Below are 72,089 nucleotides of genomic sequence, written 5' to 3' on the forward strand. Positions count from 1 at the left end.
GTCCGAACTCGGAATGACCTCATTCTTTTTGAATTCTGTTCCTCTTTGATTTATATTCAAAATGGAGATGAGAATTTCTGAATTTGGATGAGTTAAGATTGGTATTTGTCATGTCTCTTGTTTTTGAGTGTTTTGCTCCGTTTCGTTGCACTTGTTCCACTTCTCTTGGACTTGGGCAGTTGTATTCTTGGAGTACTACTCTTCTAAGATCATTGTTGGTTTTACAAGAATGTTGTTGGTGAATCACAAAGAAGGAAGTTCAAGAACGGGAAGTAGTATGCATTACTATGGAAATCTTTAATGTTCACAATCATCTTATGTGAACTGTAGTGCATGGTCGTTAATGACCTTGTATGTTCTTCTTTGTTAAGAAAATATTTTTATACGCTTTTGGTGTAAATCCGAGCGAAAAATATTGATTCTACCCTTTAAGGACAAATCATCTTATATGTGCATTACGAGTTTGTCTTGATGCCTAGGAAACTTCTTATGAGAATGTATTCTTGTTTTTGAGAAGGATTACTAGAGTTTGGAATAGATGATTGTGACTACACATAACTATTATTTTCATCTTCATGTTTTTAGGTTTTTGGTTTAAAATTCTAAACTTTTTGGAGGATGATGTTTTGCAGTATTCAATCTTTATGATTTGTTATATTGTAATTTGTTATGGGATTTTGGTGTTTACGTCCGGAACTATGTTTGTCCCATATTTTGTCAAAAGTAAAGTCGTTCATGATCGGTATTCATGTATTGATTTAAGGATGAATAGACTTTGACAATTACAAAATTTAAGCCTATATTGTCAATTTTTGATGGAAGATAGGTTAAAATCTTTTGTTTACAAGGATTATGTCTATTGAATGTCGTTATGCGAATAGTGATGGAAGAGAATGAATCCTTGTGTATTCCAAAGTATTGATCTTCACTGATCCATATTTTATGTAATACTGTGAGGCTCCGTAATGTGTCTTATGTTGAGCACGATACAACTAAGTTGATTAATTTTTGATTAGCTTGGTTGGTTGTTCCGTAAGGTACTTTATGTTGAGCATTTAGAACTAAATTAATCATCTTGTTTGGTTATTTAGTTATTACTTCATAAGTTCTCTTGTGTTGAGTATATGAACGATTAAGCCAATCACTCTCTTGTATGGTTAACTTAGTTGTTGCTCCGTAAGTTCACTTATGTTGAGCACAATCAATTAAATTGATCACTTTTTGTGTTTAATTTGATTATGTATTCCGATTAAATTAATCATGGGTTTACTTATGATTGATTTGATTGATTTTTGGATATAAAAATCATTCATATGGTTTTGTGTCCAATAAAAATCCTTTTTTTCTCTTGAAATTAAGGTCGCTCGTTGTTGTTATTTTGGGAATGACATCAAATGGGGGAGAGTTCTTTTGAACTTGTGCTTAATGGTCATAACTTTTGCTTAATGGTCAATGTACAAATTCAACCACTTAAACTCGCCCAAATTTAAAATGTGAAAATTTCAACAATAAGAACAATGTTAAACTTGACAACCAAAAACTTCAACAATATTCATACAGTTTAGAATTTAACCCGCAAGACTGGGCTATCTATACCAAGTAACATGAGAGAAACAAAACTTAAGAAAGGTACCCAAGAGACTTGTTACATTGGATAATGGTGTGAAGTTCCACTTTGCAGCTAACCACCATGAAGCTTGTCTTGCACCAAGCTTTGACTATTGTAGTTGTAGTTATCCTTCAACAATGACTGAACCCCTTGGTGGTGCATTCCACATAATATGCTTTGCATTGTAATTCTTTGAGTAATCACTGAAAATAACCATCAACCAGACATTAGGCTACATATTAGGATGCAATTAGGTTAGCTAACATTTCAAAGCTGAGAGAAATTGATATTGAAATTAGCATGTAAAATGTCTGCAAGAGCCTGGCCATGTTACTTAGGAGACAGTAAGCATCATTCCAGACAGTGGCGGAACCAGGATTTCAGAATGGGAGGTCTAAAATAAAATGTCGTACCTCAGTCAATATTCATCACACACGTGGTCTACATGATAACATATAATAATACCATGGTCAAAACTTGTATAGTTACTACTGAACAGTGAATGAACACAGACATGAGAGAATATGAAACTGATCGTGTTGGTGGGTGCAGCTATGAAGCTATAACTAGATTATTCATATTCATTTACAATAAGCATTACTTAATAGTAATGGACGAAAGAAAAATGATGGAAGAAACAATATTAACAATGGATACATGCTTCGGCACATACCTCATTAGAAGCTCAGACGTATGTATACATGAACATCAAATCCTATGCTGGATTTGACCCACCCGCTGGAGCTGTCATGCCAGGAACTTGGTAAACAAAATTGTCCAGTTCTGGTCCAGGCTAGCACCATCTAAGTGATCCCTATTGGATCCAGGTTGCGAGGAATTGGCAAGCATTGGGATACCACCCCTTGGCTTGACTGCAGCAGCAACCATTATAGGAGATTGTTAATGCGCTAGCATATCAAGTTGTTATTGATGAGTGGAAATGGTAACAACATATAGTCTATAGAAGTACAAAAGTTTCTCTTAGATAATATATTTACACTATTAGGAATTATTGAGTTGTTTCATTATAGGCTTGCACAATTACGCATATACACAAACAGTGAGGGGTCAGAAACTTCACTCAAACAGAAACTTTGTTTAAGCCCAAGTAAATTGCATTCGAAATAAACCAAACTAAAATAAGTCTCGCGCAAGTTCTTAACTTGCAATATTAGAGTTAACAAACAGATTGAAGATGAATAACATTTCAGTTGAATTCCTTACCTTCAGTTCTTTATCGATGTAACAACTTTGACTTGTGACTTATAATCCTGCAATTCTTGGGGAACATGAACATCAAATCCTCCGCTCATTGGGATATAAGTCTCCATGTTGATATGCATTTTGTCCTGGGGTAACCTGCTTCCATAGATGGGTTAAGCAGGTAAGCTAATACCTATTTTTTGTAAACATCATAAGCAATTTGAAAAAGAGTTTAGTAGGTAAGATATTACCTTTTTCTTAGTGCTAAGCTTGTATAATTTCTGATAGCTGCAAGTTTAACAATCAGAACTACAAGACTGTAGTGTTTCTAGCTGCACTAAATCCATTGTTCTTTCTGTTGTAGATCCACCAACCGAAGAATGCCATTCACTGTGTTAATTTCAAAAAGACAAACATTAGCACACCACTGCCCGAACTTGACTGAAAACGCAAATAACTCATGCCATCCATCTCAAATCAAGATTAGCTATATATTTATAGTTGGAACAACGATATATAACGATTCAGTTACAATGAAAACAAATCAACCAGACACTACTCAATTCTAGCAACCAATTACATCCCTGCGAGAGAACTTACCCACTCCTTTCAAACAGCAATTTTCCGCCAATGCATAATCAGGGATAGGCTAGAAAATACTATGCCCTGATCATCATAAGTCTAATTGAACCTCGTAGCGACTAATAGCACTGAGCTCAAGGGTTCACCATCTTCACAACAACAACAAAAAAAGACACACTCAAATGACTTAAGGCAGACATGCTGTAATATTTGATTTCAGAAAAATAAATAAAATGAATTAGTATAAGCCCTTTTACCAGTTACGCTGTAAGCTGCAGCCATTTTTTCTTCCCCTTTAACTTCTTGTTCTCCTGCACATCATCACGTAAATGAATTTAAATCCCTGACCATCATATTCTCATAAAACTGTAAACATATGTAGGCAAAACTTCATAGGAGCACCTCTTCCTCTATAATAAAGTTCGAACTCAGAGTATAATAAATCATATACAGTCTATTGGATCCTTTGAGAGCAAAAACTGAAGCATTATAAGTGAATCATAACTCACTATAGAACCTACAGTAGCTAGACACTAAGCATAGCAAAACCAAAACACATTGGTCTCCTTTGATGTTGTGAAGAACTTGGCAATGACAGTTAAACAAACATGTACTGTCTCTAAAGAATTAAGATGAGAAAAATTAAAACTCTATAAAGCTAAACATCCTAATACCATTAATGAGCTTCAGCAAGTAAGAGGCATACAATTTAAAACAAATACCAAACTAAAACATAAACCGAATAATATTTAGAAATGATGGAGAGAAATTGAGATTACTACAAATAGAAACCTAAATTAAAAATTAAAACAAACCTTTTACCAACATATGTGGAAAGGGAATCAATAAATTCAGGTTGTCCTCCTTAGAACAATGACATTAGCTTATCCTGCAGAAAAAACAATAAAATCCCAAAATATAATCAAAATCCTTTAATCAAATCTACAAGGAAAGTACTATCCCCCGAGTACCAACAATATTTGTTCGATCATCAACACTCAAGGCTTCAGTAAAACAAAAGTATATCAAGGCTTTCAAATAGGGAAAACATACTCAAACAATCAAAAAAGTGAAGGGTTTTTGAGATTATCATTATCAGCAGTAAGAGAAGATTCAATTTCAGATTTAGGGGATTTATTTCTTATACTAGGAGAAGAGATCTTCAACCCACTTGAAGACTTGATGAGTTGTTTTGCAGGGACAAATATATAAGGAAACACCTTTCTGCAAAAAGGATAGAAGATGAAGAGAAATTAAATCATTAATCATACTAAAAGTCTATCATATTTAGCAAACAAGGACAAGATAATACCTGATGTTTTCAGGAGCAGAAAACTAATCTAGGGTTACGAAGTTTTCTTTAGATTTCTATTGATACATGTTTTTTGATTTTTCGATCTTTGATATGAGAGCAAGATTCGACTTCGATTTCTAACTTTGATTTCTAATTATTGAGAAACAAACTGGATTTTAAATCTAGGGTTCGTGAATTTTTGTTGAATTTGATTATGAGAACGAAATAATGTTAAAATTGAACTGTTGATGGTGTTGAAAGTAAAGAGTATGATTTGGGGACATGATCTGTGGATGAAGAAGAAAGGGATATTATCTTAGGAAGATGGGGATAAAGAGTTGGGATCTCGTTCTGTGAATGAGCTAAGAAACGGAAGAATGAGAGGTATGTATGGGTATTGTCGTCTGGAACGGGGGGGACATAGAAACTAGTTGCTCCCACAGTGGTTCTTATACTCGATAAGCGAGCCCTACTTTATACAAAAATGCCACTAAAATAACGACTGTGACGAAAACATGTTTAATTTTTAACAAGAAAACTACTGTGACTCACAGCTCATATAGTTACCACCAGCTGAAGGAAGTCGTATATTTAAATTCCAGGAAGTGGTTAAAAATCTATTCTCCACTAGTGAGATGATGTGTGTTCTTTCTTTTTAGTCATGAAATGTCTCTTACGGAAATTTCATTATGATCCCGTTCTTGTACCTTTGCCAATTTTATTGACAAAAAGGGGGAGAATTAATAAGGAGTTCACACTACAAATACATATGGTCTTCGGGTCATTATATAAGGGGGAGTGGTTTCCATGTGAGATGGAGTATTGACTAAGAGGGAGTGATACATATCACCATAGTATTATTGTTGAAGTTGTGATACAATTGAACTTTGACATTGTGTAATAATACTATGACATTGTATAACAATGATCGAGACCGATGATTTCTCATTGTTATAGCTACGGATCTTCAACAACGGTGATGCTAAACTTACAACCTTTGGGATCATTGGAGTACTTGGAAGTGACAAAGATTTTGAGGAATGTTGAAGATTAGACATGTGGAATATGTGCTACTTAAGTTTCTTTATGTTTTTTGCATTCCATATGCATTGATAGTTTTGTCACTAAAATTGACAAAGGGGGAGATTGTTAGAGCATTGCTCGGTCGAACTCGCATGCGTTGCTATCTCAAGCATGTTTGTCAATGTTAGTGATCAAAACTATAAGTCTTGATTTCTAGTCTATTATAGCTAAGTCTCGGACTAGGATAGAAAGTGTAGTTGAGCTCAAGGACTTCATGGCGATTCATCATACAAGTAGAAGAACTACTCAAGGAACCGGTGGAACTTCTCGACAAAAAGGTATGTGAAGACTTGAACTTGTCTGTCACTCAAAAGTCTATCTACTATATCTCCTACTTCTTGAGACAAAAAGTTGTATAGTATATATATATAGACTTAGATTATACACATTTGGTATTTTGAGCCGAATATACCTCGCCTATCTATATCTCGAAATATGTGTTGGTAACCTTTTCGCTTCGACCAAGTTTATCTTTACCTAGTGACGAAAGTCATGATATATTTCAATCATCTTGAAAATTTCTTTGACAAGAAATGGTGTAACAACTGTATAACGTCCTCTAAGAATGTTTCAATGATTGAAATGAGAGTTTAGATTACATAACCAATGATGGACATAAGCATTGTTGTGGAAACACATTTATGTATAAGTCATATTCCTTGAACCAAAGTTTGCGAACTTTGTTGATCAAGAGAAACCGGAAGAATGGCTTGTTGCCAAGTCCGTGAACTGCCGAACTTCTCATCCCGAGAAATTCTGCTGGAGTTGACAAACTAGTTGCGTGAGTACCAGTCCGCGAACCGGCAGAAGGTCTCTTTCCGAGATTTTCTGCTGGAGTTTGTAAACTCTGTCCGGTTGCTTAAGTCCGCGAACCTAGTGTGCGAACTTAAGAAGGTTATATATCTGAAGATGAGTTCTGAACTTAAACTTTAAAAAGACTAAGGAATGCAGTTTGTAAACCGTGGGTATAAAAGTACATGAACCGATTCAAGTGAGTCAAATCATCTTTGCTTCAATTGTGTCTTGTGTAGTTACATAAGATTTCCTTGCAATGAACAACTCTTTAACTAGTTCATTTGAGTCATTTGAACTAGTTATGGTGAAGAAGAACATGGTTGATATGAAATTCTCATATGGATAACTTTTGGTTAACTATTGTTGAACCAACAATGTACACGTTTGGGTACGGTTAACAATCCTAGAAGCGTGCAGTTCATTTGTGTATAACAAGCTAAGTGTTCGATCTAACGGTTGAGAAATATTATCTTGAATCTAAATCAGGTTTTCATCTAACGGTGAATATTGATTGCTTTGTTACCAAGGCAAAACCCTGGTTTGAAAGACTATATAAAGGAGACATCTAGTATTGTGCAAAACTAATCACCACACCTTACGTGTGATACTAGTTTGCATACTAGAGTCGGTTCTCCTTAAACCTTTGGTTTTCTTCTTCTAAAACCAGGTTAACGACATAAAGACTTCATTGGGATTGTGAAGCCAGATCGATACTACTTTTATCGTAGTTGTGTGATCTGATCTTGCATCTTCTATCGTATGAGTACAATAAGATTGATTGGCTTGAGATTTGATATCTCCGATAGGCAAGATATAAAAGTAATCACAAACATCTTCATCTCATTGTTTGTGATTCCACAACATCTTGTTTCGCTACCATATGATTAAGATTGTTGTGAGGTGATTGATTAATCTAGGCTGTTCTTCGGGAATATAAGACCGGATTATCAATTGGTTCATGTTCACCTTGATTATTATCAAAAGACGGAACAAAAACTTTAGGGTTTTTCTGTGGGAGACAGATTGATCCTTTGATATACTTGTCTGTGTGAGATAGATTTGTTTATTGTCAAAGCCTGCGGTTTTGGGTCGTAGCAACTCTTAGTTGTAGGTGAGATCAGCTAAGGGAATCAAGTGCGCAGTATCCTGCCGGGATCAGAGGCGTAGGAGTACAGCTGTACCTTGGATCAGTGGGAGACTGATTGGAGTTCAACTACAGTCCAGTCCGAAGTTAGCTTGGAGTAGGATAGTGTCTGTAGCGGCTTAATACAATGTGTATTCAATCTGGACTAGGTCCCGGGGTTTTTCTGCATTTGCGGTTTCCTCGTTAACAAAATTCTGGTGTCTGTGTTATTTCTATTTCCGCATTATATTTGTTTATATAATTGAAATAATACATGTTGCGCGTTTGATTCAATCAATTGGAAATCCGACCTTTGGTTGTTGATTGATAGTGATTGATCCTTGGATATTGGTCTTTGGTACCGTCCAAGTTATTCCTTGTATTTGATTAGAACTCGTAGTCTTTGCTTGAGTAAATCAAATCAAGAGAGAGATACAAACTCGTTGATATACTTTTAATTGATTGAGTCTTGTTGATTCTCTTAAAAGTATATTCGAGTTTGTCCATACATATTGTTAAGCGAAATATTGGGTGGTGTTGTTAGACCCACACTTTTTCAAATCAAGGTGAACATGAACCAATTGATAAACCGGACTTATATTCCCGAAAAACAGCCTAGTATTATCAATCATCTCACAATAATCTTAATCGACTAGCGAAACAAGATATTGTGGAATCACAAACGATGAGACGAAGATGTTTGTGATTTCTATTATCTTGCCTGTTGGAGAAATTAATCTTGAGTCAATTATTTCACTTGAACTCAATACGATAGAATCGGGCAAGATCAGAACACGCAATTACAAAGAAAATAGTTGGGTCTGGCTTCACAGTCCCAATGAAGTCTTTCAAGTCGTTAACCTACAGGGTCTCGATAGAAACCTAAGGTTAGAGGAGAATCGACTCTAGTTTATGCAATTAGTAACACACATGAGGTGTGGGTATTAGTTTTCCCAGTTGCTAGAGCTCTCCTTTATATAGTTTTCAAATCAGGGTTTGCAATCCAAGTTACCTTGGTAACAAAGCATTCAATATTCACCGTTAGATGAAAAACCCGATTCAACCAAGCTAATATCTTCCAACCGTTACATCGAACTTAGCTTGTTACACAGAAATGAAATGTACCCTCATTTAGGTTTATGTAACCGTACCTAAACGTGTACACCATGTTGGTTCACAAATAGTTAACCGAGGTTAGCCATGTTATTACTCTCATATCAACCTTATTCATCTTAACCATAACTAGTTCAAATGACTCAAATGAAACTAGTTAAAGAGTTGTTCAATTGCTATATTCTCATGGATTTATACAAGAACACAATTGAAGCAAAATAGGTTTGATTCACTCGAATCGATACATGAACATGATAGCCACGGTTTGCAAAGATTGCATTCCTTATTATGTAAATGTTTATGTTCATGTTCATAACCGATTTTAGAACTTTAACCTTCAAGTATGCAAACGGGCACGCATACTTAGGTTCCTGGATTTCTCAAACCAACAGGTACGCAAACGGGTGCGCATACTATGGTTCCCGGACATGGATTACACATGTGTAAGAGTGCACAACATGACATATCCAATAATGATTAAGTGTTCTAAACTCTTATTTCAATCATTGAAACTTTCTTAGAGGATGACAATAGCCATTTTCACACACTATTAGCATCAAAGTAATTTTCAAGTTATCGAAATAATCATAACGAAACATTCCAAGACAACACCAAATGATTGTATCACATAAACCATGTAAGATGTTACTGGCAATTTTCACATGATATAAGATGAACTTGGTCGAAGCGAAAGATTGCCAACACATATTTCGAGAAGTATGTAAGCGAGATAAACTCAGCTCGAAATCTCAAGTGTGTATATAAAAAACTATATCGTAATACGACTTATGTCTCAATATAGGAGATAGAGTAGAAATAGACTTTCCAAGTGATATATGAGTTTAAGTTTCCACATACCTTTTTTCAATGAAGTTCCACAAGCTCCCCTCAGTAGTTCTTCGTCTTCAAATGATGAACGCCGTGAAGTCTAAGCTCAACTACACAATCTATGTCCTAGTCCGAGACATCTATAAATAGGCTAGAAATCAAGACTTATAGTTTTGATCACCAACATTGAAAAACATGCTTGAGATAGCAACGCATGCGAGTTCGACCGAGCAGTGCTCTAAAAATCTCCCCATTTGTCAATTTTAATTGCAAAACTATCAGTTGTTATAACAATGAGAAGACAATAGCTTTCAATCATTGTTATATAGTGTCATAGTATCATTATATAACATCAAAGTTCAATTTTGTATCACAACTTTTACAACAATACTATGGTGATATGTATCACTCCCCCTTAGTCAATACTTCATCTCAACATGAAAACCACTCCCCCTTACATAATGATCCGTAAACCATATGTATTTGTAGTATGAAACTACACATTAATTCTCCCCCTTTTTGTCAATATAAATTGGCAAAGGTACGAAAACTAGTGGGATCCTCATGAAATTTTCATAGAGATACTTCATGACCAAAAGAGAATAACATACCAACTTATTTAGATGCAATCATAAAGCCGAAGCTAAATGCATTCATCAGGAGTTTATAAAGATACAAGATAATTCATATAATATTCACAGCCGCACTCCCCACAAAGATTTGGCAATTAAGCACAAGTTCAGTTAAGAACTCTCCCCCATAATATGTCATTCCCGAAAGAACAACAAAGGCGACCTTGCTTTTACAAGAAAATAAGGATTTCTTTTGGATATAACCAAATCACATGAAAACATGAATTTGTATCCAAAAAATTCAATTTTTTGAAATAACCACAAGAGAACCCATGGTTAGTTCAATTGGAATACACAACTAAATTAACCACAAGAAAGTGATCAATTCAATTGGCCATGCTCAACATAAGAGAACTTACGGAGCAACACATTATATGCACAAGAATGTGGATCGGAGAAGACCAATACTGCGGAATTCACAAGGATTCATTCTATTTTTCATCACTATTTGCACAATGACGTATAATAGACTTAATCCTTGTAAACAAAAGTTTTATCCTTTCTTTTATAAATATAATGACATAAAAGACTTTTAACTTTTGTATTGTCAAAAGTTCATTCTATCTTTTATCAATACTTTCATACCGACATAATGGAGATAACTTTTGAACAAGTATGAGACAGTCACAGGTTCACGGACGTAAACAACATATCCCATAACAATTTGCAATACATAAAATCATAAAGATTAAAATTGCAAAATCATCTTCCAAATAACTTAGAATTTAAATAAATAAATCTAGAAACATTGAAGATGAAAACGTTGGAGATAGCTATGTGTACCCACAATAATGGTTGTTCCAAATCCTAGTTATTCTTATAAAAACACAAGAAATAAATTCTCATAAGAAGATTTACTAGACATATATAAATCAAAACAAGTCAGACGAGATCAACAACCATGGAACGAACAAGGGCGAGTTTATCAGTTGCTTTCTCTATCTCCTCCTTCAAAAACACTAGGTTCTTTGATGCAATCTCAAGATGTTCACGCACGACCTCAAAATATTGAAGAAGATTTCCAACCAATTGAAGAGACATCTGGATTTGAAGATCTTTTACATGATCAATTGCTTTAAAGCAAATAACAGGGATGGGATCATCATCAAGTTCAAAGGTTATCTCATCAAAGTTGTCTTCCTTTTTGCTTCCTTTCATCGTCCACTTGCTCAATCAAACCCAGAAGATCTCTTGGCGTTACCGTACCAGTATGTATATCAAACTTGATATATAATTAAGAGATAATTTCTACAAGAGAAACCTAGGGTTTCTTGCATACGTTTGGTAACGGGTCGGGTGCACAGATTAATGGGTAAGACCCAAAGCGAGGTCGGTTCACCGATGGATCAAACAAGTTCTGAAACAATGACAGGAATCTTTGATACAAAGTGACTCGACTGTCATTCTAGGAAGAAAAACTAGTGTATATTATGAAGGCATTAGGTAAACAATTTAAAACAAAACTGTTCGGAGCAAAATACAAAAAGAGATCAATGTCATCACAATACAACACATACCATTTGTCAAGAAGAAGGTATCTTCTCTACGGTTATGTGTATCTTCTCGTTGGTCTATAAGATGATACACATAAGAAAATAGTCAAGTTGTATGTTGATGAACATAAAGTTCATCAGTGGTATTGACACACTCCTTTTTACTCTCCTGACCTATAACTGAATTCTTATACACATTTTTAAAAGAATTATCATGAGAAAGACAAGAGTTACATGAATCAGTTTCTTTCCTCGCCTTCTTGATCTTGCGCTTGAGACCGTTGATACTAGTCTTGAGTTCTGAAACACGATTATTGATATGGATGTAATCATGAACACTTATTTTAGAAGCAAGATCATCATTGAGGGAAAGAGATAGTTTTGAAGAATTTTTCTTTCTTCGATATCTTTTTCTCCTTACAGGTCTTTCAGAGTTATCAGTCATCCATATACCATTGTTCCTTTTACCATCGTAAGTGGAAGAAATGTTATGTTCATAATCAGAAAATGGCCCATTGGAGCACTTTTCTTGATTTTGGAATGAATTTCTAACTGAACACTGATGAACAGGTTTGATTACTTCTTTAGACATCCACATGAGAATGTTGTGAAGTTTTTCATTCCGTAGACGAAGATGACATCTTCTTTCAATGTGACCTTTCTTTCCACAATAAAAGCAGTTGACATGAAGGTTTTTATCCATTCTCAACCGAGTCGTCCTTGTAGGCTCACGTATTTTATTTTCAGATACATCTACAACTGTAGATTGAGGAAGGTCCTTTTCCTTAACAAAATTCATCTTACCAATACTTGGAGCTTTTACACCTTTATAGCCCAGACCACGTGTATCACGATGTTATTTACATGCTCCAAGCATAGAAGATAGTTTTGTAGAGCTAGAATTGAATTTTTTAAAATTCCCTTCTAAAGCTTTGACCTTCTCAAGAGCCGTACTAAGATCAGTCTCCAATTGTTTTTCTCGGGTGAGAAACGCCTTTTCTATGACATTAAAACATTCTTGTTGAGAGACATATCTTGCTTTGGTTTCTGCAAGTTTTTCTTTCAACACAAGAAGATTTTGACGAAGATCATCACATTCAGAATTCTTTGAACATATATCTTCGTTACGATCTTTAAGAGTAGCTTGTAGTAAGTTATACCCAGAATCATACCCATTAAAGAGTTTTCTCAATTGTCTGTTTTCAACGCAGAGAGGAGTTAAAAATTCATCCAAGCAGGATGTTGACCTATTTTTCTTTAGGAGATGATCAAAGAGAATGATGTACTGAGAGACTTCTTCTTCGACATTTTGTCCTTCTTCTGAATCACTTTCATCCGAAAGTTCATTTAACTTCTCATCAAGATGGGCTTCCCAGTTAGGTGTGAATTTAGAAGAAGATGTGGAAATAAAATTCTTAGTGGAACCAGGATAATTGACCAAGTTGGAATGTCCGTGAGATGGTGGTGCGTGATCAGAGATGTTCTTGTCCATATCAGATCGCTACAAACACAGACTTATGAGGTCTTTAATGTGTTTTCCTGCTATGATACCAATTGAAAATATGGGGGTCTAACAACCACACCCAACAATTCGTTTGGAAATCTGAGAGGACTTACTCCAATACACTTTCTAGAGAATCAACTAGACAGTCAGACTCGATCTAGAGTAAAGTATATCAAAGAGTTTAATATCTCTGTTTCACAATGTAATCAACAAATCAAACAGATAGAAATTCGTGAGCCTGATTATTATATGAAACAACTTGAACGGTACCAAAGACCAATGTTCAAGTGTCAATCAATGTAAATCAACAACCAAAGGTTGGATATTCTAATTGAATGATCTAAACGCACAACCTGTGATATTTCAATTATATATAAAATATAATGCGGAAAAGAAATAACACATACACCGGAAGTTTTGTTAACGAGGAAACCGCAAATGCAGAAAAACCCCGGGACCTAGCTAGTCCAAATTGAACACCACACTGTATTAAGCCGCTATAGACTCTAGCCTACTACCAATTAACTTCGGACTGGACTGTAGTTGAACCCTAATCAATCTCATACTGATTCAAGGTACAGTTGCGTTCCTTACGTCTCTGATCCCAGCAGGATACTCCGCACTTGATTCCCTTAGTTGATATCACCCACAACCAAGAGTTGCTACGACACAAAGTCTAAGACTCGATAAACAAATCTGTCTCACACAGAAAAGTCTATAGGATTGAATAAATCTGTCTTCCACAGAAATACCCAAGAGTTTTTGTTCCGTCTTTTGATAAATCAAGGTGAACATGAACCAATTGATAAACCGGACTTATATTCCCGAAGAACAGCCTAGTATTATCAATCACCTCACAATAATCTTAATCGACTAGCGAAACAAGATATTGTGGAGTCACAAACGATGAGACGAAGATGTTTGTGATTTCTTTTATCTTGCCTATCGGAGAATTTAATCTCGAGTCAATTATTTCAGTTGAACTCAATACAATAGAATCGGGCAAGATCAGGACACGCAACTACAAAGAAAATAGTTGGGTCTTGCTTCACAATCCCAATGAAGTCTTTCAAGTCGTTAACCTACAGGGTCTCGATAGAAACCTAATGTTAAAGGAGAATCGACTCCAGTTTATGCAACTAGTAACACACAAGAGGTGTGGGGATTAGTTTTACCAATTGCTAGAGTTCTCCTTTATATAGTTTTCAAATCAGGGTTCGCAATCCAAGTTACCTTGGTAACAAAGCATTCAATATTCACCGTTAGATGAAAAACCTGATTCAACCAAGCTAATATCTTTCAACTGTTAGATCGAACTTAGCTTGTCACACACAAATGAAATTTACCCTAATTTAGGTTTATGTAACCGTACCTAAACGTGTACACCATGTTGGTTCACAAATAGTTAATCGAGGTTAGCCATGTGATTACTCTCATATCAACCTTATTCATATTAACCATAACTAGTTCAAATGACTCAAATGAAACTAGTTAAAGAGTTGTTCAATTGCTATATTCTCATAGAATTATACAAGAACACGATTAAAGCAAAATCGGTTTGATTCACTCGAATCAATCATGAACATTATATCCACGGTTTGCAAAGATTGCGTTCCTTATTATATAAATGTTTATCTTCATGTTCATAACCGATTTTAGAACTTTAACCTTCAAGTATGCAAACGGGTATGCATACTTGAAATACCCGGACTAAGATTAGGTTTCGCCAGTACGCAAACGGGTACGCGAACTTTCAATCCCAACAGAAATTATCGGACATGAACATGTACGTCAGTACGCAAACGGGTACGCATACTTAGGTTTCCGGATTTCTCAAACCAACAGGTACGCAAACGGGTGCGCAGACTATGGTTTCCGGACATGGATTACACATGTGCAAGAGTGCACAACATGAGATATCCAATAATGTTTAGGTGTTCTAAACTCTTATTTCAATCATTGAAACTTTCTTAGAGGATGACAATAGTCGTTTTCACACACTATTAGCATCAAAGTAATTTTCAAGTTATCGAAATAATCATAACGAAACATTCAAAGACAACACCAAATGATTGTATCACATAAACCATGTAAGATGTTACTCGGAAATTTTCACATGATATAAGATGAACTTGGTCGAAGCGAAAGATTGCCAACACATATTTCGAGAAGTATGTAAGCGAGATAAACTCATCTCAAAATCTCAAGTGTGTATATAAAAACTATATCGTAATACGACTTATGTCTCAATATAGGAGATAGAGTAGAAATATACTTTCCAAGTGATATATGAGTTTAAGTTTCCACATACCTTTTGTCGATGAAGTTCCACAAGCTCCCCTTAGTAGTTCTTTGTCTTCAAATGATGAACGCCGTGAAGTCTAAGCTCAACTACACAATCTATGTCCTAGTCCGAGACATCTATAAATAGGATAGAGATCAAGACTTATAGTTTTGATCACTAACATTGACAAACATGCTTGAGATAGCAACGCATACGAACTCGACTGAGCCGTGCTCTAACATTTAGTATGATGGATTCCTACTTTCTTCCCATATCCTATGTCTAAGGGTTAAAACCTTTTAATAGCTTCTGCAATTTATAGTGTCTAGGAAGGATCCAACAAGGATCCTTCAAAATATGCAGCCATGTAGCGTAATAGTATCTTTAATATTAATTAAAATGAAAATAATAGGCTCATAAAAATTCATCTATAGACGTGCTTAACAGAGTATTAATTAATTCATCTATATACCAAAATTTTCACGGCGAATTGAGGTATGTGAAACAGATTGAACACTAATTTTTCATGACGAATTGAGGTATGCGAAACGCATTGAACACAAATTTATGCACTTTTTCCAAATCATGAATATATATACCTAGCCGATTAATTCGCTAGGTGTCAGTTGATCGAAGTTTTTTCTATGAAACCCTAAAATCATCCATGGTTTCTCAAATTTCTATCTGCTAATCTCAGTTTGTCGGCCCTATAGTCTCACCTAGGGTTGCATATGGTTAGATCTATGTGATTTCAGTTTTTCGTATGGGATTATCCGTTTATCCAATATTTTCTTGCTGAGATGGGTGTGGTTTGGAGGTTCCTAATTCGTCTAGTCTTCTTTGATTCGCTCAAGTTACACCCTAATTTTCTATTGATGCTGATGTTTCTGATGTTGTCTGACCAATTAGAAACTACCTTGGATTTTGCTACACACTTACTATTTTTTGTCAGGTGGAGGTAAATCTGAATCTCGAATCTGCTATCTCGTTTTTAGCTGGGTATTAGATGAATTTAATTATCTCTGAATTCATTTGGAAGTCACTAATCTAGGAAAAAACCCTCCAATTGATGTGTTTCTACAAAAGTTTCTTCTTCGTTTTGTCTTTGAATACCCTAAATTGGTCTTTACCATCCCGAAGATTTAACCAATTTATCCTAGGCCTTTACCAAATCTTCTTTCATAACCATTTGCTCAGCAAATTTGATCCAAGTAAGTACCTTCTTCTTGGTTATTTCAGATGGCAGTTTGTTGGCTTATGTTATGAATCTTCTCGGTTTACTCCATCCACAGAGAACTCTTGAACTTGTTTATTGAAGAATTTTATGGTTTATCTTCCCTGTGCTCTACCAGATTTGTTGTTGTTGCTTCAAAAAAATATTTAGATTTGTTGTTATTTTGTTGGTGGACTCCTCTAGGCTAGAATATCTTGTAAGGTTGTCTGCCTTGTTGGTTTGGTTGTTTGGGAGGTTCAAGAGGTTCTTTATTAGCAGAGTTGGATGTGAGTATGTTTTATTAAGTTGATTATCCATTGGTGCTGGTTCATGTTTTACGTCAATCTTGAGACGTGTTTATGAAGAATTTCTTTCGTTGAAGATTTGGTATCTTTTTGGTTTTTTAGAAGTGGGTACGCATTAGGAAGGATTTGATCTCGCAGTTTAGTTATTCTCTGATGGAGCGGCTTCAATTGGTTTTCTATTGGCATGGCTTAACAGTTCAGGATTAGTCTAATATTCAGGTTCTCAAGCCACCTTAATTTGGTATTCCGGCAACTTATGAGCAGGGTAATTTCATCGGATAGTTCGGGTTCTCTGGTGCATAGAGAACTGAACCTAGTTCCAATCATTAGTCTGATTACTTCAACATCATTGGCACACCAACAACATCAGCTATTCAGCATCACCTTCAAAGATAATCCCATAAAATTCCATCGGTATCACATAACTAATCAATGTAACTCAGGTGAAGTTCTCAAAGGGCCGTCAAATCCTTTACTTGGGTACTGCTTTTTAAATTTTCAGTCTTCCTTGTCGTGTCTTTGTTATAGTGTTTTCGCTGCACCTTTAATCAATTGCACTTGCATCATAGAAAACATATTTTAGTTCATGTTCTGTTTCTTTTAGAGGTTAACTAAGTTATTATAAAACTTGTATGCTTATAGTTCTCTCGGTTCTACAGGGAGCTTTTGAGTTAAAGTTTGCCTCAGATATACTCTTTTTAGTGTGTTTTCTGGTCCTGTCAGTTAATACAGAGTGCTTTTGTTTCAATATTGTATAATTCCAAGTCTATATTGTTTGTTTCTAGTCCTATCCGATTCAGAGTGCTTTTGCTCGTCGTCATACCTTAATTATTGTTTTAGTATAAATCTGGATGCTCTTCTACTACATTGTCTAGTATTCTGGTATCTTTGCTCTGGTTAAACCTTTAGTTCTTTGCATTTATAGTCATCTTATTCCTTAATTTTGGTTTTTCATTTTAGTTCTCTGACTGCTTCTAAAATAGTACAAGGGTCTCGTTATTTATCTGACTGCTTCTTTCAACTGAGTTTTAGCATTTTTCTATTGTCATCTGACTGCTTCCTTAAAGTGATCTAGCCTTGATTGTTCCTACAATACCTTCGGACATCTAGCGATTCAATCAATTTTCTATACAACTCACGTCTATTTATACGAAGTCTACCACCATTTAAGACCCATAACATCGACCCAAAAACATTTATAACACCCTCATTCTTAGTTCATCAACACGTTTCCGCTAGTTCATCACGATAAATCGCAGTCCTTAGTTACGAACGATTTTTTGGGGACCATGGTTTTTTTGGGGACCATGGTTTTATTTTGGATAAAGACATTAGAAGTAAATTTAGGTCACCCCTTATCTAGATATTTATATTAATACCTAAATTACCCTCCTGATTAATTTTGGGTGATGATTAGTTAGTGTTAATAATAGTTAGTGTAATGATTAGTGAGATGATTAAGTTAAAGATAATTAGTGAGATTAAAAAATCAGATGGTTTTTTTTTAAAGAAGTAGAATTATTGAGAGAGTAAATTTAGAGAAGATGAAGAAGGAAAACATGAAAAATGATGGATTTTACCAACCACAACTGGAGGAAGGGTATTTGGGTACCCAGGTATGCTTCAAACTTAGATAATGTTGGTTGAATTGCTCCAAACTTTCAAAAAAAATGAAATTTTTTATGTAGATTTGGGCCAGTTCAGTTACCATATGTCAAGAACATGTAACCGAACACACCTGAAAATGTAGTTCAGTTACGTTTTCCAAACACGCAGGTTACCGAACTCGCTCGTTAATGGAGGTTTTGGTCGTACCGTGTAATGTTCGGTTACCTAGGATAAAATGGTAGGTAACCGAACTTTGAACTTAACAATTTATTTGGGTACATCTTGTGTGTTCGGTTAGTTCGCAAACTTCAAAGCAACCAAGTTTCCAACCGAACTGCAGGTTAAAAATAACCTAGTGTTACAAGTTCGTTTGGTTCGCAAACTTCAACATATTTTGCGAATCAACCGAACTGGGCTTATATATGCATATATGCAATTAGGAAAACGTTCAGTTACCACGAAATTTATTTCTTGGCGAATTAGGTAGAGTTCGGTTACGAAGTTCTAAAGGTAGAGTCCGGTTACAAAGAAAACTTAATATTTTTGCGAACGAACCGAACTTGTGGATTTCTCATTATTTTCGTAAACTAAAGTTCGGTGATATCCTTATTTTGCGAAGGAACCGAACTTATGGACTTGTTTTGTTCTAATACAAGGAGTTCGGCTAAACGTATTTTTTTGTGAATCAACCGAACTCTGAGTTCGGTTAAGAAAAAATTAATTCGTGATAACCGAACTTTTCTCTGAAAAAAGACACCCTCCATTAAACCTCTCTGCAACTTCTATTTTCAACTCATTTTAATGATTACTTCTCATTTATTCAACCAAAAACGAATGACAAGTAATGGGTTTGTGAGAATATCTTTGTTAATGTTTTAAATTAAGCTATATATATATATATATATATATATATAGTGGTGGTGGTGGTGGTTGGTGGTGGTGGTAATCGGAGGTGGTGGTGGTAATCGGTGGTTGGTGGTGGTGGTAATCGGTGGTTGGTGGTGGTGGTAATCAGCGGTGGTGGGCGCTGATGGTGGTGGTAATCGGTGGTTGGTGGTGGTGATAATCGGAGGTGGTGATGGCGGTAATCGGCAATGGTGGGAGGTGGTAGTGGGAGGAGGTGGTGGTTATATATATATAGGTGGTTATTGGGTTGGTTTTAAATTAAATTAGGTTAAGGGTAAGTTAGTCATTTGAATGGTTTAGGACACCCCTTATAACTATAGGGAAGGTGGCCTAATAAAATCATGGTCCCTAAAAAATCGTTCTTAGTTACCTTATCATAGTTGGGCAATCCTCGGCTAAGCCCAACACCAAAAATCATTCACAAAACAAGCCCATTCAGACGTTTTATTTTGAATCTTCAATCCAACCTCTTTATCCTAGCTGATACGATCCTTAAGTCTTGTATCCTCTGAATTCTTAACTCGATCTCAAGCTAATTTCACCACCATTTTGAAACCCAGTTAGCAACCCTTTCGATATTCACCCCCTCGATCCCAGATACAACTCCTTTTCTTTCCCTTAATTTTTAGGACCCCCTAATATAATACCAATTCAGTTTTATTTTAGTTATTGTGTTATGAGTATCCAAGCCTGGAACTGCCAAGGAATTAACAATCCTACAACCATGCAACATCTAAAAGGGTTAGTTTCCCTCCACAAACTAAACATCCTTTTCTTATCCGAAACTTTGGCCAACGAAAACCATATGTCTAGGATTGCCCAATTCCTTCAATTCCAAAATCACACCTCTGTTCACAAGATAGGTAGAAAAGGAGGGCTCTGTTTGATGTGGAAGAACAACTTAAATGTTCGAGTTATACTTCAATCCCAAAGTTACATTCATGTCATCATCACACATCCATATCAAGGTCAACCATGGCTCTGCACCAGCATATACGACCCACCTCATCCAGATGCAAGACAAGACTTTTGACAGGATTTTCCCACAATATTCCCCGGAACAAACAATACAACGCCATGGATATTAATAAGAGATTTCAACGAAGTGATGAACCAATCAGAAAATAAAGGAGGAAGACGAGTAACATATGCTCAAACACAACCTTTTATCACAATGATAGATCAAATGGGATTCATGGATTGAGGATTTTGCGGAGATCCATACACTTGGACAAACAATCAACAAGGACATGATACATCATGGAAAGACTAGATCGAGCAATCGCTACCCAACATTGGCGTACGTCCAACCCTCACGCCGACGTTACTCATCTTCCAAGAATATATAGCATCTGATCATGCTCCAATTCTGCTTCACACCAAGGCAATTGATTAGCAGGGGAAAAAAATCTACAAGTTCGAGCATCTTTGGATAACTCATCCACAACTCAAGCAGATAGTCGAGATAGCCTGGAATCAACAAAACGACTTGGATCCTGCCTTAAACCTTCAATTAAAGTTAATTACAACTGGTGAAATCCTTATGGAATAGAATAAGAAAACTTTTGGTCACCTGCGAACTCTAATCAAGAAATCAACGACTCAAATAAAAATGGCACAACATCAGTGTGCAATGGGAACGGGTGCGGAGCTAGACTACGGGCTCAACCAGGAAAAGCATCCTCGAACTCATCACTTTAATTTGCTACAATGACACGCAACATATTGGAGACAACGATCCAGAATTCAGTGGCTTCAATCAGGAGACAACAATACCACTTTCTTCCATACAAAAGCCACCATACAACAAAATTGCAATAACATCCAGCAATTACAAGATCATCAAAACAACTGGGTAAGTGATAAAGATCAGGTCATTCGTATAATCCTTAACCATTTTATTGATCAATATACAGCCCCGAGTACAACAATAAACGAGGAGATTTTTGCACAAATCACACCTCGATTATCTTCAAGACAGTGAACCCAACTCACGCAAGAAGTGTCTACAACAGAAATCAAACAACCTTTATTCTCAATTAATTCAGAAAGCGCTCTTGGACCTGATGGGTACACTAGTAAGTTTTTCAAAGTTTTTTGGGACACAACACATCAACAACTATGGTACATAGCTTCTTTAATAACCTAAACATTCATCCTCTCATGAATCACACCAATATCACCCTAATCCCAAAAATAGATCACCCATCAAAACCTTCCCAATTCAGACCAATCAACCTGTGCAATGTAGTTTACAAAGTAATCTCAACAATTTTGGTAAACCGCATACGCCCTATCCTCCCTTTTTTATAAGTATGTATCAGAGCGCTTTTGTTCCACAACGATCAGTACATGATAACATAGCAATTGCGAGGGAAATTTTCCATCACATTAAAACTTATACTCTCAACAAAGATCCAAAGATAACTCTTAAACTATATATCAAGAAAGCTTATGACAACTTAGATTGGGGATTTATCATAACAACTTTTACTAAGATGGGATTTCCAACCATTTTTGTAGAATACATCATGTTATGTATCACCACAGTTACTTACTCGATTAACATAAATGGAACCCCACACGGATACATCACCCCTACCAGAGGCATCATACATGGGGACCCTTTATCTTCTTATATTTTCATAATTTGTGCAGAAACACTGTCGACAAAATTGGGCAATCTGGAAGCACAAAATCTTGTAAGAGGGATAAACATTTCGCGAAAAGCTCATCCGATTTTGCATTTAATGTATGCGGATGATCTGCTAATCACTTATAAAGCATCTCGGGAAAACAGTGACCACTTCCACAGACTCCTTCGAGCCTACATATCTTCAGCTGGACGAAATCAAACAATTCTTTGACATGCCAACATCTACAACCCCGCCAATATACCTGGGAGTACAATTCAAAAACGGGAGAATCTCCAGTCATATTTTTGAACCACTCTTTCAACGGTTAGCACGAAATGCGCAAGGATGTATGACTAAATGTCTTAATCAAATGAGAAGGTTAGTACTCATTAAAACCTCTTTAATACCTACCTCAATCCATCTAATAAAAACACAACTATTCCTCACTCATATACACAAAAAGATATATCAAATAACTAGGAACTTTTTCTGGGGCCATGATTCTTCAGTTAAAAAACTCCACCCACCATGATGGACCAAACTGAACAAACCAATAGCAATAGGAGGTCTCGGTATCAGGAAAAGTAGCCAACACAATAAATGAAGAGAATCTGGAATATTCACAACCAACTCAATTCCATTTGTTCCAGATTATACAATGAGAAATATCTGCACAATAAACCGATTTTTCAGGAAAATACTCCAATTCCTTCCTCATCCAGCCCCCCATGGAAACAAATGGCTTCGCTAATACCTACACTACAACAATTCATCTTTCATAGAATCGGAAACGGTTTAGAGACTCCTATCCAAGAAAATCGGATACCCCAAGTCTAAAACATTGACCCGACACACTACTACCCAATCCAATTAGTGGTTGATCTCATTGACCCTATTACCCACACCTGGAATCAAGACAACTGAATCAACTACCACCAGCTGCAATCCCACATATCATCAACATCCACGTTCCCCAAAACATGCCTCAGGACAAAATCCTTTGGCCACATTCAAAATCTGGAAAATACACAACAGCCACGGGCTACAACCTACACCCTCTCCCACCCACCAAATTCCTGTGGAAATTACAATGTCCACCAAAAATGTAGCTTTTCTTATGGAAAGCTATAAGTGAAGGTCTTCCGACCTTTTCTATTTTATACCGTATCAATCTCACCAGATCCCCGCTGCAACTCTAACCCGTAAACAGCATAACACATGCTTATTCACTGTCCAATAGCGGCAGCTACCAGGAACAACCTCTTATCTAGTCTATCAACAACCCACACCAACATCTTATCCCTTATCACCATAAACAATCAATCAACCATTTCACAAATATTACAGCAAGCTAGTCATACTACATCTACATCAACTATTTGCCTTCTTTTCTGGATCCTCTGGACATCCAGAAATGAATTAGTTTTCAACCATCACCATACAACTCTGGATAACATTCTGGCATGGATGTTGATGATATGTAGGTATTAGAAAACTACGAACGGATGGAAGCCAAACGAGAAACTTATCGACAACAATAAGGGATCACGCAATACCACTATTTATCAGCCAAGTTATTTCAGATGATTCTCTGGGTACAAGATATCCACGTGTAATTTCTCTTTAGTTCAGTTGCCTTTTTTTTACGTGCTTAAAAATAAAAACAAAAAATCGCTAGGTGAGGCAGTAGAATTCGCTAGGTGAAGTAGTAGTAGATGATGAGACATGAATAAAAAAGTAAAATTAAAAAAAAAAAAAAAAAAACTAGAAGAAATTCTCCGTACAAAATATCGAGGTAAAGGTAAGTTATCCTAGTTTTTTTTTTTAGTTTTTTTTAGTTTTTTTTTTCTGTTTTACATTATTTTATTCCAACAGGGTCATGGTGCTCCTGCGACTGCAAGATGGAAATTTTTCCAGGAATCACCATTTTTTCTTTGAATCCTCTTTTGTCTTTTGATTTCTTTTGCCTTGCTTTTCCACGGTTCTGGGCTTCTCGAGAGCTTTGAAATCTTGTTTTGATAGGGTACTTGCTAGCCCCGGGAATCTGACAGCATGGTTACAATTGATTCTATTGCCTACTTGCACTCTCAACTTGTTCCAGCCGAGAAACTCCGCGGAGAAGAAATATGGTAACAGGAAACGATTACAGGTCATTGCTATTAACAAAGCTCTTGCTGCTTGGAAGGAGCCTAACGGCCGTTTCACCCTGGCTACCAAATTGCTACAACAACCACTCTGTAATGGGTCTAAGAAGGCTGACCCAAAGAACCAAGATGCTGACCCAAAGAACCAAGATGCTGCTACCTTGGTAGCTTGTCAGAAGAAGTTGAATTGCGGTCTTTTCACTGCAGCCATTCGAGTGTTTTCATCATCCGGTGTGGCTCCATGCAATAAAAGCACGTACCTTGAATTACTGGACAAACACCCACCTGCACCTCCCCCTGTTGTTCTTGGTGATTATGCTTTGGTGGACGCAATCACAGTAGATTCTCCGGCTATTTTGGGAGTCATTAGGAGCTTCCCAAAAGGCACATCTTGTGGTCGTGAAGGGATACGCGCACAACACTTGGTCGATGTATTGAGTGGAGCAGCATCAGCCGTGGCGGATGAGTTACTTGCTTCAATTATTGGGGTTGTTAACCTTTGGTTGGCTGGAAGATGCCCCGAGGTTTTGGGTGAGTTCATTGCTAGTGCGCCCTTAACTCCGTTAGTCAAACCTGGGGGTGGCATTAGGCCAATTTTTGTGGGCACGGTCTGGCGTAGGTTGGTTTCAAAGGTGGCTGCTTTCTCTGTCGGTAAAGACATGTTGTCTTATTTGGGTGATTACCAATTCGGGGTTGGTGTGCCTGCTGGGGGAGAAAGTATTTTACATGCTGTAAATCACCTTCTTGAGAAGGAAGGTCGGTCGGACAAGATGTCAATGTTGCTTGTTGACTTTTCCAACGCTTTCAACATGGTGAGTAGATCACAACTCATCAAAGAAGTCCGTCTTCACTATCCAGGTATTTCTCGCTAGGTGGAATTTTGTTACTTGAGACCTGCTAAATTATATTACGACCATTATATTTTGTCTTCTGCTTTGGGAGTTCAACAAGGTGACCCCCTTGGTCCCTTGTTATTCGCATTGACTCTTCACCCCCTAGTGAAGACTATTGCTTCTCAATGCAAACTCCATTTACATGCCTGGTATCTTGATGATGGTACTATTATTGGCGATACTTTGGAGGTAGCCAAAGCTTTGAAGATAATCGAAACGGAGGGACCAGACAGAGGTTTACATCTCAATATTAAGAAAACGGAAGTCTTTTGGCCTTCAATTGATCCCAGAAGCACTGCTGAAGGTGTTTTCCCTGTGGATATTGGTAGACCTTCTACTGGTTTCAAGCTTTTGGGTGGACCGGTGAGTTTAGATCTGAACTTTACCAGTGATATATTGTTGAGCAGGGTGAATAAAACTGTTCAATTAATGACTGCAATCAAAAAACTCAAGGACCCTAAAAGTGAGATGCTTCTACTTCGTAATTGCACTGGTGTGCCTAGATTATATTTTGCAATGCGTACTACCAATCCTGCAGCCCTACAATCTGCCACTGCCCTTTTTGATGATCATTTACTTAAGTACCTGAGACTCTTAATCACGGGTGATGGTGCGGGGTTTGGTCCCTTACAACAGCGATTAGCTACCTTGCCTATCAAGGATGGTGGACTTGGCATTTACACCATGGCTGATACAAACACTTACTGCTACCTCGCTTCTCAGAGTCAGACTACTTCGGTGCAGAAGGTGATCCTTGGTAACTCATTTTCAACGGGCAAAGGTTCTGCTTATCAGTTTGCACTTCAGGGATACATCCAGGTATGTGGATTACCTGCTACTTACTGTGTTGATGACACTACCCCCCCCCCCCCCCCTTCCATGCACTCCCTGGCAGTCACTTATTTCGATGCGGTTAAGAAGCAAATCCCAAACCAATTTTCTATGTCTGCAAGAGATTCAATTTTGTGGCAGTGCAATCGAGTTAAGCATGCTCAAGACTACTTATTGGTTGTACCTATTAGCGGGCTCAACCAGTGCATGGGCCCAGACAGTTCCGTGTCGTGCTTTGTTATCGTCTTGGCATCCCTTTGTTTATTGAGAATAGTTTATGCCTAAGTTGTAACATATCCATGGACATTTTTGGGGACCACGCGCTTCACTGTGCTAAGGATATAGGCCCCAAGTTTCGACATGATGGTGTTCGTGATGTCATTTTTGACATTTGTTACAAAGCTGGTGTACCTGCGTAAGGAAGTTTCACTTGGTTTTTTGAAGGATGATGATAAAGGTCTGAAACCTGCTGATATTCTTGTGCTCAACTGGGAAAATGGACAGGATGTTTGTATGGATGTCACATGCGTCTCACCCTTCACTGGTGAAGGCATTCACTCTTTTCTCCTTGGGAAAGAAATATCTAGCGTTGTTTCACGAAAACACGCTAAATACTTGGACAAATGTATTTCACATGGTCATGGTTTGGGAGTCCTAACTTTCTCTACTTTAGGGGAACTTGGTGATGATACTTTATGTTTTTTCAATCTTCTGAAGAATTGTATAGTTAGCAAAGACGTTAGTAGGGGTTTTAGTAGTTTATTTTTCACAGATTAGGCATTGTTATCCAAAAAGGTGTTGGAGCCGGCTTGTTGCTAGGTTACCAGCCAAAAGCTTTGTTTAATTCCATAAATATGTGTTGAATTGATTTTTTATTCAAAAAAAAAAAATACAGTATTATGTAAAATTTCTTGTATATACAAGTTTAAAAAAAACTGAAGAAGAATCTTGACCTCAGTTCTCTTCTTCTTCTACTTCTTGAGAATCTTGACTTCAGATCTTATATTATTATTACTTTAGGTTTAAGTTTCTGTCTACTTCACTCTGCACATTAGTTTTGGGGTTTAAGAGTTGAAGTAGTGGAGAAGAGTGATGGCTAAATTAGGAAAGACAAATTTAGATTCAGGATGGATTGCTGCAAGATCTACTGAAATTCATCTTGATGGAATTCAGCTCACTACTACTCACCCCCCTTCTCTTTCTTCCAATTCTTCAAATTGGATTGAAGCTGTTGTTCCTGGAACGTAATTCACCTCTCTCTCTCTCTCAAACTCCCACTACACTCTGTTTCAGTTGTTTTTTACTGAAATAAATTCGATTTGAAGCTGATGTTTTCCATGAAGTTTCATTTTTGGTTCAAATTACTGTTTTTGTGAATGTTGTCATGTTTGTTTGAATTAATAGTATGTTATAGTACATTTAGTTGTGATTCATGACAAGATACAAGGGAGATCTAAAGAGTGTTCAAATTTCATGAGATTTTTTGTGGTTTGATCTTAGCTAATGGTGATTTTATATTGTAGTGTTTTAGGAACACTGTTAAAGAACAAGCAAATACCAGATCCTTTCTACGGATTAGAAAATGATGCAATTATTGACATTGCTGACTCCGGAAGGGATTACTATACGTTTTGGTTCTTTACTACTTTTAAGTGTGCAAAGGTAATTTACTAATTTACAAACATTTCTTGGTCTTCATTTTACCAACAAAAATTTGGATTTTAATTTTCGGATTGATGCTTATGACAGTGATTAATTTGTTGTAGTCAGCAAACCAGCACGTGGATCTGAATTTCCGTGCGATTAATTACTCTGCTGAAGTGTATTTGAATGGACACAAAAAGATCTTGCCTAAGGGGATGTTTCGTAGACACTCTCTTGATATTACTGATATTCTGCACCCTGATGGTAATAATTTACTAGCAGTTCTTGTTCATCCGCCAGACCATCCAGGTATAATTCCTCCTGAGGGGGGTCAAGGCGGTGATCATGAGGTATACAACCTTTCCTGTAAAATATGATGATAAAATTTTATCCCAGATGTACGAGAACAAAATTCAAGCTAGGTAGGATCTTTTTGTAGTTTTGTATGTTATAGATCACTTAACTTACGCAGTCTCAGAGTAACTAGATATGAAAATACCTTACATTTGGTCAGTCTCACTAGATAATTTTTAGTGGATTTTAGTCGTTGTGGGTAAAAACATAAAGAATGCTGTGGTATGTAACATGCTTGGACGACTTAACGTTATTTGAAGAATATAAAATGATTATGTATGCTCTGATATGCTCAACTATATTCTTTACACTGATTAATTCTTTTTTACATTTATGACAGATTGGAAAAGATGTTGCTGCACAATACGTTGAGGGTTGGGACTGGATGACGCCAATAAGGTAACTGCTGTACTTATCACTACTATTTGCTTGCAGTTCTGTTTAGAACTTCATCTACAATATTACCTGTATAGGAAAGAAAACTCCCATGGCAGCTGATTTTTTTGTGCCAAATCGGTGAACAGGATGCTTTCGACAACATTTATGTAGCTGCCTAGTTTTTTCCTCGCAGTTAGCTACCCTCTTCTAGTAAACTTATGCATCTGCACTAAATGTTTTGAATTACAGGGATAGGAACACTGGCATCTGGGATGAAGTGTCTATCTCTGTTACCGGGGTAAGTTACCATTTGCATAAGATGCATTTATATGACAAATCTCAAGGCCCTAATTCTGCATTTTTCTTTAAAAAGGAAATGAATAGGCAACTCTTTGGATCCATTTTTTTTTATATAGATTAAAAAAATTCTCCTGTCTCTTTGTGATCAATGGAATAAGACACATATGTGTACGCTAGGAAGCAGCAATTAAAATTTGTTATTTTGTCATGAATGCAGCCGGTGAAGTTAACCAATCCTCACTTGGTTTCATCCTTCTTTGACAATTATACGAGAGTATATCTACATTCTACTGTTGAGTTAGAGAATAGAAGTGCTAGGATTGCAGAATGCTCTTTGAATATCCAGGTTTCAACTGAACTTGAGGGAAATATGTTCTTAATTGAGCATCATCAGACGAGTAATTTGTCAATTCCTCCTGGTGCACATATTGATTATACACTGCCTCAGGTAAGCAATGCGATATTTTTCTGTTAGCGTATTCCACTTCACTGACAAAAATCCTGTTTGGGACCGCATTTGTTGTTGTTTCTTTCTTTTTATCTTTTGGAGTTTGGGTATCAAATTTATCAGATGAAATGGCCTGTAATAGAAGAGTATGTAAGAGGATTATCTGTTTAAACTTTGCGTTGGAAATTATCAGTTGTATATTTTGCATGATTGGCATGTCATTCTTGCTTTAAGTGGCATAGCTATTTTACTTACACGAAGGACAGTGCAGCTCTTTTTCTACAAGCCCAATTTGTGGTGGCCTAATGGCACGGGGAAGCAATCCCTTTACAATGTTGAGATCACTGTTGAGGACAAGGGATTTGGAGAGTCTGACTCTTGGAGCCAACATTTTGGATTCCGCAAAATTGAGAGCTCAATAGATAATGCTACTGGCGGAAGGTATATTTTTCGATCAAATTGTCATGCTTGTGATGATTTTTTCTCGTATAAGTTGCTTCTTTATTCTTTATAGCACAAACACTTGCAGGTTGTTTAAGGTCAATGGACAACCGATTTTTATCCGCGGAGGGAACTGGATACTGTCAGATGGGTTATTGCGTCTGTCAAAAGAACGATACGAAACAGATATTAAGTTTCACACAGATATGAACTTTAACATGATCCGCTGTTGGGGTGGTGGATTGGCTGAGAGGCCGGAATTTTATCACTATTGTGATATTTATGGTTTGCTGGTAAAATTTTCGTTTCCTTTCGTTTCTCCCTTTATTTCAGGGACCACATTCTTGGATTTATAGTGTTGGAATTTCAGCTCCATAGTCACCATATTTAAAGAGTTAAACATGATAGTATCTTTTTCTCCTTTTCTGTTTAAGGGGATGAAGGCAACTTGATAGTATCTTTACCTTATGCTGATAACATGCTTTGCACTAGCACTGAAGGGGGATTTTCTTTACTTTCTTTGCCTAGCTACCTGGGCTTGTAGATAGCAGGCCTTCTTTTATAAAAGAAGTTTAAAAAAATAAAAAATAGCATTAACATACTCCAAAGCTTGGTTAAACTATGAGCATGATAGTGTAAAATAGACATGCCTCTCTAACTCCTGAGTCGGATAGATACCTCACTTGGCTACATAGAACAATTCATATACTAATTATCTTAATCTAGCATTAACCATGAACAAGATGATATACATGATTTTAACTTTAAATCATGTGAGAACAACCATTAAAAGCCAACCGAGTAACTTTAATTTTTGTAGTGTCTAGTTTAATTTTCTTCCGTTCCTCAATTTTTGTTTCAGGTGTGGCAAGAATTCTGGATAACAGGAGATTGTGATGGAAGAGGTGTTCCAGTATCAAACCCTGATGGTCCTTTGGACCATGGCCTTTTCTTGATATGTGCAAGGGACACTGTGAAGCTCCTAAGAAATCATCCCAGTCTTGCTCTCTGGGTTGGAGGAAATGAACAAACACCACCAGATGACATTAACAAAGCTCTGAAGAATGACTTAAAGCTCCATCCATTATTCAAATTTCCAACTGATACAAGCAACTCCTTGAAAAGATTTGATGATCCTAGTAAATATCTTGATGGTACTCGTGATTACATCCAAGGTTCCATGTGGGATGGCTTTGCAAACGGGAAGGGGGATTTCACTGATGGTCCATATGAAATCCAGAATCCTGTGGACTTTTTCAAGGATGATTTTTACAACTATGGTTTCAATCCTGAAGTTGGTTCTGTGGGAATTCCTCTTGCAGCTACCATCAGAGCAACAATGCCTGAAGCAGGATGGAAAATTCCTTTGTTTAAAAAGCTTCCTGATGGTTACATAGAAGAAGTAGAAAACCCCATCTGGAAGTACCACAAATACATTCCATATTCAAACCCCAAGAAGGGGGTTTCAGATCAGATAGAACTATATGGGCTCCCAAAGGACCTAGATGATTTTTGTGAGAAGGTGGGTGATCCTTGCATCCAAATGTTTCTTTCTTTTGCCATGTTCTTTGTGTAACTCTACTGTCCTAACCTATTATCAATTATTATTTCAGGCACAACTTGTCAATTACATCCAGTATAGAGCTCTGCTTGAAGGCTGGACTTCTCGTATGTGGACAAAATACACGGGTGTTCTAATATGGAAGACTCAAAATCCTTGGACTAGTCTTCGGGGTCAGTTCTACGATCATCTTCATGACCAAACAGCAGGTTTTTATGGCTGCCGCAGTGCAGCAGAGCCAGTTCATGTCCAGCTTAACCTAGCGACATACTTCATTGAGGTAAATAAAACTATTAATCCATCAAATAGGCACTACCATAATTTCCTTTCAGGCTCCATAAAACTGCTTACTTTGGGGTGCTCACGGCTTCCCACTTTGCTTGCGAACATAAAAAGAACCATATTATCTGTTTTCTTGTGCCAGGTGCTTATATCAGATAGCTAGGAACTGGAACCATTAGCATTATTTGTTCTGGCTCTAGGTACTATCCCTATAGACCATAGACTCGACGAGAATCATTAAAATCAGAACAAGTTACCTCGCTCTAACACAGAACTGTGTGCAATCAAATGTCCAAACCACTTGTTCGGTTAGACTTTTACGAACTTAAGCATTGGTATCTACTATCTAGGATAAGGCTGTTGTGGGTCATTTTTATCTTTTTGATAGGTCAATAGAACATATTCTTTGAATAGAAATAAAGGGGGTACCTCAATCCAAAGATTACGACCGCAACAAAAAAAGAGGCCAAAAGGGTGATTCAGACACTCGAAAGAGAAAAAATAACGGGAAAAGAGCTGAAGAGACTATACAGGCTTAAGGAGGTCGAAATAGATTGGAGTCCCATAAAGCTGTTACCGTTTTGGCAGTTGGACTGTACATCTTAATGTTTGCCTTCCCCCAAAATTAAGTTTGAAATTCAATGCTTCGAAGTGTCCTAACCAAATGTTTGTTCTTGTTATTTAAATTTCCTTCGTTCCTTTCTTTCCAAAGACACATGATATTGCTATTGGTGTTTTGAGTCATTATTTTGAAGGGTAATTTGATAAGTGAACACCTAACATTAGTTTCTTCCCTACAGGTTGTCAACACAACTGCAGATGAGCTAATTGATGTGGCAGTGGAAGCCTCAGTTTGGGATCTAGATGGTACATGTCCTTATTATAAAGTAACAGATAATATCTTTGTGCCAGCCAAAACTACCCAAACCACTATTGAAATGAAGTATCCAAAAACTAAGAATGCGAAACCAGTTTACTTCCTCCTCCTCAAGCTTTTCAAGTGGTCAAATAAAGCTATCCTTTCCAGAAACTTTTATTGGTTGCATCTCCCAGGTGGGAATTACAAGCTTTTAGAACCTTACAGGAAGAAGCAAGTTCCCCTTAAAATAATATCCGACGTTATGATCAGGGGATCCACTTACAAAATCGATATGACCTTACAAAACCGCTCGAAGACCACAAATATGGAAACTGTAAGGTACAGGAATCATTTGAGCACTACAGAAGATCTTGATATGGGTGAAAGCTTTTCGGAGGAGAAACGAAAAACTGGTTTGTTGCACAGAGTCTACAGAAGTTTCTCAAAGCCAAGTAACGAAGGTTCAAAAGTAGTAGAAACAAATGGGATGGACTCTGGAGTTGCATTCTTTCTCCGTTTTTGTGTTCATTCTACAAAGAAAAACACGAAAGAAGGGGAGGATACAAGAATTCTTCCGGTCCACTATTCCGATAATTATTTCTCTATGGTGCCCGGCGAGAAAATGACGGTTACTATTACTTTTAAGCTACCTCCAGGAGTTACTCCACGTGTAACGCTTCTTGGGTGGAATTATGAAGAGGCACATTCTGTCTATTGAGATTTGTAAACAATGACAACTATCCTTTATACTATTTGGTAGAGGATAATAAAGATAGTGTCACAAGAACAATTCTCTGACAGAGTTATTGTATTAGAGATTTATAATCGAATAAATTATTATATTGAATAACCACAAGTTTTATTCAGGAATCAGTTGCCACCAACTATAAGTTATTCCCAAAGCCTGAATTCCATGATTAGGCTTCAGTTCATCTTTGAATTCAAGATCTCATCTTTGAATCATGGCTCCTAATTCAAGATCTCATCTTTGAATCATGGCTCCCCAAGGAAGTAACAAGTTGAAGGTTTGGAGAATCCACAATGTAGAGTATAATGTAAATACAGCCAAACACCCTCTAAACACCATTTGCATCATTAGTTAGTCACTGTTTGAACCGTGTATGTTCCGGAAAAAAAATTAGCCTCAGGACCACTTAGTATCACCTTTTGAAGGATATTGCACCATATAAATCCTGGCGTCACCAGGGGCACCCTGAAAGAATTAGGGACGACTGAATAAGACAAAATAGGTTGAAAATACTTATATGTCCCTTCATAATCGGTAGTTAGGTATTTTTCTTTATCTACCGATTGTGATTGTTTTGGTTTGTGTTATAGTTGCTTGCACAAGGTGTAGATCATCTTGATCAACTACTGAGTAGCTTCATTTTGTTACACTTATACATGAAATTTGAGGAGTTTTATTGAAGTAGCTTTAGGTTCTATCATGTGTGCTTTCAAACTCTGAAAGCATATCATATTTTTTAATATTAATTCTTGTTATCGAACTCACGGAGATCAAGGGTTTTTGCTTCTGTAAGAGTTTAAGTGCAACACTGTTGAACTATTTATCGATCTATCAATATATAGTAAACTAGTTGTTTAAGTGGCATTGTCTATTTAAGCCATATCATCATGGGTGAAAGCCCCTCATATGATGATGATGGTTCGTAACCGAGAAACCGGAGGGTCTCGGGCGGCTATGATTTGAATTTGGGGATACTACCACAATCGGTAGATAAATAACATCATGATAGATAATAAATATCACGAAACAACCGATTGTGCAAATAGAGAAATTCAAAATTTCATTGGTTTTTGAAATTTTCGAATTTAGGGAAACTACCACAATCGGTAGATAAAAGAACATCACCAAATTACCGATTGTACAATCGGTAGTTAATAAACATCACGAAACAACCGATTATGCAAATAGAGAAATTCAAAATTCCATTGGTTTTTGAAAATTTTGAATTTGGGGCAACTACCACATTCGGTAGATAAAAGAACATCACCAGACTACCGATTGATCAATCTGTAGATAATAAACATCACGAAACAACCGATTTTGCAAATAGAGAAATTCAAAATTCCATTGGTTTTTGAAAATTTTGAATTTGGGGCTACTACCACAATCGGTAAATAAAAGAACATCACGAGACTACCGATTATACAATCGGTAGATAATAAACATCACGAAACTTCGGATTGGGCAAATAGAGAAATTCAAAATTCCATTGGTTTTTGAAAATTTTGAATTTTGGGCTACTATCATAATCGGTAGAAAATTAACATCACAAAATTACTATTTTAACTACCGATTATAATTTTCGCAACACAAACCAACATACATCGATATAAACTACCGATTGTAGTATTGTTTACCGATTATGGCAGTTCCCAAATTCGAAAAATTTGAGATTTTTTTCAAATTTCAATTTTGGGGCAACTTCATAATCGGGAGACATGGTAAATAAATACCCTCTGATTGTAGGTTATTTCAAAATAACAAAACTTTAAAACTACATATATATACATATTACCCTCCGATTATCCTAACATCTACCGATTAATAAATTAAACTACCGATTGTTGTTTTATCTACCGATTGTGAAGGGTATATTTGCCATTTCAAAAAATCGGAGATAAGGTGACTTTATTTTAGTTTTGGGTGACCTTGTTTGTATTTTTATGTCGCCACTAATTCTTTCGGGGTCGCCCTAATGACACCAGGATATAAATGGGGGGTCTACGATAGAAAATCATTATCAAACCTAAGTAGATGTTATCGAGTATTTTATGTAAAACCTGGCTGGATGGGATTTTAGGTGAAATGGGGCGGAGAATAGGCACTTCCGACAAATATTGCATTGTGCAGAAGTTGCATTAGTTGATACTATTTGCAGACCTGATTTCAAAGAGTTCCATAATGAAGGCTATTAATGGGGCGTCACATTCCATTAGAGGGGTGTCACCTAATAGGACAAAAAAGGATCATTCATAAGTAATTTCAAAAACCCCTATCTCAAATAATTTTGAAATGACCAAACAACCCTTACTTTGTTAATTTTAATTTAATTTAATTAAAATTACGATTTGATTCGACTAACCCTTATTTACGGTTTGAAATGACCAAAACCCTTATTTACGGTTTGATTCAACTAAACCTAGACGTAAGAGTACATGCACATCAAATTTTACGATTGAATTCAGTTAAACCTAGACGTAAGAGTACATACAAATCAAATTTTACGGCTGGAAATACCACACGCAAATTAGATTTATGGTTTGGAATCATCCAAACCTAACCGTAATATCTTCAGAAACTATAATTACGGTTAGCGAAGCCAACCGTAACACCTTCAGAAACGCAACTAAAACCCTAATTTGACTTCGATTTCATTCGATCTAACCTATTTTTAGCACAAAAACGAGTAAAAACAAGATGGGTTATCGATTAATACCTAACATAAACCATGGGTTCTTATTGAGGAGTTTGAAATCGTGATTCTTCAAATTCTTGATTCGGTTGTTGGTGATAATTTGATCGTCCGGTGGTTTATTGGGGAGAGGAAGATTAGGTTTTTAAGTTTTTTTGTAGTTAAAGGGTAAACTAGACATTTTGTTTTGGTGTTAGGATATCCCATAACCAAATATTGCAGTGTGCAGAAGTTGTATTAGTTGATACTATTTGCAGACCTGATTTCAAAGAGTTCCATAATATAGCAACTTTATACATCAATTCTCCAAAAGGGAAGGTTCAATATAACAACTAATACACGATAATCTTACATGTATGTATATCGAGCCTCGGATACAAGAGTCCCCGAGACTATATATATAAATCTTCTAAAAGAGCTCCATCAACTGTTGGACCACATCTGCATCGGAAAATAATAAGCATGACGTTAATTTACTTCCAAATGTAGAACAGCGAGAAAATAGGAAAATAAATAAACCATTCATCTCCCCCGTTTTAATGGCAGCAAGGAAAAATTGAATCCGCTAACCAATTTGAACAGAGAATAAAATTGAACCGTCGGATTTGGGAAAAATTCAGTGTGAACTATTGTTCACACCCATTGGATTCATGCAGTAAAGAGTTCGGTTATCGGGAGTAAGGACCTAAAATAGAAATGATACGTAGGATAAGCGTCCCGATCACGAAATCCGTTCTAAATGATGAAAAACCTCCCACCGGCCGGCATGGGAAACAGATGCGCAACACGCGTGCACAACTCTTGTACAATTATAATAGAAAAACTGGAGGCATCAAAACAGATCCTAGAGATTTTTAGAATATACTACATACAGAGAACGTTTTGATTCTTATGTAACCTGAAGGGAAATTATGGAAGTTATTTTCTTGTTTTTATCATCAGTCCCACCCAGTGGCAAAGCCAGATAAAAACATAAGGGGGGCTAAAAAAAATGATCAAAATATGGAGACTTTTGGTGGACTAAATGGGAGTAATATTTAGGGGGCTAAAAACAAAATATAGGAGAAAATAAGGAGTTTTTAAGCAGTTAATTAGAATTTGGGGGAGGGGGGGGGGGGGGGGGGGGGGGGGGGGGGGGCGCTGGAGCCAGGGTTGGTCAATCCTTGGCTCCGCCCCTGGTCCCACTCCCACCCGAACCTAAAGATCAAATCCATGAAAATTAATGCAGTTCATTCTTATGCAGTTTCTATTATCGGTGTCCGCCATATACTGTGTAAAAAAAGCAGATTCGAATAAAATCATAAATTAATGCATTTTTATTGAGTTAAACTACTCATTTTTTGACAATTTTTTTCTCCTTTCTCCTATGTCAATTTGCATTCTCATATACCGGATTTGCTGCATTCCAAGCAATAGCCTGGCCGTAGATCAATGAGATCTTGAAAGTGTGAAATGCTTTTCTACGGGCATAAATTATTACCACTCTAAAACGAAAGCAACCTGCCCTTCATCATATAAAACCAAAGCCTAAAACCGGTTCTTTCCAATATTTTCTTGCTTAAACATTAAAATTTAATAGAAGTAAAGACGTAAGGTACCTTGCACAATGGAAGGTGTTGTATGGAACTCTTGCAACATTGTTTGGTAAGCTGCGAGATCAAAATTAAGGAACTTTGCAGCAAGATATGCAGCACCAGCAGCAATATGATGAGGTTTGAACTGAAGCCAAAGTGAGCTCCGAAGCCTGCAAAATAGAATCTTAGTTTAATACCTAAATAACTTCTCACTAAAGCTACCTAGACCAAGCCATTATACCAAGCACCCCCATGAAGGATATAGAAATAAAGCAAACCAGTGTCTGCTGAACTCTTAAGAACATACAATATCCCATATGGTAATTTACACAAACAAATCCACATTAGACAGTATATCTAAATCAATAAAGAAATAGATATTGTCAAGAAAGTCGAGTCCTTGAGCGTTCTTATTCTTACCAACTATGAAAGCAGCCATCAGAAGGAATATTTTCCCGAGAATCTTCAGAAATGCTAACAAGGTTTCGAAACAATACCAAAATTTGTCATAACTACTGGAACAACGAATCAGCTCCAAGACCTAATTGTCCTTCAGGGGAAGGCACATTCCCATTATTCATCAGATACATAATTTTGTCGGATGTTTTTTTATGATTGAAACTTTCTCAAAGGTCGTGCCAGTTTCTTCTTTTCAATGATGTCATGTGAAAGAGCACGATTTCACACTCATGGCAGAAGCACTATTGACAACATAGACAGGCAATACACCCATGACCAGGGTGCCAAAATGAGTGGTGATAGAGGCCAACAATCATGTGGACTGAACTGACAGAGGTGCCCTAAAAGCATCAAGTAGAAAACACTGATGTTGCACCATGTCATAGCATACCCAAATGCTATAAATGTTACAATGTTTGTAAAGGCACGTAAATTCATCATACTATGTAACGAATATTTGACTCCAGAATGCAAGCTATCTCAAACCAAAAACTGCAACTGTAACAAAACTGATCAACATTTCATCCAACGGAAAATTGGACATACATAAATTCCTAAAGGTAAACCGGCGACGTCTATGGATACCTGTAAATTGGGTCGCATATAAACACATCCATTGGGAACTTTGAAATGCAAAAGAACTTTTAAGCATGAAAAGCATTAGCAGAAAGAAAGAACAAAGGGGCAAAGAGAAAAGAGAAAAGGAAATAGGATAAAAGTGGGAATGAACAAAAGGACAAAAGAGGATGAGTTTGTGTCCATCTGAGAAGTGTCAAAAACTAAGTACCATTTCTTATTCTTCTTTATTCTGACTATTTTAAAAACAGTATTATAGCCAAAGAGACAAAGAACAATTGGTACGAAGAAATCTGGCTGCACTAGAGGCACTATTCGGTTCTTGACTTCTAATTTAAAACATGCCTCCTAAGACCCTTGGCTTTACTTTCTTAGCTTACTCCTGCTTAGTCATTAGATGCATGATTTCTTTTCAGATCTGCCTAGATATATCATAACCTACTCCCACTGGCTCAATGGCTGACAATCTCAATAGCAAATCATGCTACCTGGTAAAAATTATGGTTCAATTTTACCTACATGCAAAGAATACAAATATATATATATATAGAAAACATTACCTTGTCTCCAACATTAGAATAGAACTTGGAGATGTGAACTCTTATGGAACACTTTTGAAAAATAATATTCTGATGTAAGTCTAAAGACAATAGACTATTCCTTAAACAAAAGGGAAGCCCATCAACCGAAGTAGAGAAATAACACCTAACCCAAAACTGAATGGAGTACGTGTCAGATGGAAGACTCATACATAGTAATAGCTCGTATAAGTCCACACACAACCTATATTCTGTTTCACCATAATATCTGAGAGCTCCAGGTAAAGAAACCTTTTTAAATACATCATATCCGAAGAATATAGACCAAAATCGCTTTAGCCATCAAACAGAATACTGCTTATAAGCAATTAATATAGTAGTCTGTGACATCATTATTTCGTATGGTCCATTTATGAAAATTTGTGGTCCGGACAGGTTTCATGGCATTGTGGGGACGGAAAACCGCAGCAGTTTCTAGAGAAAACCGCAGCAGTCAGAGAAAATCCTAAGGGTGAGATATTATAAACTGGTGGTGATAGGTCGGTGGTTAATCCAGTAACCAATGACCACAATGGTAAAAGACTTTCATGAAAAAGCTATCCACAACACATCAGCACTCCAACTTCAGGCGTAAAACAAAACTTTCCATGCATGAAAATCATATCAAATCGCCAGCTAAGAATATCATAAGGTGAGCACGCTATTCTTGTGAAGATCCTGCAATTAATATGCCATGACAAAAATCAATATGCCACAACATAGAAATTAGGTTCAGTTCTTGCCTAAAAGAGGCCAAAAACGTGATTAAAAGTTTAAAACAAATGTAAGACTATTTTGCAAAGGATGACAATTAATCCTACAAAAGGATAAACTTCCATATAACCTCTCTTATTTAAGCTCCAAGTCCTAGCAAAGATTTGAAAATCAAGAAACTGGGAATATAGGAGGAAGCAAGACCTGGTGCTATTTTAAAAAACCATACAAAAATATCAAAAGAAGCAATCAGAGAGAAGCGATATGAAGAAAAAAAAACATTCAAAAAAAATTCTCCCGAAAATCTACTTCTTGTGGCCTATGTAAACCCTGTGAAACACTAAAGTAGTCTCGTCAGTCTTTTACCTATCAGATACCATCAGCCAAAAATAAAAAAAAATAGAAATTTAGTTAGAGAGGGCAGTAAAAAATCATGCAAAAGTTGCATAGCATAAAAATCTAGTAATATATTTCGGTGGGTATATTGTATGGGTAAATAGCTGATCCTGAATGATCAAGAGGCAAAGAGTAAGAGCAGCATAGGAGATTGTGGGGATCATGGTAATCATTAACACAAAACTTACCAGCTAAGTATCTCTTCTACAATTTCAAGACGTATGGAGCTGCTGCACTATATATAAAAAGAAAAGAACAAACGCCTGCCACAACTTGATTAATGACCACCCCATAATAATTTTACCTATTAGTTTACGCCTTCATAAGTCATCAAATAAAGAACATATGGAATATACAATTCATTATCACATGCCATCTTTTGATAATAGAAAAAAAAAATCAATTTATAGATAACAGTGCAACAATCACAGACGCTATGAAAGGAAATATGTGAACTTACCCTTCACTGACCAAGTTTAGTGCCAAATGGATCAAAACAGTCTGTGATAGTCCTAATTTGTTAAGGACTGATGTCAGAGGATCGTAGGGATGCTCCACATTAAGCTCAAAATCCAGTGTTCTCAGTATTATGTTCTCGGCATCAATAACACGTTCCCGATACTGCTCGAACCAGTCCTGTTCCAATTACAGGAGGTGCAACAGCTTACATTAATCATGGACCACGCACAACATGCCATTCTATATATAGAAAAACATACTCCAAAAAAGTGAAACAGAGAAAACTTACTTACCACAGGGAGAAGATAAGGAAAGAAATTAAGACCCTGCTTGTAGCAAATTTCATATGACACCCTCAATACATTGTTCAAAGGGCACGGCGTCTCCTCAGACTTCGCCGCGAGGAAAAGGACTGCCGTCGAGATCAACTGCATGCATTATTAGATGAGTTTCCATCCATAGTTTATAAAACACAATTAATTCAATAACACAGCACAACTACAATCCCCAAAGTATAATGGTTGCTATTGTTACCAATTCTAAAACTCAACTAGTTAAACGCGAAGTATAGAAACTCACAAATCTATCGTGACAAGCATGTGATCTTCGAACAAAAAAGCGGTGGCAAAGAACCATTGCGGTTCCAATGGTAGTCTGTGGCCTGCAAATAGGAGAGTAACCATTAAGTAGCAAGAAAACGGAAAGCTACAAATACAGAAATCGCAATCTAGCTGCATTAAAAAAGAAAAGAAAAGGCAGACTTACAATTCAAGTCGTGTACCCAGATTCTGAAGAAATGAACAGTAAGAATTACGAAGATATGTTTCTCGGAGAGGATCGATACCATCCTTTCTTGATGGGGACAGTCTCTCGATCTCATCTCTAGAAAAAAACTCTACTTCGTCATCTATCTGTGACCTGTCACGTTTACAACCTATTACGGTTGAGTTATTCACATCAGGTCTTGTAGAAGCAATAAATAAACTATTGCTTGTCGAAGGACCATTGCTGTTAGGCTGCCGGTAGTATCTCTGGCTATCCCCAGAATTCGAACATTTTCTCCTCTTCAAAGGATTAGCATTTTCATCACTTCTAACATTATAAACACATTCCCCATAATTTCTAGGCATGCCATGAAGGTAGCTCGTTTTGCTATTGCAATAATGTGGGTTTTTGTGCTGGTACATGTTGTTTCTGTTGATAGAGGACTCAAATTCATGTTGGAAATTCACTCCTCGTCTGCGAGCTATCCGCGAGAAAGACATAATTCTGCTCAGGAAAAAAAAAAAAAAACAAGAATTAAAATCGGCATTTCTGATTTATCTGTCAGGCATATGTAGTAGTTCAAGCTACAGTAATCAAAATTTATAACATGAGAATAGAAAAAGACAATCAAATTACGGGAAATCACAAAAATCGCATATATTTATACATCTATAACCAGAAATTCAAATACAATAAACGCAAACATATACAAAGTAGCTCAGTTTAGCAGAATCCATATCTGTTTTATAGATAAAATTCATATATCAGCTCAAATTCATCTAGAAACACCAAAAATCATCCAATAAAGTTTTTTTAATCCAATTCGATACCAAAAACAAAAATCAACGGAAATTTCTACAAACACAATTTACATATACAATACTGAACAGCAATAAACAGATCGGAAAAGATGCCTTACTTGCAGTGGAAACGAGAAGATCTGAAATTCTGTTCAGATTATGAGATAAAATTAGGGTTTTGATTTTTTTGGGGATATTGATATGAAATATGGTTACTTTTAACTTTTCTTTTTTATATTTGAGAAAAAATTGAGAGAACCGTTTGAATAACGCAATAATAAAGTTCCACCAAATAGTATCAATTTTTTCCGGTTCGGCCTAGTTATAAATCAGATAGCATGTTAATACTATAGAAAAGGTCGATTATGACCGTGGGTGTGATATGGAATGTAAATAAAGTGGTTGGTTACAGATGAAGGTGTCGTATGATATGGGGATGCAAATAAGTGGTGAGTTAGAGATGAAAGGTGTCGTAAGGTAGTTTTGTGGAGTTGGGTGTATGGTACCAGTTGTTTTATAGCGCACAAGTCTATCCACCAGCATTCTTTGGTTGGGTAGTGGTGATGGAGGATGGAAATGTGGCAAATTACAGGTAGGATTGGGAAGGATCAGTTGGGTTTTGGACGAAGAAAGTCCTGAAATAGAACCGTTAGAGCATTATGAGCACCTCTGCTCTGGATGAAGGCCACCATAAGAATTTTGTTGTTGCTGTCAGGCCTATTCCTATGCACATGTCAAATATCTGATTTTGCCACTTTAACACCCATTATGGGTATGCCAAAGTGCCAAACATATAGGCATACATGACAGACTTTTCAGCGAGCGATAGAGTGTCCATTGCTAGATGGTCAAAATATCGCTCGTTGGTCATTCAAGCGACATCGATAGTCAAGTTGTCGCTCGCTGGTCTGATCATCGCTCATCAGTTCCTCATCCAACGGCTTCAATTTTTCCCATCTAAAAGTACTCAATTTCAAACTCATTTCAACTCACACCAAAATTTTTAAATCTCTTTAGAATCTCTCAATCTCCAATTCTTTTCATCACTCTTCCAATTCCTCGGAGAGCATGGCTGATGATATGAACATGGATGAGTTCGTAGCAAACCTACATGCAAGTTAGGGTAGCTTGTATAAGCTACTTGCATCCCAGAGAATAATGCAAGGTGTTAGAGCGTCGCTCGGTTGAACTCGCAAGTTTTGCTATCTCAATCTTGTTGTTAATGTTAGATGTCCAAAACTATATCTTAATTTCTAGTCTGCTAAAGTCAAGTCTCGTACTAGGATTAGAGTTTGGTTGTTGAGTATCAGACATCATTGAATAACCTTCGAAGATTGAAAACTGAAGAACAAACGAAGATATAAAACTTCATCAACAAAGAGGTATGTGAAGACCGACTCATACGATTTACTCACGGCATTTACCATTCTATCTTATGAGACTACTAGAAATAACCCGTGCCGTAACGACACGATTTTAATCTGAAATATGACTTATATAAGAATATTTTTCTCGACTTTTTAATTGGTTAATTCTGGGATAGTTTATTATTTTGTTTCAAGCCAAAATAATGTTCGTGCATACACTATATAATAAAACTGGTCATATAAAACTCGGAAAAGCCAAAAACTGAATCATTCAAGTAATACTGTATATATATATATGTCTCATTTCCGTCAAATTCACCTTTCTACGAAATCATACATCTAATCATTCTTCTGTGATAGTTCATTATTCCAATTAATGCTATAAAAATTTACTGTAATATTTTTCACTTTGAACTGTTGAATAGAATGAGTAGATGTATGGTTAGGTATTCTATCCCCTTGTAAAATTTTTTTACAATTTAATATTTGTTTTAATATCTTGAGTTATGAGGAGATCCATTAATTAGTAACTAATAAATTTACATTCATAATGAAAGAGGTTACAAATCTTAGATCCGTCGGATGTCTATTGCTGAGATGAGATTGGGATGGTCGGATGCAAAGTTTGTCTCTCAAAATATTATCCGACCGTCCAAGGCTCAAAACCCCTTCTGTCTTGTATTGTAGATGTCATATGATTTTAGTAGATTTAATATTGCAATGAAGAAATTTCGAGTTCTAGCTTGTCTTGGTTAAACTCTCGAATATGATTCAAGCAATGGAGGTTCATAGATTCTTAACAATTTTAGTTAGAACAAGTTACTGTTCACAAACTATTTTTATTTTAAGTTGATCATCTGGAAACTGCCAAGAAATAATACATATTGTATATGGTTATTGGGAATGTTTCAAATTAATTATGAGAGATTGAGAACTACTTGGTGCAAGGTACACATACTTGCATGTAAAACCTAAGTCGGTTTGAATTCCGCGGACTGTAGAGATTTGCAAACCCGGTTTGCGAACCCTTTACATATGAGTTACGAAATAGGGGTAGGTTTGCAAATTAACCCCTTAAATCTGAATTCCGCGAAATGCCTAGGTTTGCAGACCGTTTGGGCCTGACTTTGGAATTTCCAATGGTTTGCAAACCTATACATTTATAGTATTAGCATAAGTACATGAATTATTTTATACGACTATGTTAGTTTTTGCTAAAATTCTCATACACACTTCTAAGACAACTTTATTCGAAAAATTACTTTGGATTTGTGGATCACTGGTTAGTCTTGAGTGTTATTGAACACTGCTAATGCTTGTAAGTTCAAAGGCTACTTAATCGTTATGAACCATCATTGTGCACGGTTCTAAAACCCTGGACCATAATGTATATTCTTCAGTGTAATTCGAAGGCAGATATCTCACATGTTTACATGAAACCCTAATAAGAATTTTTGGACCATAATGCTTGAATTCCAATCAACCTAAGCTTGAATTCAAAACTACATGGAGCCTTGAAAATCTATAAATAGAGAGACTCTTGCGACAAAATTTCTTAATCCTTGACACTATTGTGTCCTAGTTATTAAGCTAGAGTCGTCCTTTATAACCTATGTTATTCATAAAACTGCAATTTAGGTTACGACTTTGAAGACTTCGCTTAGGGATTCTTCAAGCCCAGACAGACTATCTTTCACCCGATAGTTCCTAAATTCGATTTTTTTTCTTACCGATCTTTGAGGTTTTCGTAATCTTGGATCATGAACGAGATAGATATAAATCACAAAGTTTTATTTTGTCTCAAACTTTGCTTTTCCTTAAGATGGATATCTAAACTCTTCTTTGATTTGTTTAGATTATTTTTGGGAGGTGGTTTGTAATTCATGCTTCTCAGCTAACTTAGTGTAAATGCTTCGGATTCGTGAGGTTTGTTGAACTTTGTCTATTGCAAACATATTTCCAAACCTAAATTGAAACATATCAAAAGGAAATCAAACAGGCTTGTTTGTTAGAGGAAAATTGGTATCAAAAGTCTTCACTTAGGTCGAAGCAACTCTTAGGTTGTAAAAGACGTCAGCTAAGGAATCAAGTGCGTAGAATCTTACGAGGTTCAAGAGACATAAGGAACACGACTTCAGCTGAATTTCTTGGAGGGTTAATTTGGTCTTAACTACAGTCCGGTCTGAAGTCTGATTGTAGGCTAGCGTCTGAACGGTTTAGCACGGTATGGTGTTCACGGTTGGACGAGGTCTCGGGGTTTTTCTGCAGGTGCAGTTTTCCTCGTTAACAAAATTCTCGTGTGTGTGTGTGTGTGTGTGCTTTTAACTTTTCTGCATTAAAAGTTATTCTTTTGATTGTTAAAAAATACCATGTAGGTCTATATTCCTATCAAACGAAAAATTTGGTGGTATACTTGGTACCATCTTCTTTTCAATTGGTATCAGAGAAGGTTCGTGTATTACGTAACTATGGTGTAACAACTAGCATGATAACCCCTTGCTTTGATAGAAGCAGTCTGTGTACAAATTCTGAGTCTCTTTATTTATAGACTTTCAAGACTATAGGTAGCTTCAAAAGATAAGATAACTTGACATTTAAGCAATCAATTTCTCATTTTAAATAAAATTCTTATTAGGAAATTCATGTAAGCATGTGAGAAGTGTGTCATGGGACTGCACAGAAGAATATACACTATGATCCAGGGTACAGAAACTTGTTCAATAATAGTTCATGGTACATAAATATGCCTTAAGAACTTATAAGCATAATCGTGTTCATTAACACTCAAAATTTAAACCATGATTCACAAACACATAATGATTTGTCTTAGAAGTGTTTATGAGAGTTGTAGTTATGCCAAACATATTTGTGAAAATAGTTTATGAGCATCAGCTTAGTTCACACTGCGTAGGTATGTGTAGGGGTATGCATACCTCAATGATGCGTTCCACGTAGTCAGAAAATATACTAACCATACATCTCTGAAAAGTGGCAGGCGCATTGCGAATTCCAAGTCGTATCTGTCTATAGGAAAATGTACTAAACGGACAAGTAAAAGTAGTTTTCTATTGATCCTTTGGTGCAATAATAGTCTGGTTGTACCCTGAATCCAAAAAAGCAATAATATGAATGTCCCGCTAACTTCTCTAGCATTTTATCAATGAAAGGCAAAGGGAAGCGATCCTTTCTAGTTACGACATTAAGCTTTCTGTAATCTATGCACACTCTCCATCTCGTTTGAACTCTTGTAGGAACAAACTCATCGTCTTGATTTCTAACAACAGTCACACTTAATTTCTTAAGAACCACTTGTACCAGACTAACCGATTTGCTGTCAGAAATTGGGTAAATCACCCCCACACTTAGAAATTTGAGGATATCTTTCTTCACGACCTTCATCATTTAGGATTAAGCCTATACTGAGCATCGAGTATTAGGTTGATATCATATTCCATAAGGATTCTATGCACACATGGATGGACTAATGCCTTTGATGTCAGCGTTGTCTAACCAATGGCGGTTTTGTACTCTTTCAGAACCCGAAGTAGACGTTCTTCTTGTATGGCAATGAGATTATTTGCAATTATCATCAGAAGTTCTTTTTTATCACCCAATTAATCATACTTAGTTGATCCAGAAGAGGCTTCAATTCTAGTTTAGGTACCTGCACAATAGAAGGTAAAGGAAACTTATTAGTTAAGGGTAAACAAATATAAGAGATATTACCCGTTTGAGCTTCTTGTAATGTCGTTAAAGCACCACACATCTTCACTAGCTCTTTATCTAAGTCGAAATCCAAATTCGGCTGCCCATGAACGTCAAAATCAATGTTAGTTCGCAACACAACTTCAAGTTCATCTTCATTGCTCAAATCAAACGTTTGTTGTGCTAATGAACCAATAACATCAATAGAAAAAACGGAGTGCACATAAATAGAATAACGCATGGCTTCAAATATGTTAAAGTGAACGATCTCCTTATCATATTCCATGGTGAGTGTACCACTATCAACATCAATCTTCGTCTTTGCAGTTTTCATAAACGGTCTCCCAAGAAGTAACGAATTAGATGACCAGTTATCTCCATTTTGCATATCCACAATGTAGAAATCAACCGGAAATATTAACTCACTCACTTGAACTAGCACGTCCTCCTCGAGTCCCTCGGGATATATATATTGGACTCGTTTGCTAATTAAATAGTGATCCTTGTCTCCTTTAAAGGTCTAAGATTCAGAGACTCGTAAATATCAGCTGACATAACACTTATGGACGCTCCTAAATCAGGAAAAACACGATCAAATCATCGTTTACCAATAGTAATAGGCACTGTGAAGCCCCCAAGATCTTCACACTTTCCAGGAATCTTCTTCAATAGCATCGCTAAAGCACTTTCTCCCATTTAAGTAATCTCGTTGGCAATCAACTTATCCTTCCTTGTGCACAAATCCTTCAAAACCTTAGCATACCTGGGTACTGTTTTGATGGACTCAATAAATGGAATGTTGATTTGTATTTTACTGAAAATGTCCATGATTTCCTTGTCTTGAGCTTCTTTCTTTGACTTGGCAAAACGACTAAGGAAAGGAGGTTGTATGGTAAAAGTGGGAACCGTGTCCTTAGGTTGTCAGGTTGATGTTGGATTTTCCTATGGAACGGTTTCCGCTTCTACTTTCTTTTCGATGTCATTACTAACCTTTTCTTGTTGATTTGGATCTCCTGTTTGCTTTACACTTCTCAAAGTCACTGCATTGACATGCTCTCTTGGATTCACAAAAGGTTGTGATGGTAACTGTGTTGAAGCTTGTGATTACAATAAATTCACATTTGTAGCCAACTGCCCCCATTTGAATTTGCAGATCTCTAATAGAATCATGGTAATCATCTTCTCAGAGTTTGGATCTTGGGGTCATGGTTGGAACTGTTGTTGAAAACCACCTTGTCTCGCATATGGATTAGGAGTTGCAGCTTGCTTGTTGGCATAACTGAAATTAGGATGATCTTTCCAACCGGCATTATAGGTGTTAGAATATGGATCATACCTTGGCCCTGTATTAGGGAATAAAGCATTAAACTCGGCTTCTTCTTCATATTAGAGGTTATACGATAAATTGTCTTTTCAATCGTACTCAAAAGATGCTTTGTGTTTGGAGATTCTCCTATCTCGCTAACTCTTATGACATTTGAGTCATGCATTGTATAAAACTGTTGCATTTTGATGTCATACTCTCGATCAAACTAGTTGCATGTGAGATCGTCTTCTCGGTAAGTGAACCACCAGCAGTTGCATCAATCAAATTCTTCTATTCTGGAAGTAATCCTTCGTAGAAGTATTGAAGATATGTTGTAGTGAGGGAAGCTTACCACTAATCTCTTGTACCTCTCCCAGTATTCATAAAGAGAATCCCTAGTAATTTGTAGAATGCTACTAATCTCTTTACGAGCGGCAGCCGCCTTAGAAGCATGAAAGTACTTCTCTAGAAATAACTTTTTCATATCGGTACATGATGTAATACTCCCCGGAGGAAGGTAATACAACCGCTTTTTGCTAAATCTGTTAATGAAAATTGGAAAGCTTGCAGCATAGCCCTATCACCATCCTCGATACCTTGCCTAAGACTTGTCATCCTGTGTTGAAATACTTAAATATGATGGTTCAGATCTTCACCAGGATGTCCCTTGAACTTAGCCAAATGGTGAATCAGATTCGGCTTCAGCTTCACTGTGTCAGATAAAGTAATATACAATGGTTGCAAATCTAAGCATGGAGACGTCAACTCTAGCAGCTTCTTCTCTTGAGGTGGAGGTGGCGGAGGATTTGTGTCGTTAACCATCTCTGATGTAGACGATTCTTGTTTTTGTTGCTGACGTGATTGTAGTATTGTTCCCTTGCGAGTTTGAATTTCGCACCTCGGGTAATCCCACTGTTTCGGCTTCAGATATTAAGTACCCAAAAAAAATCTAGAAAATAAAGTTAAAAACTAAAAAAAAAAAAATCTCAAAAAAAACACACTAAAAGAAACAACTAAAGCTACCGACTGCTCCCCGGCAGCGATGGCAAAATTTAATGATTGTCGTAGGTGCAATCACATTGATGATTTATTTCCACTCAATTATAAATAATATAATATAAGTCAAGTTCGTTCCCACGAAGAGCAGAGAGTTTTAGTTGTCAAAAAAGTCACAAAGGGGGATTTGTTTTAGATTTAAGCAAAGTAAACAAAGCAATTGAAAGATTAAGTTGTAAGAAATAGAGAGAGATGATCGAGGAATCCTTCTTCGTATCTAAACCGTCATCAAGTTATTATATTCATCCATTAATACCATTAATCACAGATTATTAACAACCGTGGAATAACAACTAGCTCAGTGTTATCCCATAAATTCCTTATATCACTGAGTACGGAAGATTCTTCAATACCATATTTTATTCGTCTAAACCACCTAATAATAGCTCACTCAAGGTGTAATTTGCTTGAATGTTTTATGTTTTTTAAATTAGGTTGATCCTAGTAGTTAAACTCTTAGCTCAAGGTCCACTTTCTAGTGTTGTTTATGCACACAATCATTTCATATAATCTCTCCGCAAGGTCATGTGTTTTTTACTTGTGTACAAATTATTCGAGGATTACGTATCTCCTAACTCAATACTAGAAATTGATTAAATAAACAAATTAATTTAGTTGGCTACTTAAACAATCTATCAATGGACATCAATTATAGTATAAACAAGCAATAATCATGTGAAGAACTTCAAAATAGATCATATAATATCTTAAATCTTGTCTAGAACTTAAAAATCCATCCTCAATCAATTGGGTTTTTATCTAATCGTTACAATTGATGAGAACTGCTCTGAAACCCTAGCTTTTTGCTCCTTTGTTGTTACTCTCCTCTAAGACTTGCAAAGTTGTGTAAAAATGTTGTAGAAGTCTTCTTATATAGTACTCATGAGACTAGGTCTTATAATCCTTTTGGGACCATGTTACCTTGATCTTGAAGTCAAAAAGGTGTCTTGAAAGTGGCCCCAGCCGAGCTACAATCGGTAGTCTCATTACTCCACATTCTATCGATTGATGGGGTCCAGAAACATGAGTTTCATGATGCCAGAAACGTCCATAATTGGTAGTCACGACACCCTCCTTATCTCTCGATTATAAAAGCTCAAAATATGACTTTTTCATGTGTCCAAACTTGCTATAATCGGTAGACTCGATTCCCATATTTTTTACTGGTTGTTGGACCTAAAAAATGGACTTTTACTGATGTCGAAACTGCCTATAATCGGTAGTCAATTTTTTCAGTTATCTCTCGATTATTTTGTTGTGTGTTCACTTTTTTTTCTTTCGGTTGTTTTGCCCGTAACTTCTTCGTCCGAACTCGGAATCAATGTAGTTAATATCGGATATCGGTTCATCTCGGCCGGGACCGATACACTGGTACGATTTTATATCGGGGATATTATCGTTGAAATATCGGTTCTAGATTTAGAGACTATAATTTTATATTAAACATTTCTCCACACATTTTCGGATAAGATATAATAGATAACATCAATTTTATCAAAAAAACAAAAGAGTTTAATAGACTTGCTTCGAGAGCTACATGCACCTCTACTACCACCCGGAAGACTTTCTTCGCCAAAATTACCCTTAAACTTTATAGAAAACGACCAATACCGTCTCATATCAGGAAATGTAGGAAAATTTCGTATCGACCGATACAACCGATATTTGACCGAAACGGCCGATATTCGACCGATACGGCCGATATTATCGGACGAATATCGTATCCCCGATATCCTTCTTATCGTATCATTTTGGGCCGATATCCGAAATATCCCCGATATATCGGCCGATACGGCCGATATTGACTACATTGCTCGGAATGAACCCATTCTTTCGCCGTTCACTTCGTATTTGAATTATCTACTAGATGATGATAAGCATTCCTGAATTTGGATGAGTTGAACTTGGTATTCTAGTACTTCTTATGTTTTCAACGTTTTTTGCTCATTTTCGTCGTACTTTTTCCACTTGTTTTGGCTCGAGAAACTTGGATTTTTGGAGAACTTCACTTTATAACTCTTTTGTAGCCATTTACATCGACTTTGAGTGATTCACCTAAAGAAAAAAATAAAATGGAAAACAAGCGTGATACAAGGATAATACACAATAAATTAATCTAACTAAAACAAGCATGAAATCAACACTGAAATCATGTGAATCACTTATCAAAAACGGTTTGTCTAGAATTATTGTTATTTTTAATGGCAGATCTTATATTTTGGGTTATACATACATACCATCTTAATGATGAGTTTATGCAAGAGAGAGGAATCGAACTTGGGTTTCTTATATTATTCGATATAATCAAACAAATGTTATTTTTTGTGGTTTCAAAATATATATATATATATTTGCAAAATGGTAATTCAATAATAAAACTAACCTAGAAGTTACTAACCCTTAATACATAAAGAGTAGAACCATCTAATATGGATGAGTGTCCTCTTTCCTAGCATTAGATTTATCTACTGATAACACACAATTAATACAATATGGGGGATTAAAATCCCAATTTAAAATACATCTAAAATATTTTGCCTCCTTAGTCAAAATGTCCACCACATTGTTTGCTGATTTAGAAATAAAGTGAAAACCTAAAAAATTAGAACAAAAACTGATTTCCTTTTTGTCTTCCTCCATTATCATTTGTGGTTCCATACTTAATAATCATTGTTACAGCACTGCTCGGTCGAACTCGCATGCGTTGCTATCTCAAGCATGTTTGTCAATGTTAGTGATCAAAACTATAAGCCTTGATTTCTTGCCTATTTATAGATGTCTCGGACTAGGACATAGTTTGTGTAGTTGAGCTTAGACTTCATGACGCTTATCACTTGAAGACGAAGAACTAATAAGTAGAGCTTGTGGAACTTCATCAACAAAAGGTATGTGGAGACTTAAACTCATCTATCACTTGGAAAGTCTATTTCTACTATATCTCCTATATTGAGACATAAGTCGTGTTACGATATAGTTTTCTCTATACACATTTGAGATTTCGAGCTGAGTATATCTCGCTTATATATTTCTCGAAATATGTATTGGTAAGCTTTCGCTTGACCAAGTTCATCTTATATCATGAGAAAATTTTCGAGTAACATCTTACATGGTTTGTGTAATACAATCATTTGATGTAACACTTGGAATGTTCGATAATGATTATTTCAATATCTTGAAAATTGCTTTGATGCTAATAGTGTGTGAAAACGGCTATTATCATTATAGAAGAATGTTTCAATGATTGAAATAAAGAGTTTAGAATCGTGTAACCTTCTTTGGATATAAGCATATATAGTGTGTTCGCACATTACTGTATAAATCCATAAACCGGGAGCCAAGTGTATGCATATGAAATTGGTGAAGGAGACAGGTTAAGTATGTGTACCCGTACGCATATTGGCGGAAGTTTTCGAACCGAAAAATTATGCTGAGTTTGGGAATTGACAAACTCTTAACTATTTACCTTAAGTATGCGTACACGTACGCATACTGGCGGAAGTTCTCGAACCGAAAATTTCTGCTGAGTTTGGAAACTAAAACAAACTCAAATCCGGTTACTTAAGTACGCTTACCCGTACGCATACTTAAGTGGTTACTTTCTAAAATCGGTTGTACATGAACCTAAAACATTTATCAATAAGGAATGCAATCTTTGCAAACCGTGGTTATCATGTTCATGTATCGATTCGAGTGAATCAAACCTATTTTGCTTCAATTGTGTTCTTGTATAAATCCATGAGAATATAGCAATTGAACAACTCTTTAACTAGTTTCATTTGAGTCATTTGAACTAGTTATGGTTAAGATGAATAAGGTTGATATGAGACTAATCGTATGGCTAACCTCGGTTAACTATTTGTGAACCAACATGGTGTACACGTTTAGGTACGGTTACATAAACCTAAATGAGGGTACATTTCATTTGTGTGTAACAAGCTAAGTTCGATCTAACAGTTGAAAGATATTGGCTTGGTTGAATCAGGTTTTTCATCTAACGGTGATTATTGAATGCTTTGTTACCAAGGTAACTTGGATTGCAAACCCTGATTTGAAAACTATATAAAGGAGAACTCTAGCAACTGGGAAACCTAATCCCCACACCTCCAGTGTGCTACTAGTTGCATAACTATAGTGGATTCTCCTTTAACCTTAGGTTTCTTCTCGAGACCCTGTAGGTTAACGACTTGAAGACTTCACTGGGATTGTGAAGCCAGACCCAACTATTCTTTTTGTAGTTGCGTGATCTGATCTTGCTGTTTCTATCGTGATTGAGTGCAATTGTAAAATTGGCCTGAGATTTATATCTTCGATAGCCAAGATAGAAAAGTAATCACAAACACCTTCGTCTCATCGTTTGTGATTCCACAATAACTTGTTTCGCTAGTCGATTAAGTTTATTGTGAGGTTATTGATAATACTAGGTTGTTCTTCGGGAATATAAGTCTGGTTTATCAATTGGTTCCTGTTCACCTTGATTTATCAAAAGACATAACATAAACTCTTAGGTATTTATGTGAGAGACGGATTTATTCAATCCTATAGACTTTTCTGTGTGAGACATATTTGTTTATCAAGTCTTCGACTTTGGGTCGTAGCAACTCTTAGTTGTGGGTGAGATCAGCTAAGGTAATCAAGGGTGTAGTATCCTGCTGGGATCAGAGATGTAAGTAGCGCAACTGTACCTTGAATCAGTGTGAGATTGATTAGGGTTAAACTGCAGTCCAGTCTGAAGTTAATTGGTAGTAGGCTAGTGTCTGTAGCGGCTTAATACAGTGTGGTGTTTAATCTGGACTAGGTCCCGGGGTTTTCTGCATTTGCGGTTTCCTCGTTAACAAAATCCTGGTGTCTGTGTTATTTCTTTTACGCATTATATTTTGTTATATAATTGAAATATCACAGGTTGTACGTTAAGATCAATCAATTAGAATATCCAACCTTTGGTTGTTGATTTACATTGATTAACACTTGAACATTGGTCTTTGGTAACGTTCAAGTTACTCCTCTTATATTCAATCGGGCTCGCAGGTTTCTATTTGCTGAATACGGATTGAATTAAGAGTTAGAGATATTAAACTCTTTGATATACTTTATTCTAGATTGAGTCTGACAGTCTAGTTGATTCTCTAGAAAGTGTATTGGAGTAAGACCTCTCAAATTGCCAAACGAATTGTTGGGTGTGGTTGTTAGACCCCCGTTTTTTTAATTGGTATCAGAGCAGGCAAACACGTTAAAGACCTTACAAGTTTGTGTTTGTAGCGATCTGATATGGACAGAGGTGTTATCTCTATTAACGTACCACCAGTCTTCGATGGATCAAATTACTTGTGGTGGAAAATTGTTATGCGTGCCTTTCTTCAAGCGCGTGATTTTCAATCATGGGTTTATGTTGTTAATGGCTATGATGCTCCTGTTGTGGCAGTAGGGAATGCGACCGTTCCTAAGGATATTGGTGCATATGATGTTGTAGAGATACTTGTTGCAAAGCAAAACTCCGACGGTTTGAATGCCATCATACATTCCATTACCCCAGATCTTCAGCAGCATGTGACTACGTGTACTCGGTCTAAAGATGCTTGGGATATCTTAGAAACCGTATTCGAAGGAAATACCAGTGAAAAGGAAGCTAGGCTTCAAAACCTTAATTACGATTTGGAAAACCTTCGTATGACAGATGAAGATTCAATTGGTGAGTTTAATCACAAAGTGTCTGGAATTGTTAATGCATCTTTTGCATTGGGTAAGACTATTCCTGAAAAGGACATTGTGATGAAAATTCTCAGATCGCTGCCATCTAGATACGATTCTAAGAAGCATGCCATCATTTAAGAAAATAACCTTGATACACTTTCCAGAAATACTCTTGTTGGAAAACTGAAAATTTTCGATCTCGAACTTAAACAAAGAGATAAACGTCACTTATTTAGCAACCATGTTGCTACATCTGATAGAAGGTCTCGACGTCCTAAATTGATTGATGAAAGGGATGAGAATTGCTTTAATTATGCTCTGTCACTGTTTATACAACAGTTTAAGAAAGCTCTTAGACAAAGTTACAGAAAGTCTCAAAAGAGAGCTCATTCAATCAATAAAAATAATAAGAAAGTTCACAAAAACTATGCTAGCAAAACTAGTTTCAAGTGCTATAGAAGTGTCCATGATACTCCTAAAGACCCTGATACAGATAGAAATGCAACCCAAGTGAATCTTGTGTAATTATCTACCATAACTAAAGCATACTTCTTACCAGCAACAGTGGGTTGTTGAATTGGTACGAAGAGGTCCATATGAATTAAATCAAGTGGAGCTTTAGTGAGAATATCTCGAGATGATTTATGGTCAACTTTCGTTTGCTTACCCTTCTGACAGGCACCACATACACCTTCAATCTTTGCATTGATTTTGGGAATGCCTCTAACAAGTTCTTTGTTAATGATGTTAGTTAAAAGGCGATAATTGATGTGACCAAAACGTTCATGCCAAAGATGTGTAGATTCCACCTTAGTCAAATTGCAACGATTGCTACACTGAGTATCTAGTAGATAACAGTTTTTTTTGCCACGAGTCCCTTGAAAATTACTTTCCCATTTTTGTCTACAATGTCACATCCATTTGCATTGAAGACAACTCGATGGCCTTTGTCACAAATCTGACTAATAAAAAGAAGATTAGCAGTCATACCTTTTACGTATACCACATCATGGATTTCTGGAACACCGGGCAGTTTGATCGTTCCCTTCTTACTGATGTAGCAACAACTCCCATCTCCAAATGTTACAGGTCCTCCTTCATAGTCAATAGATGAAACAAACCATGTGAGATCGCCTGTCATATGTCTACTACATCCACTATCAAGAAACCATTGAAAAGGAGACGTAGATCTTAAAGCAAAGGCACCCATACTATTAGTACTTATCTGTTTAGAGTTTCCTGATGATTTTGTATGTCCTTTCAGAGTAATAAAACGTCGTTTAGTTTTCTTACAAAGATTACTTGCAACATTCAGACTCTTTTGAAATGACATACAAACTTGTTGAAGATGATTGGAAGAATCACAACAACAATATGAGCCAAAGATTTGAAGTTTTTCTGAGTGGTTCATAGTCATATCAGTTTTTACAACAACCGGTTGTTGAATTCTATCTGATTTACGACTATTCTTTAAAAAGGAACAACTGGAGTTTCTCAGACTCATCAAGGGACTATTACTCGATATCAAATCCTTAAGAATTGCAATTTCGGCAACAAGATCAGAGTTGATCCGGATTTGTTCATCCAACCCCTTTTGAAGAGTAACCAGTCTATCAGACTTTTTTCTATGATTGGTTTTTAAACCTGGTGAAGCGTCAATTGAGACTTTATGGTCCATATAGTCAGATCGCTACAAACATGGACTTTTGAGGTCTTGAACGTGTTTGCCTGCTCCGATACCAATTGAAAAAGCGGGGGTCTAACAACACCACCCAATATTTCACTTAGCAATCTGTATGGACAAACTCGAATATACTTTTAACAGAACCAACAAGACTCAATCAATTAAAAGTATATCAACGAGTTTATATCTCTCTCTTGATTTGATTTACTCAAGCAGGAACTGCAAGTTCTAATCAAATACAAGGAATAACTCGGATGGTAACAAAGACCAATATCCGAGGATCAATCAATGACAATCAACAACAAATGGTTGGATTACTCTAATTGATGATCTAACGCACAACCTGTATTATTTCAATTATAAAGATAAAACAATATAATGTGAAAACTAAAATAACACAGACACCAGAAATTTTGTTAACGAGGAAACCGCAAATGCAGAAAAACCACGAACCTAGTCCAGATTGAACACACATTGTATTAAGCCGCTACAGACACTAGCCTACTCCAAGCAAACTTCGAACTGGACTGTAGTTGAACCCCAATCAGTCTCCCACTGATCCAAGGTACAATTGACTCCCTACGCCTCTGATCCTAGCAGGATACTGCGAACTTGATTCCCTTAGTTGATCTCACCCACAACTAAGAGTTTCTACGACCCAAAGTCGAAGAATTGACAAACAAATCTATCTCACACAGACAAGTCTATCGAAGGATTAATCAGTCTCCCACAAATAAACCCTAAAAGGTTTTGTTTCGTCTTTTGATAGTAATCAAGGTGAACATGAACCAATTGATAATCAGGTCTTATATTCCTGAAGAACAGCCTAGAGTTATCAATCACCTGACAACAATCTCAATCGTATGGTAGCGAAACAAGATGTTGCGGAATCACAAACGATGAGACGAAGATGTCTGTGATTACTTTTTATATCTTGACCATCGGGGATATCAATCTCAATCCAATCAATATGATTGTACTCGTACGATAGAAGATACAAGATCAAATCACATAACTACGATAAAGTAGTATCGGTCTGGCTTCACAATCCCAATGAAGTCGTTAACCTGGTTTTAAAAGAAGAAAACCAAAGGTTAAAGGAGAACCGACTCTAGCACGCAAACTAGTATCACACGTAAGGTGTGGGGATTAGTTTTGCATTGATGCTAGATGTCCCCTTATATAGTCTTTCAAATCAGGGTTTTCCATTAAGTTACCTTGGTAACAAAGCAATCAATATCCACCGTCAGATGAAAACCTGATTTAGATTCAAGCTAATATTTCTCAACCGTTAGATCTAAAACTTAGCTTGTTACACACAATTTAAATGCACGCTTCTAGGTTTGTTAACCGTACCCAAACGTATGCACTTGTTGGTTCAATAATAGTTAACCAAAAGGTTAGCCATATGAGCATTTCATATCAACCATGTTCTTCTTCACCATAACTAGTTCACATGACTCAAATGAACTAGTTAGAGAGTTGTTCAATTGAAAACAATTCTTATGTAACTACACAAGACACAATTGAAGCAAAGATGATTTGATTCACTCGAATTGGTTCATGAACTTTTATAGCCACGGTTTGCAAACTGCATTCCTTAGTATTTTTAAGTTTAAGTTCAGAAATCATCTTCAGATATATAACCTTCTTAAGTTCGCAGACTTGGTTCGCGAACTTAAGTTACCGGGCAGAGTTTACAAACTCCAGCAGAAATTCTTGGGGTGAGAACTTCGCCGGTTCGCGGACTTAGATTCAGGCACTAGTTTGTCAACTCCAACAGAAATTCTCGGGTTTGAGAACTTCGGCAGTTCGCGGACTGAGTTCGCGGACTTGGCTCATGCCATTCTTCCGGTTCTCTTGATCAACAAAGTTCGCAAACTTTGGTTCAAGGAATAGGACTTATACACAAATTTGTTTCCACAACAATGCTGATGTCCACCATTGGTTATGTAATCTAAACTCTCATTTCAATCATTGAAACATTCTTCGTCAAAGAAATTTTCAAAGTGATTTAAAAATATCATGACTTTCGTCACTAGGTAAAGATAAACTTGGTCGAAGCGAAAAGCTTACCAACACATATTTCGAGATATAGATATGCGAGGTATTCACGACTCGAAATACCAACTGTGTATAATCAAAGTCTATATATAGCATACAACTTTTTGTCCCAAGAAGTAGGAGATAGAATAGATAGACTTTTGAGTGATAGATAAGTTCAAGTCTTCACATACCTTTTTGTCGAGAAGTTCCACCGGTTCCTTGAGTAGTTCTTCTTCTTGTATGATGAATCGCCATGAAGTCCTTAAGCTCAACTACACTTTCTATCCTAGTCCGAGACTTAGCTATAGTAGACTAGAAATCAAGACTTATAGTTTTGATCACTAACATTGACAAACATGCTTGAGATAACAACGCATGCGAGTTCGACCGAGCAATGCTCTAACAAAAGGAAACCTTGATTAAAATGATTGAAGATCTGGAATGTCAACTACTTAATTTAAGACTGGAGGTTGTCAATCGCAATTGTGATTCTTATAAGATATGTCGTACCCCTTCGATTGAGTCTTTTAAACATTATCAGCAAGCTTCTCCTGACTCTATATCATTCTCAAGTCACCCTGACGAAAATAATGATATGGAAAACCACAAGAACTTAACAAGTATGTTGGTCGCCTTGTGTAATGATCAGGATCATCTTAAAGATATTAACACTGAAGATCGAAAGCAGTTCTCCTCTGCTAAACGATGTTTGCAGAAGAGGAAAAAGAAATCTCCTATGAAACCCTCATTCTTTTCAAAAGAGATTTCCAAAGCTCTGCATAGTTTGCAAAAATCAACAATCAAGGCATTGAAAACTGTGTTAAAAAGGGGAAAGAATGATGTGCGTGATTGTTCTTTCTTAAAGACAACACAGAAATAAGGAATAACCAATACTTCATCCCCTCGTAAGAAACCTCCCATTCCTGCATTGGATTGGAACAATTATATTCTGTAATTTTGTTATGATGATTCTTGTTTATCTCTCTTAAGACAAGAATCATAATTTTCAAGAGGGTTATGATGAAATATTTGAGTCTAGGGTTGTTTCGCTTCTGTTTGTTTTACCCTAAAACTGTTCTTGCTCATGAACGGCTCCTTCCCATAAGACTTTCTCTGGGGATAACCAATTTCTGTTAGGGTTTTGGTCAAGGGTCTTTTTGGGAAATTTATTCCCTATCTTCATTCCTTTTAAAAGATGAAGATTTTTCCTCAGTATGAACATTTCATTTATCTCTTCTATCATGTCCTCTTCATGCCTTTCGAGCAAAGAAAGTGATGTTTGGACTGTTCTTTTTCCTTCTAAGAAGATTCGTTTTAATTCTTCCAATAATGAAATGTGCTCTGACAAATGGGATCCCTCTCCAGATGGGAACTCCTCTTCCTCCCATTTTGATAAGCTCTCTTTAACCATGAATATCGTCTTGGAACAAGTACGTGCCCTGAAAAGCGATCTCGAAGCTTCTTCCAAGAGACTTGAAGAAAAGATGGATAATCTTGAATATAGGATTGATCTGATCGAACATGAGCTTGATGAATATAGGGAATATGAGAAGAGTATTCAAAGTAAGTGAAATGTTTCATAGGAGTTGTTTTGGTTTAAATTGTCTAGTAAATCTTCTTTTGATGTGTTTAGAAGAATAACTAAGGTTTGGAATAGCCATTATTGTGAGTACACATGGCTATGTCCAACGATTTTCATTTTCAATGTTTGTAGATTTATTTATTTAAATTCTAAGTTATTTGGAGGATTATTTTTGCAATTTTAATCTTTATGATTTTATTGCAAATTGTTATGGGATATGTTGTTTACGTCCGTGAACCTGTGACTGTCCCATACTTGTTCAAAATTTATCTCTATTATGTCGGTATGAAAGTATTTATAGAAGATAGAATGAACTTTTGACATTACAAAATTTAAAGCCTTTTATGTCATTGTTTTGATGGAATAAAGGATAAAACTTTTGTTTACAAGGATTAAGTCTATTGTATGTCATTGTGCAAATAGTGATGGAAAATAGAATGAATTCTTGTTTATTCCGCAGTATTGGTCGATCTCCGATCCATATTTTTGTGCATATACTGTGTTGCTCCATAAGTTTTCTTATGTTTGAGCATGACCAATTGAATTGATCATTCTCTTATGGTCAGTTTAGTTGTTGCTCCGTAAGTTCTCTTATGACGAGGTCCAATTCAATTGATCACTTTCTTGTGGTTAATTTAGTTGTGTAATTCCCATTGAATTAATTATGAGTTTTCTTGTGGTTAATTTAGTTGTGCATTTCGATTGGATTAATCATGAATTCTTTTGTGAATAATTCAATTGAATACTTTGGACTCAAATTCATGTTTTCATGTGATTTGGTTATGTCCAAAGAAATCTTTCTTTTCTTGTGAAAGTAAGGTCGCCTTTGTTGTTCTTTCGGGAATGACATTTTATGGGGGAGAGTTATTTTTGAACTTATGCTTAATTGCCAAATCTTTGTGGGGAGTTCGGTTGTGGAATACTATAGGGGTTATCTTGTATCTTTATAAACTCCTTGATGAATGCATTTAGCTTCGGCTTTATGATGGCATCTAAATAAGTTGATATGGTATTCTCTTTTGGTCATGAAGTATATCTATGAAAATTTCATGAGGAGGTTAAGTCCGCGAACCCAGTCCACAAACTTGAGCAGGTTATATCTAAAATCGGTTGTTCTTGAACTCATGTTTATTTAAACTAAGGAATGCTTTTGCAAACCGTGGATATAAAGTTCATGAACCGATTCGAGTGAATCAAACCGTTTTTGCTTCGATTGTGTCTTGTGTAGTTACATAAGATCTAAGCAATTGAACAAGTCTCTAACTAGTTTATTTGAGTCATTTGAACTAGTTATGGTGAAGAAGAATATGGTTGATATGAAAGTGATCATATGGTTAACCATTTGGTTAACTATTGTTGAACCAACAAATGTTAATGTTTGGGAACGGTTCGTAAACCCAAAATTGGACATTTCATTTGTGTGTAACAAGATAAGTTTTCGATCCAACGGTTGAGAAATATTAGCTTGAATCTAATCAGGTTTTCATCTAACGGTGAATATTGAATGCTTTGTTACCAAGCTAACATTGATTGCAAACCCTGATTTGAAAGACTATATAAAGGAGAACTCTACCAACTGGGAAACCTAATCCCCACACCTTATGTGTGATACTAGTTGCATAGCTAGAGTCGATTCTCCTTTAACCTTTGGTTTCTTCTTCTAAAACCAGGTTAACGACTTAAAGATTTCTTTGGGATTGTGAAGCCAGACCGATACTAATTTTCTTGTAGTTTTGTGATCTGATCTTGCATCTTCTATCGTTACGAGTACGATTATAATAATTGGCTCGAGATTTATATCTTCGATAGGAAAGATATAAAAGTAATCACAAACAATTCGTCTCATCGTTTGTGATTCCACAATATCTTTTTTCGATGCGTCGATTAGGATTATTGTGAGGTGATCGATAATACTAGGTTGTTCTTTGGGAATATAAGTCTGATTTATCAATTGGTTCCTGTTCACCTTGATTTATCAAAATACGGAACAAAACTCATAGGTATATTCGTGGGAGACGGATTTATCTATCACCGTAGACTTTTCTGTGTGGTACAGATTTGTTTATTAAAGCCTTCGACTTTGGGTCGTAGCAACTCTTAGTTGTGGGTGAGATCAGCTAAGGGAATCAAGTACGTAGCATCCTGCTGGGATCAGAGGCGTAGGAGCATAACTGTACCTTGGATCAGTGTGAGATTGATTGGGGTTCAACTACAGTCCAAACCGAAGTTAGTTTGCAGTAGGCTAGTGTCTGTAGAGGCTTAATACAGTGTATGTTCAATCTGGACTAGGTCCCAGGGTTTTTCTGCATTTGCGGTTTCCTCGTTAACAAAATTCTAGTATCTATGTTATTTCTTTTCCGCATTATATTTTGTTATATAATTAAAATATCACAGGTTATGCGTTGTTCAATCAATTAGAATATCCGACCTTTTGGTTGTTGATTTAAATTGATTGACACTTGGATATTGGTTTTTGGTACCATCCAAGTTATCTCTCTAGTATTTGATAAAGACTCGCAGAATTCTATTTACTTGAGTATATATCAAATCGAGAGATTGAGATATAAACTCTTTGATATACTTTTTATCTAGATTAAGACTTACAGTCTAGTTGATTCTCTAGAAAGTATATTGAAGTTTGTCCATACAGATTGCTAAGCGAAATATTGGGTGTGGTTTTTGTACCCCCACTTTTTCAATTAGTAATGGGTACTTTGCAGAAACATAGCTATATTGATTAGATTCAGTTCCGTGACTGAGAAAGAGTCCTTGATCATTCTCATCCTCATTGTTTGCATTAATATTCAGAAATTGAATTGACAACTTTAGACTCAACTCTACCTTAGGAACGAATCTGCTTGTCATTGTACTACTAGTTAGTGTAAGAGAAGTAAGGAATTTATTTTTGCGAGTTCGACACCTTGTCAAAAATTGGCGCCGCTGCCGGGGAGCTGTCGATAGTTTGAGTTGTTATTTAATTTTCTGTTTTTGCATTTAGTTTTCATTATAAGCTTTTATTAATTTTTTTCTTGAAAATCTTATTTTTCAGGTACCATAAATCATTCCTTTGGGAACAAGAGGCACATGCAAGTCTCTAAACGAGTTGTGTGCATAATTTTTCAAGATGTTTCCTTTTAGGAACAACACATATGGTTCACAAGACCATGCATATAATGGTAATAATTCGGATTTTCATTCTCACTCTTTCAATAACTTCCAACCATACTTGGCATATAATCAAAACCAATCTTTTGGCTATGGTGACTATTCTACAAGACCTTGTGATTATTCTCATACATCGCAGCAACCTTTTGGTAGTTATGTAAGTGGACAATCACAAGGATGGGGGGATAGTTATACTTCTCATACGTTCCAATCTAGTATTTTCTGTAGAATGCGTTAACCATTTCTCCCCAATTATTGATGGTCCCTGGTATGATGTTGTTATACCAGGTGTATGCCCTGCCTTTCAGAGATTTTGAGAATTCCTTGAGACGAACGACATGATTATGTTCATGTTCTCTCAGGGCTTCGAGAAAACGAGAGACATGTTCCCGAGCATTGCCAGTTCCATCATACATGGTGAAAGTTGGAGAAACGTAACCTTTGGGGAGTGGAATCCTCTGCGTAGCGGCAGGATAAGGAGGTTGATGACGATGGTCATGCGATGTCTTGTCTTTTCCACGGTTCTCTAAGAGGTGCTCCAGATCCTCGCGAGTAATGAAGTTCGATGATCCCTTCGCTGATGAGTTGTCTGCAGCAGTTTTACGGAATTCGTCGTCTTCTACTGTATGGATTGGAATTACTTCAGGATCGTCGTCTGAGGATTTCTCCTTCTCCTTTCCCTTCTCTTGAGTTTTTTCTGACATCTTGTCAGTGAGATTTTTAATATAATTACACAGCTCCTTCTGTGCAGCAGCCATGTCAGTATGATTCTTTGCAAGGGTCTCCTGCGCTTTGACAAGATCAGCAATGGTAGGTGGTGGATCTCCTTTGACATCTTCAGGGTGTCGTCCGTACAGTGGATGACCTTCGACGTGAGGAGGAGTACTGTCACCACCATTAGTGTTGGAGGTCGGAATTGTCTCTGGGATATTCTGATTGTTGTTGTTGCTAGTGCTAGCACGGTTTGTGTTAGGATTCGTAACTGAACCTGACCTGAGATCAACCATCTTGTGAAATTGTGAGATTGCAACCGAGAGAATGATCTCCCACTGTGGTCGCCAATCTGTAGATGGGGAAAAACGATTTGCTGGTTTTTGAGGAATTGAGGAGACGATCGTACGGAGGAGACTCCTCGAACCGAGCGAAATGTTAAACCTCACACAGATGCACCGCTGCAAAGGGGGTGCTTTAGATTCGAGAGATCAATCTATAGTACTCCGGCCTAAATCAAGACAATGACCGTTCTAGAGTAAATTCGGTCACAAGAGAGGATGGGTTGATCTGTAGGAGGGAAGCTGGGAAATGTGTGGAATCAATGGTAATAAAAGATTGTGGGTGTGTGAATTCTGAATATGATAAGCTCTGGATGATTGAAATTGCTCAATTGAGAGTATTTTCTCAATTGATGAGTTGATGATCTCGTGTTGTCGATGAGACGTGAGATTGATGATATTGTTGATGCTGATGATTCAATCATGATTCAGAAACTTATTTATATTGCTGTAATTTTAGACACCATGACCCCATGAAGTGTGATAGTTGATGGAATCAAGGAGTGGGGAAGTAGAGATCGTGTTTGAAACCAGTTGCTCAATGTGTGGAGACTTGATCGATTTTCCACCCACTACCTCGTGAATTCTTTCAACTGATTGCACGACTTGCTCACATTCCATCGTGTGTTTGAACACACGTGCCATAGACCGCCAGACCAAAACCCTAAGGGATACCCCCCCAAAGTGACACGATTGACGTCTCGTGGTATGTTAGTCAATTGATGACTTTGTGGTTTGATGGGACGATGAGTCCATGTAGTTGTTGAGTTGAACAGGATGTTCTGAAACTCATGAGTTGAACATGTCATGAGACAGAGGTATAGTTCTTACGATGAAGTGAGCAAGTATTGCTCATTCGATGGATCTTGAATATTGATTGATGAACCAATATCCCTTGGTTTGAGCAAATATTTATCATCTGAGCAAGTGTTGCTCATGTGATGAATTGTTGAATATTTGATCGTCTGAGCATGTGTTGCTCATCTGATGGATTATTGGCAGCGTACCAAAAATATTAATTAGAATACTGGTCGTTGAACCGAGCATAATTAATAAAATTAATGACCATGAGGTCGTCGTAAAATTATTAAGGTTGGAATATGGAATGATGATCCTTGGATTCAGAAACCCTAATTTGATCAATTGATGATCAATTCATGGTTCATCGGAAGTTTAACCATGGGATGAAGGAGGGAGCGACCACATGGGACCGTGGATCAACCATGTAGTGTCCATATGCTCACGTGAGCGAGATACAAAGAACTCCGGAAGAGTTGGTGAAGAGATGATCAAATGCTGGTTTAATAATTTATTCAAAAATGCTCGTCTGAGCCTTAGGTGAAAAAACCTAATTAATTATGAAGAGGTGAGGGACCGACCAAGGGGTCATGAAACCGTCCCTGGGTGGTCACGGGATCGAATGCCGATCACTTCATAAAAATCCAAAGTGTTTGGAAGAGTTTTGGACCTAATACGTACAATTGTGCAAATTAGGTCAAAACTGTGAAAATAGATGGGACCGGCTTCTGTAAGCCAAAGAGCCAATCTTGGTCGATCAAGATAACATGCTCGTGTCCCCAAGACGTCCGTGTCTCAGTTCTGAGAATTTTGATATTTTCTTACTTGCAGTTGAGCGTCCATTCGAGAAAATATGCCAAAATTAGGGTTTCGCTGAAACTGAGGAAAACACCATGAGATGATGGAAAATAATTATAAAATAAGGAATAAGGAGGCGTGGGACTGCCGAGGCCAAGGCATGGTCGGGCGTTCGTGACCACGGTCCCGTGGTGCCATTTTCCTTAATTTTATAATATTTTTGATGATTTTATGAAGAATTCATGAATTTTAAGAAATTTGATAAATTTAGGGAGTTTCCATGAATTGAAGGAGTTTTCATGAGTTCAAGGAAGCAAAAAATATTAAAATAATAAAAACACGGGGGTGCGGAACCGTGGGGGCGTGGACGGCCGGCTAGGGGCCCGGTCCCACGAGTTTTCATGATTTTTTATATTTTTTTAAGTATTTTTCATGATTTGAGGGAATTTTTCCTAATTTGAGAGAAATACCATGAAATCAAGGAATTTGATGAATTCAAGGAAAAATAAAATAAAATAATAAAACAAGGGGCGTGTGGGACCGGTTAGGGCATGGCCGGCCGGCTAGTGGCCCGGTCCCACAAGTTTTCATAATTTTATTTATTATTTGATGATTTGTGCAAAATACCATGAAATCAAGGAGTTTTTTTCATGAAATTAGAGAAATAATAATAATAATAATAAAATAATGAGGAACTGTGAGGTGTGGGGCTGGCTGAGACCAAGGCATGGACGTTCGGCCAACGGTCACGCCCCACACTTCTTTCCTTAATTTTATATTATTTTTTACGAATTTATGAAAATACCATGAAACCGAGGAGTTTCCTCGAGACGAAGGAGATTTGATAAAATGAGAGAATTTTCATCAAATCATGGAAAATAATAAAAATGCATTAAAAATATAAAACTGGCGTGGGATTGACCACGACACGGTCGGTCGGTCGTTTGTCTGTGCTCCCAGCACCCTGGTCAATATTTTTAATTATTTATTATTTTCTTTCTTATTTTGCATAGGTTCATCGTTTCGTTGTATTTTGAAATACTCGTTCGTGCGGTGACTGTTAGTGTATCGCCGTTGAATACACCTTCACCATTTGAATCGAGGGTTACTTAGAGGTAGCTCAGACGCCCGGTTGTTGATTATTTATTACTAATTGTGGAATTCGGTGGAGAATAATTCACAAAACTGAGTAATAAGATGTTTATTATTAATTCATAAGATCAGTTGAGGATTCGACTACGAATTCAGAATAATAAAGTGAGCATTACCGTTCCATGGGATCGTAGATTCGACCATAGAATCGGAGTAATTAAGATTTATCTATTACCATTTATGAAACCAGTTGTGGATTCGATCATGAAATCGGAGTAATGAGATAATATAGTTATTGCTATTCTATGAGATCAAGTCGTGGATTCGATCATGGAATAGGAGCAATTGTTTATTGCCATTCCATGGGACCAGTCGTGGATTAGACCATGGAATAGGAGCAATTGTTATTGCCATTCCATGGGACCAGTCGTGGATTCGACCATGGAATAGGAGCAATAATAGATTATTCTGGGAATTCAGTAGTGAATGTCACGGCAGAATTAATCTTAATTAGGAATAATTAATTTTGTGGCTCTATACTAGCAGAGCAAGCTGTCTAGGAGCATCAATTATCCCGATACGAGCTTGTCGATAAGTCATATCCTTTATATAGTCAGGGTAAACTCGTTGTTTGTTCCTGAAGACGTTATCGCTCTATACTAGCAGAGCAAGCTGTCTAGGAGCTGTCCATCTCGTGATACTATATAGAAATAATCACTGAAAGTGTTCAGTATTCATGAGATATGCCGTTGTCCAGTCATGAGACTACATATCTACATGTACTCTGAGAGAAAGTACTCTCCATTGAGAATTCGATGAGAGACCTGTGTCTCAATACTCACGTCTGATTGCTGGATCAGAGCTTTGTATAATTATGAGTTTACGATTTTAGCCCTTGTCGAAAATCCACCATCTACATTAAGTCCCCTGCTTACTGAGGAAAGCTGTGTTCCTCAGTCAACATTAAATGGTGATTTTCCGGCCATAAATAATAATACCAGTAATTGAACTTAGTCGTAAGTTGAGACATTACCGGATTTAGAGAGCATGAGCAAACCACGACTTGATGAAGGCTTCAATGTCATGATTGGAGTGTCGTTTGATGAGCATAAATTGGTGTTGAACCGCTGGTTTGGACGACGAGCCCGTGGTCGGTTAGGATTCGCGGGTCGGGCCCAATAAGGAAATCCTTGGAAAATTAGGTTTTAGAAATAAAAAAAAATTGTATAAAAGGAATTAATCCTTTTTTTTTTTTAATTTTTTCACGTCCAGCTCTCCATCACCTCTCCTCCTTCACGCCAGCAGCTTGAAGTTCCGCCGCCACCTGATCGCCGCCAGTCGTCGTTGCAGCCGGCCAACTTCCGGTCGACCAGGTGCGTGCGTGTTTTTTTTTTTGATGTTTGCTGATGTTGTGACCTTCATGAGTTGTTCATGTTTTGATCATGATGAAACCATATACATGTGTGTATATATTGGTATGAGTTTTATGAAAACCCTCGTTTTTGAAAACGTATGTTCGTTCGATCGTTAGTTTTGAAAACTAACTATAATCCCTGATTTAGGAGAGATTTTTTTTTTTAATATATGAACTTAGGTCCAGCGATAAAACTTAGTGTATGAGCTTTCATGTGTACCACGGTTTTATCATAAAAGGAGTGAATTTTCACGAAATCGAAATAATCATTCGTTTTAAAGGCAAATTACGACGACTCGAAGGGAAATTCATATGATGAACTTGTCCAGTGATAAAATTTTGCTTATGAGCTTTCATGTAAATACAAAACTTTATCATATGTATGAGATGTGAGCTTTCGCAGTATTTTGAAATAAACCTTCGTTTTAAAGACAAATAACGACGATACGAAGGAAAAATAGTTTTTTTTTATATACAGCTGTGATATATATTGTGCAAAATATGATGGTATATTTTATTTGCATGAATTTGTTTTCATTAGATAAAAATCCTTGAGAATTTATGTATGCAAGCTGCATTAATTGCTGTTTTGAAAAAATCAAAACGTGTGTTTTGAGGAACCTTCGAAGATATACAATATATTTATGATGAAATATTTTATTGTTATAAACTTCATAGGTCAGTTGTGTGAATGCTCACATTATGAAAATTGTGTCTGTGATTTCATGAAAAATCAGTTTCGGAGATTAAATAAAGTTTCGTTCGTTTTTGCAGTTTTCGAAGAGACGAACGATTTTTGAGGTGTTAACTCTTACGGCATAACTACTACCATTAGTAGAATTGTAAATAAGTAAGAGTTCAGAGTTACCTTTTTTGCTTGTATTTCCTTGATTTATATCTGGACGGCATACTGAAGTAGAATTTTCAGCTACTCAGCAAAGATGACCAATTCCCAAGCTGACGACGCCTCGAGGGAAGAGATGTGCGTTGATGATGGTATCTCCAGAGATGAGACATGCATGGATGAAACTTCCGTTTGGGGAGACGAAGACGAAATCCCTGGGATTAAGAATGTCCCGAACATAGTGATGCATTCTTTGAAAAAGATATTTCGGGAGATGAGCAACATTTGAAATCCCTAGTGTATCGTCTTTTGATAAATCCCAGAACTGTTACTCAGAAGAAATTGGTGACTCCTAAGACAGTGATTCGATTTTGTCTTGAACGAGGGATCTTCACGTCATCAATCATATAGTTTAAGATTTCTCGACGACCTTTGGAGAAATTTGCCGGCTGGGCGAGGCATATGTTGGGTTTTCCTCATGTGAGGACTATGCTCGACCAGGCGCAGGTGACGAGAGCTATTCAAGCTTCTGGAGAGTTGTTCATTTATCATGACGCAAGTGGTATTATGGATCTGTTTGCTCGCTGGTGCATTCCCACTCACACTTTCATATGTAGATGGGGAGAGTTTACCATTACCTTGGAAGACGTGGCGGCTCTGATGCATCTCCCAATCACGGGCAATCTTCCTGGGGATCTTTCAGATGAGGAGACCGCCGTTTCTCATGTCTTGACAGCTGCAATGGAGAAAGCGAATAAGGCTGGTAGTAAAGGATGCTATGCTTCCTGGTTGACACACTTGTGGCCCAAAGATGAGGTTTCTGATAAACCCATCGACGGTATGTTACCCATTGCTGCTTTCTTATGTTTATGGTTGTCCAGATACGTTTTTGAAGATAGTGGAAACTTGTTGAAGCCTTTTGTGATTCCCTTTGCTATTAAGATGGCTCAAGGTGAGCAACTTCCGATAGGTAGTTTATTCTTAGGCTCCTTGTATTATAACATGGACTCCTTGATTATAGACTCCAGTGTGTCGAACGGATCTATGAAGATTGAGTGTTATGCCAACACGATGTTTCTTCAAGCTTTAATGTGGGAGCACTTTAAGAATTATGCACCTACTCCACGTAATGTTCTGCAAGGACCGAATACTGATGCGAGCCATACTTTCCTTGAGAAAGATAATGCTAGGATCATGCGTTGGTCCACAAAGCAGCCTCGTTCTAAAATACGCTTTATTGATGTGTTAGATGAAGAATCTGAGTTCAATTTTCGCCTGTGGGTGTCAGTCCCTGATTATGTTTCTCAGCCGATGACTTTCAATGCTGGAGAAAGCACGAGTTTGACGTCTGGTGCGCATCTGAGTGATGGCGAAATATCTTTCATGTTGAGTTGCACCCCTGGTCATTTGCTATCAGCCACGTTTGGAGAGCTTTCAGTGGAGGAGTATAATATTGATAGAGCAGCTCGACAAATGTGTATGGATCATTGTGTTCCGACCATACGGAGAAGGAAGCCATCAGTTGAGCAACTCAGGACTCATTTGGATCATACTCACGTGGAAGGGAGTAGCTACTGGTTTCCTGGTTCTGATAGATTCGCCTATGTAACCCCAGGTTATGTAGAATTCCGGGATCAGCAACTCGGGCGTTTGCGTGGCTTTGTAAGATTTCCCAAACCTCCATTCAAGGATCTTCCTTCGGTTGAGATGATTTCCAGTCGACCAAGATTGAAGTATCTTTATGGTGATAAACGAAAGTCGTCTCCAGGATGCTCTCAGGTATGTTTCTTCATATAATCTTCACGAAATTATAAGAATTGTATTCTGATTATATTACTGGATTTCACCACAGGACGGTCATAATATACGACCTCGAATCTGTGTAGATTTCTCAGAGACTGAGGCGGTTATTCATGGCGGAGAAGGCATGCATAAAGGTTATAAGTTGTTACCTAATACCGTAAAGTCCTCAGTTGGTGCTTTGGTAAGTTTCCAATATTTTCCTCCTCTTTCTCGCCCATATTATTAGGATCTTGAAACCGATATTGTTATTTCGTTGCAGGATTTTTCTCCATCAAGTATTGATGGTCTTCGGTTCTCCGCCTTTGAGCAAGCAATTCCTGACTTGAGCGATGAAGGAGAAGCTGTAAGTATCTCTTCACATGTTCGATTATGATACTTTATTGATAAAATGTTAATTGTTTGAGAATATGTCCAGGAGGATGTCGTTATGGAGATGGAAAGTGCTGTCACTAGACCATCTTTTAAGAATAGAGACACAAGCAGTGCTAAGGATTTGGAGCTGAATGGAAGTAATGATCCTCCCATCGTTGACACGGACAATCCCAACTCCTTGAATGCTTTGGATACCCCTCAAGTAAGCAT

At 36.8% G+C, this 72,089-nt stretch overlaps 2 protein-coding genes across 5 annotated transcripts; one reads left to right on the forward strand and one right to left on the reverse strand.

The window, feature by feature from the left end:
* The first annotated feature begins 26,998 nt into the window (after positions 1–26,998).
* LOC113315242 (mannosylglycoprotein endo-beta-mannosidase) lies at positions 26,999–33,208 on the forward strand. Of its 2 annotated transcripts, XM_026563542.1 has the most exons (11): positions 26,999–27,323; positions 27,603–27,741; positions 27,846–28,073; positions 28,418–28,476; positions 28,705–28,753; positions 28,973–29,203; positions 29,475–29,644; positions 29,733–29,937; positions 30,507–31,166; positions 31,258–31,485; positions 32,288–33,208. In XM_026563542.1, exons 1-11 carry the CDS (start codon positions 27,172–27,174, stop codon positions 33,062–33,064), a joined length of 2,898 nt encoding a protein of 965 aa, XP_026419327.1. In that variant the 5' UTR covers positions 26,999–27,171; the 3' UTR covers positions 33,065–33,208. The 2 variants fall into 2 exon arrangements, with proteins under 2 accessions (XP_026419327.1, XP_026419328.1); XM_026563543.1 differs by lacking the exon at positions 26,999–27,323 and having other exon boundaries at positions 27,829–28,073.
* Positions 33,209–36,008: 2,800 nt separating this feature from the next.
* On the reverse strand, positions 36,009–42,561 carry LOC113318112 (cyclin-T1-4-like). Of its 3 annotated transcripts, XR_003344285.1 has the most exons (9): positions 42,227–42,556; positions 41,308–41,811; positions 41,122–41,203; positions 40,836–40,970; positions 40,544–40,719; positions 40,272–40,387; positions 37,781–39,651; positions 37,385–37,530; positions 36,009–36,227 (listed from the first exon to the last, which is right to left on the reverse strand). XR_003344285.1 is itself a non-coding variant. In XM_026566235.1 (7 exons), the coding sequence occupies exons 2-7, from the start codon at positions 41,805–41,807 to the stop codon at positions 36,196–36,198; spliced, it is 1,071 nt and encodes a 356-aa protein (XP_026422020.1). In that variant the 5' UTR covers positions 41,808–41,811; positions 42,227–42,550; the 3' UTR covers positions 36,009–36,195. The 3 variants fall into 3 exon arrangements, 1 of the variants encoding a protein (XP_026422020.1); XR_003344284.1 differs by lacking the exon at positions 40,272–40,387 and having other exon boundaries at positions 42,227–42,561; XM_026566235.1 differs by lacking the exons at positions 37,781–39,651; positions 40,272–40,387 and having other exon boundaries at positions 42,227–42,550.
* Positions 42,562–72,089: the final 29,528 nt, after the last annotated feature.

Source organism: Papaver somniferum, chromosome 10, assembly GCF_003573695.1.
Source record: "Papaver somniferum cultivar HN1 chromosome 10, ASM357369v1, whole genome shotgun sequence".
Lineage (NCBI taxonomy): Eukaryota > Viridiplantae > Streptophyta > Magnoliopsida > Ranunculales > Papaveraceae > Papaver > Papaver somniferum.

Excerpts from the sequence above, each read along its gene's own strand:
- LOC113315242 (XM_026563542.1), top strand. The coding sequence starts at position 27,172 with ATGGCTAAATTAGGAAAGACAAATTTAGATTCAGGATGGATTGCTGCA. Across the intron at positions 27,324-27,602 it reads GAAGCTGTTGTTCCTGGAAC|TGTTTTAGGAACACTGTTAA; the intron begins GTAATTCACCTC and ends TTTATATTGTAG. Across the intron at positions 28,074-28,417 it reads GTCAAGGCGGTGATCATGAG|ATTGGAAAAGATGTTGCTGC; the intron begins GTATACAACCTT and ends CATTTATGACAG.
- LOC113318112 (XM_026566235.1), bottom strand. The coding sequence starts at position 41,807 with ATGTCTTTCTCGCGGATAGCTCGCAGACGAGGAGTGAATTTCCAACAT. Across the intron at positions 41,204-41,307 it reads CTGGGTACACGACTTGAATT|GCCACAGACTACCATTGGAA; the intron begins GTAAGTCTGCCT and ends TCCTATTTGCAG. Across the intron at positions 36,228-37,384 it reads AACACCTTCCATTGTGCAAG|ATGTGGTCCAACAGTTGATG; the intron begins GTACCTTACGTC and ends TTTCCGATGCAG.